The sequence below is a fragment of the Eutrema salsugineum genome, unplaced genomic scaffold (assembly GCF_000478725.1).
Source record: "Eutrema salsugineum unplaced genomic scaffold, Eutsalg1_0 scaffold_12, whole genome shotgun sequence".
Lineage (NCBI taxonomy): Eukaryota > Viridiplantae > Streptophyta > Magnoliopsida > Brassicales > Brassicaceae > Eutrema > Eutrema salsugineum.
The window spans coordinates 7,342,506-7,414,594 of NW_006256895.1; the positions used below are offsets into that span (position 1 = coordinate 7,342,506).

Consider the following 72,089-nt stretch of genomic DNA (forward strand, 5'->3'; position numbering starts at 1 on the left):
CAAACCGGGTCCTGACCCGGCTTTAGTGGGTAAAGTGACGAGTGTGCGAGTTGGTCAGGAGTCTCCCAGGTCGCATGCCCAAGTCGCACAGGTGAAGAAACAGTCTTCTGAGCCTTAGTTTCCTTAGTCTCAGCCGCATGCCCATCTAGATGTGTTTTGCGAGTCTTTGAGCGGTTCAATCCTCTTCCTCTTCAACTCGCATGACCAAGACGAAATCTGGGGAAGGTGTGTGTGCGACTTGGTCATCCCTTGATCCCAAGCCGCATGCCCAAGTCGCATAACCAAAGAAAGAGGCTTGAACGAGATAAAACCTTGTAAACTCAGCCGCATCACTCTCTCGGTGTGAATTGCGGATCTTCGTGCGGCCTGGTCTCCATTACTCCTTAACTCGCACGACCATGTAGCAGGGACCTTCAGGGATGTGTGCGGCTTGGTCTTCATTACTCCCAGGTCGCAGGCTCAAGTCGGTGTATATTGCGAGTCTTCGTGCGGTTTAGTTCCAAGCGCGACAACCTCGCATGCCTAAGTCGCACGGTTGTGGACTTAGCATTTTTCTTGCTCGGAAGCTTCAGACCTTATCCAGTGATAGCTTAGTCGCACTTCTAAACTCGCAGCTCAACCTCGAGGAATTCATCTTCAGGTGTTGCGAGTTAACCAAGTCGCAAGACTATCTCGCAGCATTCAGGGCTTCTTGGACCACTTCATATTCAGGGAAGCGTAACTTCCAGGATACTGGTCCGAATTGCGTGATCCCAGTTTCAGTGGACAGAAGACCCAGATATCGTCAACTTTGTTGAAGGAACCTTCGGCGATTTGGAAGTGGAAGGTTTTATGGAGGGCTCATCTTCGCAGTGCATTGACACGATTAGAAAGAGGCTTCTAGACATGCGTCCATTCCGGAAACGTTATCTTCTTTCTCATAGCTCCGAATTGAATGATCTAAGCCGTTCTGGAAAGATAACTCAATTATCTCGGATCTTTATGAAGGCCCGGTAAACTGAATCGGTCTGGAAGTGCATCGTCCTTCGCATTCTTCGAGCTCATCGGGTCGGTCCAAAACGGCTGCGAGACAGGCGTGCCTTCCGACGAGCTTAACTCTCTGCTCACGCCTCAGAATCCTATGATTCCACCTGCTCTGGAACCATGATCCAATCTTCTCCAACTTTAATGAAGCATCTGACAACTGAATCGATCGGCAAGACCTTCCGGTAACGCGATTTCTGAGATGTGTTTTTACCCGGAAATTTTGGCCGAGGAACCTTAGCAGCGGTACGCGTTTTGGCCGAGGGGCTCACTAGCGGTACATGAAAATCGCCGATAAAAGTTGCCTGAGGTAAGTGAGAATCGCCGAGAACCTCCAAAAACCCATTTTCACCATCTATCAAGCCCTGGTCGCCATTTCTCTTCCTGGATTCACCTTTTCAACTCCAAATAGCTCCAAATACACCTGATAAACACTCTAAACATGCAAAGACTCATTGGGACCTAATGCAACTCCTAAGTCCTAAAACAAACCCTAAAGACCTAAAATGCATGAAATAAGATATGATTTGGAATGAAATATACAACCTAAATGATGCAAATTATGAACATATCATGTAGGCACAAAGGACTTGTTACCACAAGGGAAATGATGGAGAGACTCTAGCAGGTTGTATGGCACTTTCTAGAGGCTCGGTAGTGATGATAAATGAATAGATGCAGTGATGACTCTTCAGCTTGCTGTATGATAACACCGTATTTTTACCCATTTTCATTAGTGTTTTTTATGCTATTTCAAATGTTTTAACTAATTTCAATTTCTTTTATCATGGTTTTCCCATATTTATAATTTCAAGACTATTTTCAGGTTACTTAGGCAAAGAGAATGCAAATTGGAGAAAAATCCACCTTTGCCCAATTTCGGACCGTCAAAAGTTTTACATCTGATGAAGATCTTTTCACCGTCTGATCACACTTAAATTTGGACAGAAGATAGAGGTGACAATCATATTTCTAATTCAATTCTATTAGACTCAATCCAACGGCTGGATCATAAGTTACCCCAATTTACTGAAGATATGTTCTGCAATCTCGCAAAAGAGGCAAGAGAAGGAATGGAGTTTGGACATCATAAGCCAACCACCGCAGTCCAAGAGCTCGTGACCGCGGTGAACACTATCCGGGCCGTGCCTCAGAGCCGTCCAACCGCGGTGAACCCATATTTATCAGCCTTGGAGAGCCCTATTCTATGACAAGCCCTTTTTGGTCCAACAACCCGTTTTCCAGTCCAACTCATTCTCTCTTCAAAGAAAACCCTAAGGACGACCAGAAAGACTTGGAGACATATAAATAAGTATTTTAGAAGACATAATTTGTATGTGCTCGTTTCCCCTTGTTAGGGAGTCACCCAACTTTTGTTTCTTGAGTTTAAATTAGGGAGATAGAGATTCTTCCCTTGAACCTTTGTTATTTCTTTTCATCTATCTATTCAGTTAATGCAATCACTTTTACTTTACTGATTTTCTATTTCAAAACCAATGATGATGATGTAAAGCTCATCCATGTCTGAGTAGTTACCTTGTCGGGTAAAAGGCGATCAAAAGGGACCCCATGATCGATGACATCTAGGTCTTTTAGGTTAAAGGATTTCGATTTTAAATTATTTTCCCATTCATCCTGTACTCAAAGTGGTACGCTGGAGTAGCTAACCTGTGTCCGATCCAAGGTTAAATCCGAGCCACAAGAGTGTTGTATCTGGGTTACCTGAACTGGATCTAATAAATGTCCCCATCGTAGGAGACGAAAGCTAGGTATGGAGGTTACGTAAGCCGAGATGGATTCCGATCTGAAATGCATGATCTTATTCCGACATGAGAGCGAGATTTAACTGTCGAGTTTAAGTGATTAGATGATTAGGGTGACGAGACTTGGCTAATCTTATAAGTGTCTATCTTAGTTTCAGAATCATAGAAAATCTTTACCTAGATTCTTTGTGTCATAGATCAAACCCTAGTGAGAAACACTAATACCCAACCCGTTTTTCATCTATTGTTCTCGTCTATTGCTTTTAGTTTTATTTCTTGTTTAGATTAGTGGAAATCATGACACCAAAACCCCACAAAAACCCCCATTGGTCTTTGACTTCGATTACTAATCCATTTTAAAGTTTTTGCAGAAAAGACAACTCTTCCTGTGGATCAACACCCTAAGTACTATTTAAAAAAGGTAATAACAAAAGAAAATCCAAACTCGCCATTGATGCGGTGTGTCGTGTGTCGAGGGTTGTCAAGTTTTACCCTAAATGAAATCAATAGCCGCAAGTGCACAGCTGATCGATTGTAGTACTTAGAGATTGAATCCACAGGGAAGGAGGATCTTTCCTGCAAAAGCCTTCGAAAGAAATATAAAGTAAGGAAGTCTAGAACCCAACGGTTTTGTGAGGGTTTTGGTGGTGTGTTAAAAATGTAAAAACGAATCTTAAAGAGAAAATACGGGAATTAAAATGACCTAATAACAAAACTTAGCGAAACGAGTAAAAACGAGAAAAACGGCTAACCTAATTGCTTACATGAAAATCGATTCAAAGGGAATGAAAATAGTAAACTAAAGCTTGAAATAAAACGGTGTAAATCTATAAGAAAAGAGGCGCTGGGGTTCAGGTAAGTTTTCTCAGGGGTACAAACAATTCAAAACATTGCTAGAGCGTAAATTTGATAAGATCTTAGCTTAAACTTTTTGAACTGGAGTCACGGACGTATGAATACGCCACTGTCAAAAATTCATTCATCTATGGTTTATACTCACAATGGAGATCTTTCTTTTGCAGTTCCATTAGGTTTCATATCCAATTTGCCTATTCAAGTGGAAGATTGTCTTCTTCCTAATGATTTCCATGTGTAGATGAGAAAGGATGCAAAGAACTCTCATTGCCTGACAATATGCAGTGGAGAAATACCAGTTGTTTTTTTTTTTATCCTGGAGGAGCTACAAAGGATGTTCAAAACGTCCTAGAAAAAGGTCCACACTTCACATTTCATAAAAACATCAGCCAGAGAAGTTTAATGTGCAACAAGATTTCTTTTGATGCACACTTGATCTATGCTCCTATTGGACGTGATGGAGATTCAACTGGAGCCAAAGTGAAGCATAGATGGCCCTCAAGACTCTTTCCTCAAGGCTTGACACAAGGAGAAAACATTGAAGATTCATATCCCGAAGAAGTTCCAAGACTAGTTTTTGATCTTGGGGGAGACAATTCTTTTGTAGGTATGTTTTCTTTTTGTTTTTGTTTCTTTTTCCATTAATTTTTTCTCTTCTCGTAGTTTCAGGTTTTCATGAAACACAAACAAAAAAATATGGATTCACCTCTGCTGGGAGTCCCTGACCCGCGGTCAGCCTCACCTTTACCGCGGCCGCGACTCCTTCACCCGCTGCCGAACCAAGCCATGACCTGCGGCCATACCACACCATCCCACAGCCCAGTTCCCTGCCTTTAGCCGGATCCAGCCGCACCACAGCCGCAAATCCCTGACCCGGAACTGGATACATTCGGATAGACTCAGCTATTTCACTTCCACTTGGCTAAATCACTCCCCATTCAGCCAAAATCACTTCCACCTCTACCAAAACCCATAATCCACCATCCATCACCTTTTAGCACCTTCTCAAATCTTCTCGAATCTTCCCGCATCTTCCCAAATCTTCCTGAATCTTCCTGCATCATCCATTGCATCCTGCATCCAGGTAAGTTCCCTTTTTTCTTATCGTTTTCCATACATTCATATCTATTTCTCATCCTTGCCTGATTTATTTCACACTAGGGATAGTGTGATTTAAGTCTGGGGGAGGATGTCATCCCTTTCTAACCACCTTTTCTTTCATGAGTGCATTTTTCTTAAAAATGTTTTAAATTTTCAAAGTGCTTTCAAAGTATAAATACATTTATAGGGAATGATGACAAAAATCTGTGATGATAACCAACCTGTTTGCTTCTACACCATCTCGTTATGAAAGCTCTTTTAAGGTTTAGCATTAGACTAGGCTGTACCTAGAGTACTTGCACTACGAACTCCCACCAAAGGATTTCTATCCTTGGAGATTCTTTCTGACAGGATAAACTAGCTCATTATACTTGAACTTAATATTGACATCAAATTTTCTCATCATTAGTTTTAGGAATGCATCATGATATACATCTAGGACATCTTTACCTTATTTTTACCATTCTTTGTTGTCCTAGATGGCAAGTTCATCTTTAGCTCGTACCATACCCTTAACCCAAACCATTACTTTCAAACCTCATGTATTCTCTCCTTAGTTTGTATCGACAGATAGGTGTAAAAACGCTAGAGAGGGAGGAACAAAATAGTTTTCAGTCACTCAAGAGAAAGACTGAAGGAAATCAAAAATCCTATCAAGCTTAATGTTGCCTCAAAAAGCTCATTCATAAAGGTAAATTTTGTGCTCCCTAAGCCTCTATGTCAAAAGGCGGTTTCCCCTTTCAAGAAAAAAAAACTCGAAAAGAAAAAAAAGAATGAAAGGAAAGGAAACGAAAAGCCTAAAGAGTCTTAGAAGCCAAAATTATTTGGAGCAAAGGCTATAAGTATTCATCTATGGAGTTATGGTTTCACAACCTAGACAGAAATCTAAGTCTGGGGGAGTTATGTGGAGAACCTGAAGAAACGAGATCAGAAATCTTAAGGCAAGAAGAATGTGACTGGAAACTGTGGCCGCAGTCAGCCTCAATCAGCTCTTGCTGTTTTGCGTAATATCCTGTCTCTCTTGAAAAAGGTAACCTTAAACACATCAAAACTCACCTATAAACAGCCCTTTGAATACATAGCCTTGAATGCCTTGTTTAATATTCTTTTGATGAGAACCACTGGAACCTTTAATGAATTTTAAGAGCTAGTTGACTGGAAGTTAAGTCTAACGTGTAGATTTTAGCATGGCAGATTAACGGACTAGTTATGTTAGTATTTTTGGTGAGAATTTCTAAGCTACCCTTGATTGATGCATTGCGCTTAACTATGGTCTAGAAGTATGGTTTCTGATGATTTTGGGTTCCCTGTGATTTCTGTTAAATATACATTTCTAAGCTTGGATATTGTTTTGTTTAAGGACAACAAAGCTTAAGTATGGGGGAGTTGATAACACCGTATTTGTACCCATTTTCATTAGTGTTTTTTATGCTATTTCATTAACTACTTTTTCAAGTTCTTTTATCATGGTTTTCCCATATTTTTATCTTCTAGACTCTTTTCAAGTTACTTAGGAAAAAACAATGAAAATTGGAGAAAAATCCACTTTTGGCCAATTTCAGACCGTCATAAGTTTCATATCCGATGAAGATCTTCTTACTGTCTGATCAAGCTCACATTTGGACACAAGATAGAGAAGAAAACCAGATTTCTAATTCAATTTGATTGGACGCAATCCAATGGCTTGATCATAAGTTACCCCCAATTTACTGAAGACATGTTCTGCAGTCTCTTGAAAGAAGCAAGAGAAGGAATGAAATTTGGACATCATAAGCCAACACCGCGGTCCTGGAGCTCGTTACCGCGGTGAATACTATCCTAGCCGCACCTCAGAGCCCTCCAACCACGGTGAACCCACATTTATCAGCCTTCGAGAGCCCTATTCTGCGACAAGCCCATTTTCGGTCCAATGACCATTTTCAAGCCCAACTCATTCTCTCTTCAAAGAAAACCCTAAGGACGACCAGAAAGACTTGGAGACCTATAAATATGTATTTTATAAAACTTAATTCGTGTGTGCTCCTTTCCCCTTGTGTGAGCCTAAACTCGCACAACCAAAATTTTGTTAAGGAAAACTTAAAGGATCCGAAATTTCTAAGGTTTATCCCAAGAACAATAAGATCGAAAGAAGGTTTTTGCTAGGAATGTGTTTAAGTCTTATTGCTCTAGAGTTTTTCAAAAGTTACATTATGAATAGCATACACTAGCTATTTATACGAATCCTATAAACTGCCTAGCTGAAAATCTCGGAAAGATTATCGGAATAATTCTTTATCGCTTCGTGCGACCGCCGCCATAACGCTTCGCCTAGGGTTTTTACTTGGTCTTACATCCTCGCGGCTAGGCCCGCTTGTTGTTGGAGTCTGCTTACTTAAACGTCACACGCGGCCCAATTCGTCAAGACGCAGCTCGGCCCAATTCATCGAGGCGCGGATTGGCCCAAGCCTGCTGAGGTGCAGCTTGGCACATGTCTTGTGATACGGTTCGGCCCACTTCTCCTCGCGCACAGTTTGGCCCAATTACTCCCTCACTGGGCTCGGCCGAATCCAGCTAAGATGTGGCTCGGCTTGGCTCATGTCTCCTTGTCCCGGCTCGCCCCATTACTCTTTCGCTGGGCTCAGCCCAATTGTTCCTCTCCCTTATGGATTCGACTCGTTCGAGTGTCCTTTGCTGCAGCTTCGTTTTTCCAGGTACTTAGTCATTTTCGAGATGGTTAAAATGTTTGGGTGAAACCGTCTCCAACAGTTAGCCCCCCCCCCCCAGCTCGTCAGTTTTGCAGACAAGAGTGACGAGGTTCGTCATTCCTGGTCACAGAAATAACCATCGTGCCGAGGCATAAGGGGAAAGACGATGCTCTTTGGGGACTCCTTACGCATCACTTTTGCCGAGCATGCCACAAACAGTAATAGCGAGGCGTTTGCTCGATAATAAACGATGCTGCGCCGTTAAGGAATGAATATGGCAAGCCGTTTTCTTAAACGACGCTGAGCCGTTAAACATTAACAACGACGAGGCGTTTTATTTGATAATGTTGAGCCGTCGAGGAGTAATAGCAACGAGGCATTCCATGCATTTAATTGATGTCAAACCAATTTTGCTGATAATGATGAGGCGTTTCCATTTCGATGATACCGAGCCGTGTGTAGTGATAACAACGAGGCATTTTTCATCTCGATGATGCCGAGCCATGTGTAGTGATAACGACGAGGCGTTTTCTATTAACCAAAAACAATTCAGGGTCGTTTATCAAATAAAGGGGGGCTCGGTCATTTCTATTGTGTTTTTTTTTTATAATCCAAGGCGCGTGTGTTGAACGCATTCTGTTGCTGGTATGTTTCTTAGGGAGGCCATTGCGGATTCCACGCGCCGCATTTATGACTTTGCTGATCTCCGAGGTTCATGTGGACCCACACGCTTTGATACTTCTATATATAAGGGATCCTTTGCTCTCATTCTCCTCATAACTTCAGATTCCCAACTTCACAAAGGTATCTCTCTCTTCTCTCTCTAGTTTTTTATTTTATTTTCTGGCTAGTGTTTTGAGGTCTCCGCCACCGCCGATCACTTTCTGCCGACGAGCCTTGTCGTGAAGTATCTTCAGTAGCTTCTGTATCGATATGTAAATTATGTCGAGCCGTTCTCAGGATTCGCTAGATTCTCTCTTTCACTACGAGTCGTTCTCTGCGAACGCCGAGGCGATAGATGCGACGGGGTCATGTAGTTTGCAGTCTCCCGAGGTTTCCTCTTTGGCAAACCCTGCTCCTACTCATCCAACAGAAGACGAGGCGTCTCACTCGACGAGCCGTTCCTATGACCGCTCTGTAAATAACATCTGATGGTAAAAGAACTCTGAATTCAGATGTGTCAGTGCAAAACTTGTAGGCAAATCTAATAAGGTCCATCTTTGTATTGGATATGGTTATGTCTCTGTAGAACGGAGATAGGTCGAAGCAGTCTTCGCGAAGAGGGGTCTCAGCTGATATATCAACTCCTGGTGCAAGCATAATGGCAGTGATGATGCTTCCAAAGGCTGGTGAGGAGTCTTAGCAATCAGAGTTGAGAACGTCTTGCTTGACTTTCACCTTGTTCTTGCCAATGATATATGCAAAGCAGGGAAAATGAGGGTGATCTGCGAATGGGAGCTGAAGGGTGACTAGTTCTAGCTTAAGCACATTCCCCTGATTGCTCCTAGAGAAAATGGTGTGTGCCACAACCTTATGAACAAATCGTACTGCTGGGTGAGTGAGGAAAAAGGCCTTGGATCTTCCTTTCTCATACACTCCTTGATCCATTACACTCCATATATTCTCTTCTGGATCTTTCTTCAAAGTCATCTCATCATTGTATGGGAGATTTAAAGCTTCACACAACTCGAAAATGGTTAGTGAATAAAGATGTCCCTTAACAGAGAAGGAAAATGTAGCATCCAGAGCTCTTGGATTGGTTTTCTTCTTGTAGCACAAGGTGACTGAAGCCAGAAACTCTCTAGTGTAGCTCTCCTGGGTTGGAAAACTCTGCTTTATAAATGATCTGATACCAAGTGAATCAAGATACCATACCACATCTTCTCTGATTCTAAGCATATCTAACGTTGAGTAATCAATTGCTGGTGTAGGCTTAATTTTGAGCTTCTCAAGCTGCTTCAAGTAGTTTATGCTTGGATCAAAAGCCAGTCCAACAAATTTCACTCTGGTCGTGGACGAAGAAGTGATGCTGCGAGGTATTGATGCTGCGAGGTATTGATGCTGCTCGGCGAGATGTAGAGGCCCTTCCTTCATGTTCTGCGATGATCTTCTTTTGTGCAGAGATGAAGTTGGCCAGAGGGGATCTACTGCTCAAGTGTGTCTCACATAAATCATCCAATGTCTCCTGGGAATGAGGCTTTTTCGCATGTGCACTTCTCCTGGTGTGAATGAGACGAGCTCAGGAAAGTTCCATAATCTGCAAAAAAGTCAAATTCTCGAGAACCAAGTGAAAAAGATTGCAATTTGAATAAATTCTTATGAACTATGATGCTTATACATCATCTACAAACATATTCAAATGGCAAACAAGCTATAGTTTCATCGCATAAGTTTAATCAGGAAGTTCATGGCTAGTTTCGGATTTATGATGTTCTTCATATGAATTTTCAAAATTAGATGTGTTATATGCTTATTCATATGAAATCTAAGTAGGTTACCTAGATATAGCCACTAATCACTCCAGATTTAACAGAGCTAGACAAGGAGTTTCCCCATATTCGACTTTTCTAAGTGTTCCAGATCTCAGATTCTAAAAATCTCAAATCCATAATAACTAGGTGTTAAAAGAAGAATTTAAACCCATAAATCTATTTTTATGCTCAATGACTATCTCAAATCATCCTAAGGTGAATTCTCACTGAATCTAAAGAAACCCTAAAATTGAGTTCATATGAAAAGGTGAAGAATTTGGATCCATGCCTTGAGGAAAGTGTAAGATAATGATAGATATGGAATCTCATTTAAAAGAAATGAGATGGGGTCGAAAAATTGAATGGAAATCAGCAGATTTTGAAAACTGTTTTTTTTTTCTCAAAATCTCTAAGCTTTTTTTTCTCAAAATCAGAAGATGAAGAGAAAGACTTTTTTTTATCTTAAAAACCCACTTTACTCTTTTAAAAAGGTGGTTTTCTAGGAATATTTTTTAAAGTTTATATGGACTTGCCTGGCTTGTGGCCCACAAAAAAATTCATTCCTGGAATATCTCGGTTTAATTCTGGAATAAGTCGGGACTGTTTAAGTTCCGGTTTGTGGGAAAAATGGAAAACAAATCAGGAAGAGAGAAATAGGCCGGTCGCGGGTGGCCTGATTGCAGCCGCGGTGGGATGCGGTTTCCCCGTGTGTGAGGAGTCTCGATCGTTGTAAATGAAGGCTTGGCCGCGGCTGAGCTTTTCGCGGCCGCGGTGGATGGCCTCGACCATTCTCCTTCTTTTTCTTTCTTCTTCCGATTTCTCCTGGTACTTCCTTCTATTTTTTTTATGTTTTTATAGTTTTTTGAATGTTTTTGGTTTTTTTTGGGTTTTATTGAAACTGAAATGCAATAAAAGAAAAGATCAATAGAAAAGGCATGAAATAAAAAGAAAGAAAAACATACCAAATGGGTTGCCTCCCATCAAGCGCTTTTGTTGAAAGTCTTTTAGCTAGACTCTTGGTGATATTAGGATTGAGAAGAAGAAAGATCTTCCAGATTGGAAGTCCTTAGGATACTCTTAAGTTTGAAACGTGGATCTCCTTCATCAATAATCATATTCTATTTCCCCTTCTTAAGGACCTTTGCATTTTTGAAAACATGTTTTTTCTTCTCTACAATTCCTTTGAGGTTGTCTTCCTTCACTTTCACTTTGCTGATGTCTGGTGGCACTACTATCTTATTTTTTTGCAAATATGTTTTGTTGCAAGTTCTTTCAGCTCCATTTTGTTGTTTTCAGGCTTCTTGTTTTCAAAAGCACTCTCTTTGGGTTTATCCTTTTGAGTTGTAGCTTCATCTGGTGTAGTTCTATAGAACTTTTTCCTGTCCACGTTAAAAAACAACGATTTGCATGGTCAATAATAGCACCTACATAAGATAAAAATGGTCGGCCAAAGATTAGTGGTTTGTCTTTGTCTTGATCCATCTCCAACACTTGGAAGTCGGTTGGAATGATCTTATCTCCAATGACCAATTGAAGATTTTGAACCATTCCTTCTGTTATTTTCTGAGATGAATCACCAAAAACTATCCTAACTGGAGATGGAATAAGCGTCCCTATACCAAGTCTCTCAGCAATGGATTTTTGACATGATGTTCACATTAGCACCAGAATCTTTAACAAACTGAAAATTCAATTCCAGTAATAGATAAAGTGAAAGAAAAACGCCATGGATCCTTAGAATTTTTGAGTCTTTGGATAGGGAAGCGTTTTGGTACCTCAACATGTGTGATCAGACTTCCTTTATTCTCAGTGTTGGGATCCTTTAATTTATTGGATCAGAGCTTGGTTTCTCCTTAGGCTCTGCGACAGAATCTTCTTCTGGTATTTTTGAGATGGAATTGCAGAAATTCTTTGGATTGTCTTCTACTCTTCCTGGCAAAGCTCTTGGTTGCCTCTTCATTGAATATGCAGTTTGGCCTACTTGTAGTTCCAATTTCTCTACATGTAAAAGAGATTCAATCTTCCCATTCAAGTCATTGTACATACATTCAACCTTTATGTTCATCTCCCTAGCTGATTTCTCAATGCCATGCAACAGTTGCTGGAAATTTTGTTCAACTTTCATCATCTGATTACTTAGTTGAGAGATAGTTGCTTCTAAATATCTGGTCTGAGCATGTTGAGGGTTGAAAGGTGGTCTTTGTTGAAAGTTTCCTCTTCCATAATTCCCATTTTGAAACTTGTTTGAAAAACTTCTTTGCTGCTGCGTATAGGGCTAGTTGTTGTTGCTGCGTATCGGGGGTTCTCTGCTCCCTGATTTCGGTATGAGAGGTTGTTGAGATAGGCATTTTTGAAGTTGTTATTGAAGCCTTTGTCAAATCTACTTTGGTATGATCCTTGTGCTCCAACGAAATTTATCTCCTCTTCTTGAGCATATGCACCATGTTCTTCATAGCTTCCATCATCTACATTACCTGCAGCAGTCTCACAAGCATGTATATTCTTATTTTGATATTTCAGAAATCTCCCTTGATTCATGACTAATGATAATCTTCTTTGATCTGTCACATTCAGGGTTGTTGTTGCTGTTAGCTACAGCTAGATTCTCGATGAGTGCTCTCCCTTGTGTCACAGTCTTTGAACCGAATCTCCCTTACTAGAAGTGTCAAGAGATAGTTGATATATCTACTGAAGTCCTCTATAGAAGGTGCTTGATATGTTTATAATTTTCATCACTTAGGTTGTATATTTCATATCAAATCATATCTTATTTCATGCATTTTAGGTCTTTAGGGTTTGTTTTAGGACTTAGGAGTTGCATTAGGTCCCAATGAGTCTTTGCATGTTTGGAGTGTTTATCAGGTGTATTTGGAGTTGAAAAGGTGGATTCAGGAAGAGGAATGGCGATCAGAGCTTGAAAGATGGTGAAAATGGGTTTTTGGAGGTTCTCGGCGATTCTCAAGTACCGCAGGCAACTTTCATCGGCGATTTTCATGTACCGCGAGTGAGCCCCTCGGCCAAAACGCGTACCGCTGCTAAGGTTTCTCGGCCAAAATTTCCGGGTAAAGACACATCTCAGAAATCGCGTTACCCGAAGGTCTTGCCGGTCGATTAAGCTGTTGGGTGCTTCATCAAAGTTGGAGATAATTGGATCATGGTTCCAGAGCAGGTAGAATCATATGATTTGGAGCCGTGATCAGAGAGTTAAGCTCGTCGGAAGGCACCCCTGTCTCGCTGCCGTTTTGGACCGACCCAATGAGCTCCAAAGAATGCGAAGGACGATGCACTTCCAGACCGATTTAGTCTACAGGGCCTTCATCAAGATTCGAGATATTTGAGTCCTCTTTCCAGAAAGTTTAAGATCATTCCATTTGGAGCTATGAGCAAGAAGATAACGTTTTCTGAAATAGAAGCATGTCTAGAAGCCTCTTTCTGACCGTATCAATGCACCGCGAAGATGAGCCCTCCAAGGATCCTTTCACTTCCCAAGCGCCAAAGGTTCCTTTATCAAAGTTGAAGATATCTGAGTAATCTTTCCACTTAAGTTCGAATCGCGTCATTTGGACCAGTATCCTGGATGTTACTCTCCCCTGAATGTGAAGTGGTCCAAGGAAATCTGAAGGCTGCGAGATAGTCGTGCGACTTGGTTAACTCGCAATGCTTGGAGATTAATGTCTGGGGGTTGAGCTGCATGTTGAGATGTGCGAGTAAGGTATCACTGGGTAAGGTCTAAGGTTCCCGAGCAAGAAAAATACTAAGTCCACAACCGTGCGTGATAGATAAGACTTTTTAGGGTCTCAGGGCTATCAATCCCCTTGTCAAAGTAGTACTAAGAGGTGTCAATCCAGACTTGTCAACGAGACACTAGTCTATGTTGTTTGTTTATTTAAGTCAAGATAAAAAGAGTGAAGGTTTTGCTAAGCTAAATAACAACGATTAAACATGTAAGTAAAGTAAATGATGAGAATCAAACAAGGCAAAGATGCAAATGATAACTAAGCGATTCAGATGATGATAATATGTAATAAAGCAAGAGACTTTAGACGAGATACTTGACTCGGGTGCTTCCAAGTTCAACTAGTGGGTTAATGAATCAAAACATCAAGCGGTTTCATTTAACTTTGAACTCAAGGCATGTTAATCTTCTCATGAAAGTATTAAGCATCTAAATTGATCCTCCTTCATACCAAAAATGTCTTTTGAGAAGCGTCGAATCAATCAGCAATAAGAATCAGTTCAAAAATTTCATTTAAGAGAACAAACTATCACTCTCGCGATGAAAGACTCTTAAACCCATAACCGAGTGGTTCAGACATTTCTACAAACACTTTTGATGCGAGATATGTCTCAGATCTGAACCTCAAGTGATGTGCTTGGATCCAGCCTAGAGATCTCGTCGGTTAAAGAATGAAACATGCAAGACTAGACACCTAAACCCACTAATCTACCTTGAAAGCACCCTAATCTACTCGTCTAAAGCCGCTTAAACGACTACTCACTAATCATAACGAGCTCACTAAGTCTTTTGCAAGACGTGTAGTTGGTCATGATGAGGAGTTTAATGTTAGATGATCAAAGAAATAAAGAAGGAACAAGATTTCTCATGCAAAAGCGAGATATCGGATTAGAATGATCAAGTTTTACCAAAGAGGCAAGTTCTTAAAGCTAAAAACAGATAAGAGATAAGATGATTAGGTTTTTAGTCTCAAAATGTATATATAGCAAAGGTAAAGTGTTGCGGGTCAGCCCGGAACAAACCGGGTACTGAACCACGTTCTTGGGTTGATGGGCGAGTGCCACGGTGTGTCGGAGAGTGAAGCCGAGGTCTTCATGTCGAGGAGTGCACGTGAGTCCAGATCCAAATGAAGATCTCGTGAAGAACACGTCAAAAAACATGCATGAACCCTAGTCTTCGATCCATCTTCATGTGTGTGTTCTTGGGCAGCTTTGTTCTTGATTCTGGGTTCGTGACAATGGACCTCGGCATGAAATGCCGAGGCGCTTGGTAGTCGAGGGGTTTGAGCGAACAGGGGCCGGCATGCACGCCGAGGTCATTGCGCCGAGGTGCACGTTCAACACTTCCAACGTTTCCAGCTTCATTTTTTTACGTGTGCATGCCTTGATTCCAGCGTGCCGAGGCGTCAGCACGAGGCCTAGTTCAGAATACTCTCAAAATATGAGCCTTGACTTGGCCGATGTCGAGGTAACGATGCCGAGCCCTGAGAAAACACTTAGCGCGTACCGCAACATATTTGGGTTCGTATCGACCATGTCACCTCCCGGAAACAGTAACTTTCAACCCACGACTCCAAATGCTCTGAGACCAGTTCCATAGTCAAGATGACTCAATAAGCTCGAACTTTGGTGAAGAAACCGTCGGAGCTTGGGAAGTGGAAGGCTTCCTGGATTTCACATCTTTGAACCGCATTGGAATCACCGGGAAATAAGCTGTTTGGACCGATGTGAACTCCGGAGACTTTATCTTTCAAACCACTCGTCCGAATTTAGCGATCCCAACCGTTCTGAAAAGGTCTTTCAAAGATCTCAAACTTTGATGAAGACTGGGCAAGCTGGTTCGGTCCGGAAAGGTTCCGTCCGCCGTGATCTTTGTACTCCACCGTTCGGTTCTCGGATGCGCGTAATGTTGGTGCATCTTCCGGAAGCTGTATCTTTCTCCCCACTGGTCCGAATTGGATGATTCCAACTGTTATGGGATCTTTGTTTGATTATCTCCAACTTTGCTGAAGACCCCACCAAATGGTTCGGACCGGAAGGTTCCCCGGATTGCTGATCTTTGAAACGCGCGGACAAGGACAAATTTTGGTCGAGAAAAGCTTCCCGCGGTAAGGAAAATGGCCGAGGGCTGTGTACCGCGGTAAGCTTTTTGGTCGTAAAAATTCCTTCGCCTCGGCTAAAAACTCAACCCGCGGTATTTACACCTGATCTTCGACCCAGGCTGACTTTGGTCGATCGGTACGAACTTTGGTCGGTGCTGAGCGATCGGTAAGCTTTTTGGTCGAGGTTGAACGATCGGTAAGGATTTTGGCCGAGGTTTCTGTCCGTCCGGTACGCGATTTGGCCGAGAAATTCCTCCAAGCGGTTTTCACCATTTTTGACCTTTTTCTTCACCGTCTTCTTCTCTTCTCCTCTTCTTAGGCTCCAAATGACTCCCAAAGCACCTGATAAGGATTTCAAAACATGCAAAACTCTTTGGGACCTAATGCGAGCCCTAAATCCTATTTTCATGCCTAAAGACTCAATTTACATGGGGAAAACACATAATGAGGACTCTAAAATGCACTCTAAATGATGTAAAATATAGACATATCAACTCCCCCACACTTGTCCTTTGCTTGTCCTCAAGCGAAGAAAACAAATGAGAAGAAGAGGTTGTAATGCAGATGGAGCTCATATTTCCTTTTTAGAGAGAAGTGATCACAAAGAGGACTAGGATTCATGCTCAGATATGCAATGTAAAGCTATACTCGGACATTTTCCAACTAAAGCACGGAATCTCCACAAGTCATTATCACATTCAACTCTTTCACATTCATTAAGCTAGTAACCAGTGAATCAAATGATGCAATGTTCAAATAGGCTGGCTTGGCTAGGGTAAGGTTATGAGATAAAAAATGATCTCATCAATATTCAAGCGGGTAATGTAACAATGGGATCACTCAATGAACGACCAAACTTTGGCAGAATGCTAAAGGTAAAAAGCAACCGATGCATACAAGGGCAGGACTCATCACACCCCACACTCCACTCAAAGCTTTTCTCACTTGCTCACCCTCTCAAGATCCTCACTCTCTCAATTGCTTTCTTTTCACTAGGGGACTCACTTTTGTTTTGATTTCCAAGTCTTGGTGTTTACCTATTCACACAGCTCTTTTCTTTTACAGCGATTACCCTCTTTTCTTTTCTTTTTTTTAGAACACTTGAGCCTTTTTGGCTTCTTTTCATTTCAGAGACTATACTTTGCTTTTTAGAACAACAGAGCTTATCTTTTTCAATTCAAGACTCGATTCTTTTTCTTTCATTCCCCTAGCTATCTCCACACTCTCTTTTCCACTCAGCTCGCCTTTTTCCACTCACCAATAGATCTTTTCCCCCACACTTACTTCTCGCCAATACTCTTAGTTCCCTGATGTTGGAACATAGCACTCAATGAGACATGCCCTTGTCGCTCTAAACCTAACACTTTCTGCTAAGTTCGGTCCAAGGTGGCCTTACAATTCACACACAAACATTGGCTCGAAAAGAAAGTTGGGTTCAAGGTGAGGGAACTGATCCATGATGCGGATTCAGCTACTTGAGCTAAGGAAAAAGGGTGGTAAAAGCAATGATTCTAGCTCAAGTATGTATATCGGTATCCACAAGCCAATTCAAGCAATGCATCAAAAGATATTTACAATTCAAGTTCAGGGTTATCACTTAACTAGAGTTGAGTGTAATTTAGACTTGCTTCACAGATTCAAATCGTTTCAAGCTTTACAAGCACAGAATGAGTTTCACAAGCATATTTAGTTCAAGTTCTCAAGTGATTTACTCTCTAGGAAAAAATCTATCATTGCTCCTTGCACTGATGCAGTCCTAAATGATGCAACTAGACTCGATCTTAGAATGCGAGATGCAACTAGAATGTTAATGATGCGGTTTTATCATATGTACAAAGCTAAATGAGACTCAAGAATGCAAAAGTCAAATAAGAACAAAGGAAACAAGATCAGAAAACACAAAGCTCCTCCCCCACACTTGAATAACACAGTCCCGTGTGTTATAAAAGCGTGTGAGAGAAGTAAAAAGACAAACTAAGCGAATGCAGGATGATATACACAAGATGCATATGTACAAGAATTTGAAGTCGATACCTTAGTCGGAGAGGTCTGATCCCAAGTAGTACGAGGGATTTGATGTTGAGCAGGAAGGTGTGGACTGACGTGGTGGGCTGCTATCCGAGGGTTCAGGTAAGAATGCCAAGGCAGGGTCGATCCAATCCTCTTTGCCTGGTGGAAACTCCGGGTTCCTTGCGTTTGAGCTTTCCCCAACCTCTTCTTGTGTAATTGGTGTGGTTGAGGTCCCCGAGTTCTTGTCCGGAGAAGATGGCCGTGTGAGCTGCTTGACCTTCTTCTTCAGGTGCCTTACACAGTCCACCAAGGCATGAATGGTCTTGTCTTGCCACTTACACCACTTTTGGAGAGTGTTCACTCGCAAATACAGCTTCTTGGTGTGGTATTCAGGCTCACCCCACACGTATGGATCAAAATGATATCGGCCTGCCCCCATCCTTCTCTCAGTGTGCCGTTCTTCTTCATTCTCACCTCCGGCTGGGCCGTTCTCGTTCTGAGGCTTGTTAGGTATGGCCTTGGTGCACTTGCGCATTGGTGGGCCGAGAGAGGGGTTGTACAACTGATCCTTGAGGACATAGAAGGAGATGTTACACTGCTTATCAAGCATGGTGAGGCCTCGGTTAGGCAGTAGAACTTGTGTACCGTCCCTGTGCATCAGCGTGAAGTTGTAAACCCATCTATCCCCTGACTTGCCTCCAAAGAAACCGCTTTTACTTAGGTATTGCTCATCAATGAGATTCGGCCTCGATGGTGAATCAGGGAATATGAACCCTTGAGCTCTCAAAATTGTAGTGACAATCCAACCGTTCTGAAGCCTCCTTGCTCCCTTTTTCTTCCGGTCACACCACACATTGTGTCTATAGGTGAGCATTTGAATCGCAAAGAACGCTCCTAAAGACGGTACATGCATTGGCCCTTGGAACTCCTTTTTGTTCTTCATTTGAGTGATGAGCGGTTTAAGTCCAAGTCCCAACAGTTCAAGCTCTGCCGTGTGAATCACACCAGGGTTGTATGTAGAGAAGAATGTAGAGGCCAGGACCCGGTTGGTGTATCTGATCGCAGGGTTCCTGATGCAGCTTGTCTTGCTCTTGCCTCCCAAGTAAGGCCCAAAAGATATCGTTTCCCACAACGCGGCCAACTCATCACGAGGGTACACAAATTTGTCAAGCGAGCTTCTATTCCTTTCAAATCCAAATATCTCATCAAGCTCCTTGAAACTGACCTTGTAGTGCACGTCTTCTATGTCAAACTCAATGTGTCCGAACCCTTTGCCATGTAGACGCTTGGGATCTCTCTTGGGGTAGATGACAACCTCCAAAGTGGCAAGAAACTGTTGTGTGATCCCCTCGTAAGCAACATCGCTCATCATGAAGAATTCGGCCAAGCCCATGTTTTGAAAGATGAGTGTAACATCATCGAGTATCTCAAGCTTCTTCAACAGCTCCATATCAGGGAACCGACCTTGAGCTACTCTTATAGAGTTAAAGTGGTCCAAGTACTCCTCAGTAGTCGGGAAATGTTCCTCCTCGGGCTCGGGCTTTGGTTCCTTCTTGGCCTTCTTGCCACAATCGGGTTCATGAGGGACTATGGCTCTCAGCTCGTCTCTATCATTCTCAGTGGCTGCCTGCTCCCCATTCCGTTTTGGTTCAAGGGTTGGAACCAGAGTGAGCTCGGCGTTCCTTGCTCGCTTGGCGGCTGGCTCACCACCGGATCTCACGGAGGGTTTCTTGCTTGTTCCACCATTGCGTGCCACGGCCACGGCTTTCCCTTTTGTAATCCTCCTCTGGACCTCGTTTTTGTTCGTCTCATGAGTGGGGACAGCTCGGTCGCCGGTCATCTGCAAGGCAGATCCTCAAAGAGACCGTTAGAATCATGTACATCAACAAGCACATGTCTCTAAAGATAGCAAGAACAGAGCTTTTTCTCTAACAAGACCAGGGTTATAGCTTTTTCCAAACATCAAAGGAAGTAAGAACAAGCCAGAACAAGCAAAGAGAGACACGATATCTAAACAGTTCAGCTCAACATCTCAAAGCATCATTAAGACCGATTCCAAGCGCATTTTCTCAAGAATTTTAAAAACTCAAGAACAAGTGATTTTCAGAGCAAAGACCGGTTTTTCTTATGTTATCTATCTTGATGGAATTTTTAAAATTGTTCCCAAAGGCCGACATGTTCTAAAAGAATCGATTCCACATTTCACAAACAATAAAGCTCGCAAAGAATGAAGGAAAAAGATGAGTTCTTTAAGACGCAAACACCTTTGGGAATCCAAGATTCAAGCTTAGTGGAATGCTTATGATGAATATACAACACCCTAACGAGTCTAGAACGCGTGGAATCACAAGAAATGGATGAGAAATGAGAGAGATGTGCTCGTGAAATGCAGAGAAAAGAGAGAAGAAGGCGAACTCTCGTTTTTGGCTCGGGTTGGAGGCTGGTATGGGCGGTGTCGCGCTTTCCAGCTGGCGTTTGGACTGTAGTGGGACTGGTCCCCCCTTCTCCTCCAGCTGCGACTGTTGACCCGCGCCAAAACAGCTTTGACCAGTTGTTTAAATTCAAATTACCGCGCAAAGCTTCCAAATGGCGCGACTTGGGAATGACGTGAGCCGTACGGAATAGAGTGGTTTTTCTCGTGTTCTCTTGAGCGGCCTCGACTTGTTCTACCCCGAGGCCACTAAGCCGAGTGGGCCAAGCTCAAGTTAACAAGAATTTCTCCGCGGCCATCAAGTGTTTCCCCCAGGTCGCGCAAACCCTCTTCTTTGACTCAAGTGTCCCAAGTGTTCATGTTTTTGATCATTCTTGAAGCCGGGCACCTCGGCACGCTCCACCACGAGGGCATCATGCCGAGGTCACTTGTATTAACAGAGAACACTTGGTGCTGGGGGTTTAAACGGTCCGGCCTTGGTGTAAACTGGTCGCGGCCTCGATCGAGGTTTTAGACCGTTTGAAGTGAACTTTGCCCCTCGGTATAATCATACCGAGGTGTTTACACCGTGGGCCTCCCCCACACTTAGTCATCTCACCACATAACTACTTAAGCACGGCTATGGTGAAATTAAGTCGAGGAGTTTAGCTGAGGTTCTCAAGCTATTACTCGGTAAAAGGTGACCGCGGTATGTATATACCAAGGGTCGATACCGAGGCTACGTACACTCTAGGACTTAATTCATCAGGCCGTGTCATTTTCGAGCTTTTCTTATTCTCATCATCAAGATTCACCATCTAACTCCTGAAACACTTAACAAACCCTTCAAAAAGCTTCAAGTAAAAAGAAAAAGAAGATGAACAGCGAAATATGTACAAGGATAAGCTTGGGATGTCTCCCAAGAGCACTTTGTTTAACGTCACTAAGTTTGACTTTTCATACCTTTTCAGGCTGATTCTGGTTCAAGAAGAGGAACTGAGGTAGCTCCCTCTCTTGTTTCTGATGCCAGGTAGTGCTTTACCCTCTGACCGTTTACCACAAAGCCTTGTCCATCTTTTCCTTTTAGAACAACCGCTCCATAAGGCCTTACTTCAAGAATTTCGAATGGACCGGACCATCTGGATCTCAACTTCCCAGGGAATAGCTTGAGTTTCGAGTTAAACAGCAGAACTTGGTCTCCTTCTTTGAACTCTCTCTTGTGTATCTTCTTGTCATGAAGCACTTTAGTCCTTTCTTTGTAGATCTTAGAGCTCTCAAAAGCATCTAACCGGATTTCCTCAAGCTCATGAAGTTGTAAAACCCTCTTCTCTTGTGCAGTCTTGATGTCAAAGTTAAGAAGTTTCACTGCCCACAATGCTTTGTATTCCAACTCAACCGGTAGATGACAGCTTTTCCCATAGAGCAAGTTAAACGGTGAGGTTCCAATGGGGGTCTTGTACGCGGTTCTGTAAGCCCACAAAGCATCATCAAGTTTCTTGCTCCAATCCTTTCTAGATGAGCTCACGGTCCTCTCCAAAATAGCCTTTATCTGTCGGTTAGAGACCTCCACTTGACCACTAGTCTGCGGATGATAAGGTGTGGCCACCTTATGCTTTACCCCATGCTTCTTCAAAAGACTCTCAAGAGTCTTATTGATAAAGTGGCTTCCCCCATCACTGATTACTACTCTTGGAACTCCAAACCGTGGGAAAATGATACTTTTAAAAAGCTTTACCACCACTTTTGAATCGTTGGTTGGGGATGCAACAGCCTCGACCCACTTACTCACATAGTCCACCGCGACAAGGATGTACTGATTTCCGTATGAACTCACAAAGGGACCCATGAAGTCAATGCCCCAACAGTCGAAGACCTCGACTTCAAAGATTGGGTTTTGGGGCATCTCATTCCTCTTGGATATGTTACCGTGCCTTTGACAAGCCTCGCATCTCGATACCACATCTTGAGCGTCCTTGAACATAGTCGGCCACCAGAAGCCGCTCTGCAAAACTTTGGCAACCGTCTTGAATGCACCTAAGTGACCACCGTACGCTGAACCGTGGCATTCTTGTAGCACCGGATGAATCTCTTCTTCGGCCAAGCATCGCCTATAGAGATGGTCCTTGTTAAGCACGTAAAGATACGGCTCATCCCAATGATATCTCATCACATCTCTAAAGAACTTTTTCCTCTGATAGGCATCAAGATCCGGTGGCTCTAAACCGCAAGACAGGTAGTTCACAAGATCCGCGAACCATGGGAGGCTTCTTTCTTTGATTGTGTTGGCCTCTTCCACCTCTAAGTAAGACCGGACCAGCATGAGATGTTCCTCTGGTAAAGCATCATCTATAGGGACCTTTTCTTCAATCCTCAGCCTTGAGAGATGATCTGCGGCCCCATTTTCTATGCCTTTCTTGTCAAGTATCTCCATGTCGAACTCTTGGAGCAATAGGACCCATCTCAAAAGCCTCGGCTTAGCATCCTTTTTAGACATCAAGTACCTCAAGGCCGCGTGATCTGTGTAAACCGTGACTTTTGATCCCACTAGATAACTCCTGAATTTGTCAAATGCGAACACAATGGCAAGCATTTCCTTCTCGGTGGTTGCATACTTTTCTTGAGCTGAGTCCAAGGTGCGGCTGGCATAGTAAATCACATGGAGTTTCTTATCTTTCTTCTGCCCCAAGACAGCTCCCACGACATAGTCAGATGCATCAGTCATCACTTCGAATGGTAAAGACCAATCGGGAGCTTGTACAATTGGTGCACTGATCAAAGCCTCCTTGATCCTCTTAAACGCTTCCTCACACTCTTCATCAAAGATAAACTCCACCTCTTTGCACAATAGCCTAGTTAAAGGCCTAGCTATCTTGGAGAAATCCTTAATGAACCGCCTATAGAACCCAGCGTGCCCAAGAAAGCTTCTTATCCCTTTTACAGAATTCGGAGCTTGTAGGTTCACCATTACCTCGATTTTGGCCTTGTCCACCTCAATTCCCTTCTCTGATACCTTGTGCCCCAAGACAATGCCTTCTTGTACCATGAAATGACACTTCTCCCAATTCAATACAAGCCTATGCTCCTCACATCTCTTTAGAACCTGAGAAAGATTAGCAAGACATTCGGAGAAAGAGGAGCCGTATACGGAGAAATCATCCATAAAAACCTCGACTTTCTCTTCAATTAGATCAGAGAAAATGTGCATCATACATCTTTGAAAAGTGGTCGGTGCATTACACAAACCGAAAGGCATTCTCCTATAAGCATAAGTGCCATAAGGGCAAGTGAATGTCGTTTTCTCTTGGTCTCTTGGATCTATTGGTATTTGGAAGAATCCAGAGTATCCATCGAGAAAACAGAAATAAGGATGATTGGCTAACCGTTCAAGCATTTGATCAATGAATGGTAAAGGGAAATGATCTTTTCTTGATGCAGAATTCAATTTCCTATAGTCAATGCACATGCGATGGCCGGTTATAGTTCTTTGGGCTATGAGTTCATCCTTATCATTTTTTACCACCGTGATACCACTTTTCTTGGGCACAACGTGCACAGGAGATACCCACCGAGAGTCAGAGATTGGATATATGATCCCTGCCTCAAGGAGCTTTAGTATCTCCTTCTTAACCACCTCTTTGAGGTTCGGGTTTAGGGGACGTTGGTGCTCAATAGAGGACATGGCTTGGTCCTCCAGGTGGATCCGGTGAGTGCATATATCAGGAGAGATTCCTCTTATGTCGGCCAAGGAATACCCTATTGCTCTCCTGAATTTCTTGATTTCATTAAGCAATGCACGTTCTTCATGTTCAAGCAAACTATCGTTTATGATCACAGGGAAAGTGGAGTTCAAGCCTAAGAACGCATACCTGAGCCCTGTTGGTAGAGGCTTGAGCTCAACAGGGGGAGCGTCTGCCTCATTCCAATCGGTATCAAAGCTACATTGGCCCGGAACAGCTTCCTCGGCCTTTTCCTTGTTCTCGCACGGATTATCATCGGCCTCGATATGAGTTGCCACGGCCATGATATCCCGAGGTGTCTCCTCTGTTCCCATGGACCCCTCGCTGTCTAAGATGTCGAGGCCACTCTTCCTGAGCTCCAAAAACCTAGCTTCAGCTCCAAGTTCCTTCGGTTGGTCCAAAAGTTGCTTGTACACCTCGCTTACCTCGTTCAAGTACCCGTGCTCGCTTTGTTCACGTGTAAGGACCACTTGTAACGGATCCTCTGCGTTCAACTCTGCCAGGAGCTCATCAGCTAGCTCCTCCATCACTTCCACATAGAAAACCTGACCTCCAATAGTCGGTTTCTTCATCATCTCTTTCACATTGAACTTCATATGCTCGGAACCGATGTGTAGTTCAATCATTCCTCCTCTCACATCTATAATGGCTCCTGCGGTTGCTAGGAACGGTCGGCCCAAGATGATAGGGTCCAATGGTTCCTCGTCCATCTCAAGAACTATGAAGTCCGTGGGGATTTCTATCTCACCAATCCTTAAAGGTAAATCCTCAAGCAAACCCACCGGTAAGCGAACCGATCTATCAGCTAGTATGAGAGAGATCTTGGCCGGCTTGTAACTCTTGTATCCCAATCTCTTCGCCACCGTGTATGGCATCAGGCTCACAGAAGCTCCTAGATCACACAAGCAGTTTGAGAACTTCAAGTGACCTAAAGCACACGGTAAGGTAAAGCTGCCCGGATCGGATAGCTTCCTTGGTATAGACCTCCTTTGTATTATGGCGCTGCATTCATGGCTCAGTATTACCATACCCTGGAGCTCCTTTGTCTTGTTGAGGATCGCATCCTTTAGAAACTTCCCAAGCTGTGGTATAGCTAAGAAAGCATCTATAATGGGTAAGGTGAGTTGCGTGTTCTCCAAGTGTTTCTCAAAGACCGCTTTGGCTTTGTCTAAGATTTTCTTCTTGAAACGCCCTGGGAACGGTATCTTGGGTTGGTAAGGTGGTGGTGGAACGTATGGCTTTTCGAGCTCAGTTGTCTTTTCTACCTCTTTTCCGTTGTCCTTGATCGGTTCTTTCTCAAAATCCGCTTCTTTACACGCATCACCTGAGGCTGCCTCCCCCTCTGATTGCTCATTGGCCTCAATGAGCGTAGTCTTAGGCGTTGGAGCTTGTAGTTCTTTACCACTCCTCAATGTAATGGCGTTCACATACTCCTTGGGGTTTGGCTCCGGTTTACCTGGTAAAGCCGGGCCTCAGGATGATGTAGAGGCTTGATTTTGCTTAAGCTCTCTAATGTCTTGCTGCATTGTCGCGTGCTGGCTCTCAACTCTCTGCTGACCCTGTAACAGTTGCTGTAAGATCCCACAGACATCGTTCCCCAGCTGGTTCTGACCCGTTCTCTGATTCTGTTGCTGATTACCCATCGGCTGCGGATTGAACCCTGGTGGAAACTTGTGATGCTGCGGTTGGTTGGTGAAGTTGTTACCCTGGGCCGCTTGATTCTGCTGAGTGTAGCCGTGCTGTTGCCCACTAAACTGTTGCTTGGGCTGGAAGGTATTCTGATAAGGAGCCTTTTGAGCGTAGCTTTGTTGTTGTTGCGGAGCAGGGTACACTTGATCGTGAGGGTTAGCTACATTCGGGTTTCTGTATGAGAGGTTTGGGTTACTGTTGTAGTTGTTGAACCGCTGATACCTCTGCTGATTCCCTATGTAGTTCAGCTCCTCTTGAGTTAGACCGTCTTCGTTTACATTATCAAAACTTGGCCCTTGCTCATCAAACTCGCCTACAAAGTGTATTGGCTTTTGAGTCGCCATCAGAACTTTGTCAAGCTTGCTCTGAAGCTCTCTGATATCCTTTTTCATACGCTGTTCTTCACCAGAGCCCTCTGTACGGTTTGCTCTATCAAAGTCCTCGCCATAAGTATCATTAGACATGGCTAGGTTCTCGACTAGTTCCATTGCCGCATTGATCTCTTTCCCAAGAAAATTTCCATTTGAAGCTGTATCTAGTTGGTTTCGGATCTTGTGGAGGGCACCTCGGTATAAAGTACTCAAGAGGGATGCCTCTGAGAAGCCGTGGTGTGGGCATTGGTTAGTGTAACTTCTAAACCGTTCCCAAGCCTCGCTAAAGCTCTCGTTATTGTGCTGCGTGAAGCTTGAGATCTGGTTTCTGAGCTTAGCCGTGCGTGATGTGGAAAAGAACTTTGATAAGAACGCCAGTTTACACTGCTCCCAGGTTTGTATAGAACCCCTCGGGAGGTTCTTTTCCCACTGGTGAGCTTTATCACCGAGGCTGAATGGGAACAAGCGTAGCTTGAAGCTATCTTCCGAGACACCAATGATCTTAGTTAGGTCGCAAACCCGATCAAACTGATCTAGATGCTCAAGAGGGTCTTCTCCGACTAGACCGTGGAACTTTGAGTTCTGCACCATGTTGAGGAGGGAAGCTTTAACTTCAAAGTTGTTATTTTGAACTGGTGGAGCTTGAATCCCAGCTCGGTATTGGTGCGCATTAGCTCGGTCGTTCTCTCCAACAAAGACCGGATGAGGTTGTCTCTGAGCTTGTGGCGGTGGCGGATGAACATGGTGGGCTTGTTGCTCGTTTCTATTAGCTTGTTGTTGGTTTTGCTGAGCAAGCCTTTCGTTCCTCTGAGCCTGTTGTTGGTTAACATAAGCTTGTTGTTCATTCCTGCCTGCCTGCGCCTGATTAGCATGAGCCTGGTGCTCGGTTTCTTGAGCCTGTTGCTCGATCCTTTGCTGTTCTGCCATTCCAAGCCTTTCAAAATTCCGTTCCCTCTCGCGAGCTCGCCTCTCAATCCGGTTGATGTTGTCGTCGTACGGTAGAGGCGGTTCTGTGCTCCGAGACCTGGTTTTCATGCACCTGAAAGCAACACAAGAACTTGCAAGGAAGTTAGTAAAACAAAGAAAGGTAAAATCTTGAACTCAAGAACAAACAAAAGACTAATGCTCCGACAAGTTGGCAACGGCGCCAATTGATAGATAAGACTTTTTAGGGTCTCAGGGCTATCAATCCCCTTGTCAAAGTAGTACTAAGAGGTGTCAATCCAGACTTGTCAACGAGACACTAGTCTATGTTGTTTGTTTATTTAAGTCAAGATAAAAAGAGTGAAGGTTTTGCTAAGCTAAATAACAACGATTAAACATGTAAGTAAAGTAAATGATGAGAATCAAACAAGGCAAAGATGCAAATGATAACTAAGCGATTCAGATGATGATAATATGTAATAAAGCAAGAGACTTTAGACGAGATACTTGACTCGGGTGCTTCCAAGTTCAACTAGTGGGTTAATGAATCAAAACATCAAGCGGTTTCATTTAACTTTGAACTCAAGGCATGTTAATCTTCTCATGAAAGTATTAAGCATCTAAATTGATCCTCCTTCATACCAAAAATGTCTTTTGAGAAGCGTCGAATCAATCAGCAATAAGAATCAGTTCAAAAATGTCATTTAAGAGAACAAACTATCACTCTCGCGATGAAAGACTCTTAAACCCATAACCGAGTGGTTCAGACATTTCTACAAACACTTTTGATGCGAGATATGTCTCAGATCTGAACCTCAAGTGATGTGCTTGGATCCAGCCTAGAGATCTCGTCGGTTAAAGAATGAAACATGCAAGACTAGACACCTAAACCCACTAATCTACCTTGAAAGCACCCTAATCTACTCGTCTAAAGCCGCTTAAACGACTACTCACTAATCATAACGAGCTCACTAAGTCTTTTGCAAGACGTGTAGTTGGTCATGATGAGGAGTTTAATGTTAGATGATCAAAGAAATAAAGAAGGAACAAGATTTCTCATTCAAAAGCGAGATATCGGATTAGAATGATCAAGTTTTACCAAAGAGGCAAGTTCTTAAAGCTAAAAACAGATAAGAGATAAGATGATTAGGTTTTTAGTCTCAAAATGTATATATAGCAAAGGTAAAGTGTTGCGGGTCAGCCCGGAACAAACCGGGTACTGAACCGCGTTCTTGGGTTGATGGGCGAGTGCCACGGTGTGTCGGAGAGTGAAGCCGAGGTCTTCATGTCGAGGAGTGCACGTGAGTCCAGATCCAAATGAAGATCTCGTGAAGAATACGTCAAGAACATGCATGAACCCTAGTCTTCGATCCATCTTCACGTGTGTGTTCTTGGGCAGCTTTGTTCTTGATTCTGGGTTCGTGACAATGGACCTCGGCATGAAATGCCGAGGCGCTTGGTAGTCGAGGGGTTTGAGCGAACAGGGGCCGGCATGCACGCCGAGGTCATTGCGCCGAGGTGCACGTTCAACACTTAGTCGTTTCCAGCTTCATTTTTTTACGTGTGCATGCCTTGATTCCAACGTGCCGAGGCGTCAGCACGAGGCCTAGTTCAGAATACTCCCAAAATATGAGCCTTGACTTGGCCGATGTCGAGGTAACGATGCCGAGCCCTGAGAAAACACTTAGCGCGTACCGCAACATATTTGGGTTCGTATCGACCATGTCAACTCCCGGAAACAGTAACTTTCAACCCACGACTCCAAATGCTCTGAGACCAGTTCCATAGTCAAGATGACTCAATAAGATCGAACTTTGGTGAAGAAACCGTCGGAGCTTGGGAAGTGGAAGGCTTCCTGGATTTCACATCTTTGAACCGCATTGGAATCACCGGGAAATAAGCTGTTTGGACCGATGTGAACTCCGGAGACTTTATCTTTCAAACCAATCGTCCGAATTTAGCGATCCCAACCGTTCTGAAAAGGTCTTTCAAAGATCTCAAACTTGGATGAAGACCGGGCAAGCTGGTTCGGTCCGGAAAGGTTCCGTCCGCCGTGATCTTTGTACTCCACCGTTCGGTTCTCGGATGCGCGTAATGTTGGTGCATCTTCCGGAAGCTGTATCTTTCTCCCCACTGGTCCGAATTGGATGATTCCAACTGTTCTGGGATCTTTGTTTGATTATCTCCAACTTTGCTGAAGACCCCGCCAACTGGTTCGGACCGGAAGGTTCCCCGGATTGCTGATCTTTGAAACGCGCGGACAAGGACAAATTTTGGTCGAGAAAAGCTTCCCGCGGTAAGGAAAATGGCCGAGGGCTGTGTACCGCGGTAAGCTTTTTGGTCGTAAAAATTCCTTCGCCTCGGCCAAAAACTCAACCCGCGGTATTTACACCTGATCTTCGACCCAGGCTGACTTTGGTCGATCGGTACGGACTTTGGTCGGTGCTGAGCGATCGGTAAGGATTTTGGCCGAGGTTTCTGTCCGTCCGGTACGCGATTTGGCCGAGAAATTCCTCCAAGCGGTTTTCACCATTTTTGACCTTTTTCTTCACCGTCTTCTTTGACCTTTTTCTTCACCGTCTTCTTCTCTGCTCCTCTTCTTAGGCTCCAAATGACTCCCAAAGCACCTGATAAGGATTTCAAAACATGCAAAACTCTTTGGGACCTAATGCAAGCCCTAAATCCTATTTTAATGCCTAAAGACTCAATTTGCACTCTAAATGATGTAAAATATAGACATATCAGTGTACCTGAAACTCACAAACATAACTTGAAAGAAATTAGAAAACACAAAAGAAAATGCTTGATCTCAAGAAATGACACAATCTTAATGCTATCACACTTTGGCAACGGCGCCAATTGATAATTTAGAGTTTTCAAGGCTCTAAATGAGGGGTTATCAATCCCTTTTGTCACTTTGCAGTACAAAGGGTATCAATCCATCATGTGTAGACACTAAGATGCAGTATCAGTTCGTAATTCAAGCCAAATGAGTGAGGTTTTGATGATTAATGACAACTAAGAATGGAAAACATGGATTAAAGCTAATGATCAACTTAAACAAGCAAGTAAATGAGCTAAATGAGATGAGAATGTATGTATGATGATGAGAAAGGTCTTAGACATGATAGTGGATTAGGGTGCCTTTAGTGTTAAACTAGTGAGCTAATGAATCATGTGATCAAGCAAACCATTCAACTTAAACATCATTAAATAAGCTAATCCTTTCATGAAGGTATTAAATTCTATGCTAAAACAGTTTCTAACCTAATCATCATTAGTGAAACATGAATCAACAAGCATTAAGAACCAGTTTAATCTGTCATTTAAGCATATAAACAATCATTCCTATGATTAATAATACTTAAACCTCTAACAACCTTGGTTCAGGCATTTCATCAAACACTTTTGGTGCATAAAATGCCCAGAATCTAGACCACATAGGATGTGTATGGATCTAGCATTAAAAACAGGTTGTAGAGAATAGAATATGAATGATCTAACCCCAAAGCTCACTAATCTACCACCTAAGCAAGATGTGTTGTTAATCATGATTAGAAGTGTGTAAATGGAGATGGAGATGATAGATAACGATGGATTTGCAGCTTTAAACACAAGATCTCTCAAACTCTCTTGATTAAAACGACCAAAATCAGATATTTCTGTTCAAAAGGAGTTTTCTTAAACAAAAGAGGCAAAGAGAATATGGAATAAAGCTTAAGTCCTTGGGATAAAACCCTAAAAACTATATATAGGTCTTTAAAACGGACCGGGTCAGCCTGGAACAAACCGGGTCCTGACCCAGCTTTAAAGGATGAAATGACGAGTGTGCGAGTTGGTCAGGAGCCTCCCAAGTCGCATGCCCAAGTCGCACAGCCAAAGAGGCAGTCTTGTGAGCCTTTAGTCCCTTAGTCTCAGCCGCATGCCCATTTAGGTGTGTTTTGCGAGTCTTTGTGCGATTCAGTCTTCTTCCTCTTCAACTCGCATGACCAAGACGAAATCTGGGGAGAATATGTGTGCAACTTGGTCCTCCTTTAGTCCCAAGTCGCATGCCTAACTCGCACAGCCAAAGAAAGACGCTTGAACGAGATAGAACCCATGTAAGCTCAGCCGCATTACTCTCTCTTGGTGTGATTTGCAAACCTTCATGCGGCTCAGTTCTCTTTGCTCCTTAACTCCCATGACCATGTAGCAGGGGCCTTCAGAGATATGTGCGGGATGGTATCCATCACTCCCAAGTCGCATGCTCAAGTCAGTGTAAATTGCGAGTCTTCATGCGGCTCAGTTCTAAGCTTGGCCAACTCGCATGCTCAAGTCGCACGGTTGTGGACTTAGTATTTTTCTTGCTCGGAAACCTTAGACCTTACCCAGTGATACCTTACTCGCACATCTCAACACGCATCTCAACCCCCAGACATTAATCTCCAAGCATTGCGAGTTAACCAAGTCGCAAGACTATCTTGCAGCCTTCAGGTCTCCTCGGACCACTTCACGTTCAGGGGAGAGTAACTTCCAGGATACTGGTCCAAAGGACGCGATTCTAAATTCAGTGGAAAGAGTACTCAGATATCTTCAACTTTGTTGAAGGAACCTTCGGCGCTTGGGAAGTGGAAGGTTCCCTGGAGGGCTTATCTTCGCAGTGCATTGACACGGTCAGAAAGAGGCCTCTAGACATGGGTCCATTCCAGAAACGTTATCTTCTTGCTCATAGCTCCAAATTGAATGATCTCAAACGCTCTGGAAAGAGGAATCAAATATCTCGGATCCTGTAGACTGAATCGGTCTGGAAGTGCATCGTCCTTCGGATTCTTCGGAGCTCATCGGGTCGGTCCAAAACGGTAGCGAGACAGGCGTTCCTTCCGACGCGCTTAACTCTCTTCTCACGGCTCCAAATCATATGATTCCACATGCTCTGGAACCATGATCCAATCCTCTCTAACTTTGATGAAGCACCCGACAGCTGAATTGACCGGCAAGACCTTTGGGTAATGCGATTTCTGAGATGTGTCTTTACCCAGAAATTTTGGCCGAGAAACCTTAGCAGCGGTACACGTTTTGGCCGAGGGGCTCACTCGCGGTACATGAAAATCGCCGGTAAAAGTTTCCTGCGGTACGTGAGAATCGCCGAGAACCTCCAAAAACCATTTTCACCATCTATCAAGCCCTGATTGCCATTCCTCTTCCTGGATCCACCTTTTCAATTCCAAATAGCTCCAAATACACCTGATAAACACTCCAAACATGCAAAGACTCATTGGGACATAATGCAACTTCTAAGTCCTAAATCAAACCCTAAAGACCTAAAATGCATGAAATAAGATATGATTTGAAATGAAATATACAACCTAAATGATGCAAATTATGAACATATAACTACCTCAATCCCAGCTTCTGAAACTCGGTGCCCAAGAACAATCCCATCTCTGACCATAAAGTGGCACTTTTCCCAATTAAATACCAAGTGCTTGTCTTCACATCGAGCTAAGACCTTGCAGAGTTCGTCTCATCTTCCAGGTGAATCCGATGCATGCACAGGTCCGGAGAGATACCTGAAATAACATCAAATGAATTGCCAAGAGCTTTGCGAAACTTGCGCAGCTTACTTAGCAGTAATGTGAGCTCTGCATTGTTCAAGGAAGCATTGAAAATAACAGGATAAGTGGAATTAGGTCCTAGGAATGCGTACCTTAGCCCTGCAAGAAGCTGTTTGGGTTCAAGCTTAGGGGCTTTCTCTTCACTCCAATCGCTGATCTTTTTGTCTTTTGCAGGAACTTCGATCGGTTCCTCTTGAGCCACCAGCTGCATCACCTGCTCACTTGCGTCAAGCATCTTGACATATGATGCTGTAATTTTGTCCAGGTGCTCTGCTTCAGATGCAGACGAGATCAGAGCTCTCTCCAGTGCGTCTGCGGGATACATCTCCTGGAACATCTCCTCTGCGAAGCCTGTGAGAGTGTCGACGTAGAAGGTCTGACCATCGATGGTGGGCTTCTTCATCAGCTTGTCCGTGTCAAAGTTCATGACCAAGTCTCCAACATTCAAAGCAATTCTTCCCTTCCTCACATCGATGATAGCACCTGCAGTCGCTAGAAAAGGTCTCCCAAGGAGAAGAGGATCCTTAGGTTCCTCTCCATACTCCAAGACAACGAAATCGGTTGGTATCATGAAATCTCCAACCTTGATTGGAACATCTTCCAGCACTCCTTCAGGTGTACTTGTTGATCAGTCAGCTAGGATAAGAGAGATCCTTGTTGGCTTGAAGTCAGTCATGCTGAGATTGACAGCGACTGAATACGGCATGAGATTGACGCTTGAACCCAGATCACACAGCGATCTCTTGAATCTCTCCGTGAAGATGGAGCAATCCAGGACAAAGCTTCCTGGATCAGACAACTTCTCTGGAATTCGGTTCTGAATCACAGCACTGACTTGCTCAGAAATCATCATCACTCCCTGTTCATGGCTGATATTATTGGTCACCATTCGCTTCACATAACGCCTGATAACAGGAGTGATTTTCACAGCATCAACCAAAGGTATCTCAATCACAAGCTTTTCCATCAAAGCTTTGTACCTTGCATCATCTAGCTCTTGCTTGGACTTCGTAGGGCTCCTTGGGTAAGGAACCTTAGGTTTGTAAACCTTTTCCTCAGCAGATTTCGGACTTGGAGCAGTATCAGCTTCGCTCTGCGATTGGTGACGCGCGCCACTGGTTGTGGTGTCGCTCGACACCGGCTCTGAAACTTCAGGAACTTCTTCAGGATCTTCCAAATCCACGACTTCAGCAGCAGGGGGCGTCTTATTAGGCTCAGAAATCAAATTTTTACCACTCCTCAACGTGATGGCACTACAGTGGTGCCTCGGATTGGTGTCAGTCATCCCAGGACGAAAACCTTCTTGTCGTTTCACAGACCCTGCAGTTTGAGCAACCTGCGTATCGAGCTGCTTGACATGGGTGTTCAAAGCCTCGATTTTCCTATTCAGATCAAGGTAGAGAGCATCCATCTTTCCATTGAAGTCCACAGTGAGTTTCTGCTGTCCTTCCAGAATCTGTTCCAGCATAGACTTCACCTCATTGTCAGGAGTTTGAGGTTGAGCTGAGGGAGTGCTGTATTTTCTGGAAAAACAGTTGTTGGAATAAAGCTTCTGGTATTGAGGCTTAGGTGTGTAACCAGAGAAGTTCTGATTACTGTTGAAGGTGCTACTCTGATTGTTTCCACTGTAGCTTCTGTTACGTTGCTGATTACCAAACCTCTGACCCTGAAACCCTGATCCATTGATGAAGTTGACATCTTCCTCCTCAGTTTCATCCTCAGATTCAAAACTCTCCACTTCCTGTGCGAATCTGACAGACTTCTTACCCACTAGAAGGCTATTCACGGAGTCAAGCTTAGCCATCACCTCAGCAATCTGCGATCCATCCATGTTCTTAGCTTGCTTGTTTCGCTCATAATCAGCATTCTTGGTACTATTGCTAGATGCCAAGTTTTCGATGAGCGTGACAGCTTCGTCTGGGTATCTGGTGTTGAAGTTTTCATTGCTTGCTGCATCAAGGGCCATCTGATACCTCCAATCAACACATCTGAAGAAAATACCCAATAGCTGCACATCGCTATAGCCATGATGTGGGCAGTCTCGCTGGTATGATTTGAATCTCACCCAAGCAGCTTTGAATGCCTCAATAGGTCCTTGAGAGAATGTCGAGATTTTGAGTCTCAGCTCCTCAAACCTGGCATCGTCGTAGAAATTGTGCAGGAAGGCGTTCCTCGTCTCTTCCCAAGTAGTCAATGAACCAGGCTCCAACTGCTTCAACCAATTAGCTGTTTCTCCAGCAAGAGAGTAAGGAAACAGCTTGCAGAAGAGGAAATCATTGGACACTCCACTGTATTTGATGCTGGTGACCAAGTCCTCAAACCTCTCGATATGATCCATAGGGTGCTCATGAGAGTGACCATGAAAGGGATGCTGACCCACAAGAGTGTAGTACACAGGTTTTAGCTCGAAATTGTTCCTTTGAAACGCAGGGGCGCGAATCGCAGATCGATTTGCATAGAACTGCTCAGGCCTGTTGTAATCTCCAAGATTTTGTCCTCGAGCATCTGCAAGAGCAGGTTCCCTCACGTTCCGTTCTTCTGGAACATTCCTCTGATTAGGAACGATCACAGCATTACCACGCGGTGCAGGTGGTGGATTCTGGTTAACAACATTCACCGGTAAAGGTGCTGGTGGAATGATGTTACCATCTCCATCAAGTCTTTGGCCTCTCTCATTGCACACATGACCATCTTGGTCTCTCCAGATACCAGCATCATCACGCACAAGTCCGTTTGCGTTCTCCATCTCTGCCGGTTGCTTTGCTTTTCTGTCGTTCGCTCTAACTTTGCTAGCTCCTCGTTGCTCAAAATCACTAGCGGGATGTCCTTGTTGCTTCTGGTTCCACGAGTATGCATAAACCCAAAGCACAAAAGACAAAGAGAGAAAACGAAATAAGTAAATTACGTTATAAAAACAAAAGGTGTCGCGCGACACCACTAGTGGTGTCGCTTGACACTAAGAACTTAGTCGAAACTCAAAAACTATGGTTTAATGGCGAAATCAAGTCCCCGGCAACGGCGCCAAAACTTGATCTGCTCAAAGTTTAATCCCTAAGCTACTCTGCAAGAGCACAGACGTGCAGTTGTAGTATGTAGGGGTCAAACCACAGAGACAAGAGATCACTCAATAAATCTTGTAGAGATCGAATTACGCTAAGCAGAAATATTGGAAATAAATAACGATGCAACAGAAATAAACTAAACAGCAGTGAAAACGTTTGGAAGATTCAGATGGATGGAGATTAGGCTTAGGGCGTTTCTCAGGAAATCAATGAATGCAGATCAATCGATTAGTCAGGGTTCCGATTTGAGCACGGTTCTTGAACTCGAAACACAGAATTATAATTAACCAACTTCCGTTGTGAGAATTATCTAAGTTAAAATCCTAGAATTCCAAATTCCTTTGCAAATCCTACAGATTAAAACCAGCTTTAATGCACTGATATTTTCATAAATTACATCTTTTAGTGTACATATTTTAGTCCAAATCATGTCTTATCTCATGCATTTTAGGTCTTTAGGCATTGTTTTAGGACTTAGGAGATTGCATTACGTCCAAGAGAGTTTTGCATGGTTTGGAGTTTTAAACAGGTGCTTTTGGAGCCTATTTGGAGTGGAGGATGTGATTCAGATGAACAAATGGAGTTGAAATGATCAAAAATAGTGAAAAGGAGCAATTTTGTGTTTCTCGGCAAAATGCTGTACTGATGGCCGAAGATTCTCGGCCAAAATCGCTCCCACGGGTAGCTTTCTCGGCCAAAAACACGTACCGCGGTCAAGTCTCTCGGCCAAAAATCCCGGGTGCAGATACATTTCCGAAATCACGTCACCGGAAGCTCTTTCCGGCCGATTCAGCTTACAGGGTCTTCAGCAAAGTTAGAGATAATTGAGTCAAAAACCCAGGATAGGTTGAATAAAGGCATTTGGAGCACTGAGCTGAAAGATACGGTCACCGGAAGACAGACCTCTCTCGCATCCATTCCGGAGCAATCCGATACTCCTGAATGATCGCCTGTCCAGGGAACCGTCCGGTCCGATTCAGTTGTCGGGGGCTTCATAAAAGTTGGAGAAGATTGGATCATGGTTCCAGAGCAAGTCGAATCATGGAATTCGGACGCGTGAGCAGAAAGTTAAGCTCCTCGGAAGAAACTTCTGTCTCGCTGCCGTCTTGGACCGACCCGATGAGCTCCGAAGAATGCGAAGGATGGCGCACTTACAGGCCGATTTGGTTTACGAGGCCTTAATGAGAATCAGAGATATGTGAGTCTTCTTTCCAGAACGTCCAAGATCATTCAATTCCGATCTATGAGCAAGAAGTTAACGTTTCCGGAATGGACACACGTCTAGACGCCTCTCTCTAATTGTGTAAATGCACTTAGAAGATGAGCCCTCCAGGAAACCTTCCACTTCTCAAGCACCGAAGCTTCCTTCACCAAAGTTGGAGATATATGAGTCGTCTGTCCTCTGAAACCGGAATCACACAATTCGGACCAATATCCTGGAAGTTACCCCTCCCGGAATGCGAAGTGGTCCAAGCTGCTCTGAATGCTGCGAGATAGTCTTGCGACTTGGTTAACTCGCAGGCCTGAAGATGAATGCCTGGAAATTGATGCTGCGAGTTGAGAAGTGCGGGTAAGCTATCACTGGATAAGGTCTGAGGCTCCCGAGCAAGAAAAATGCTAAGTCCACAATCGTGCGACTTAAGCATGCGAGTTGGCCGTGCTTGGAACTAAGCCGCACGATCACTCGCAGTCTACTCCGACTTGGGCATGCGGCTTGGGACTAAGGGATGACCAAGTCGCACATGTACATTCCCCAAAAACCGCCTTGGTCCTGCGAGTTGAAGAAGAAGAAGATTAAGCCGCACAAAGACTCACAAAACACACCTACTTGGGCGTGCGGCTAAAACCAAGCGATTTAAGCCTCACAAGACAAGTTCTTCACCTGTGCGACTTGGGCATGCGACCTGGGAGACACTGGACCAACCCGCACACTTGAGTCATGACCCATTTGAAGCCGGGTCAGTACCCAGTTTGTCCTGGGCTGACCCGGTCCGCAAGAGACACTATATATGCTTTTTAGGGTTTTTTCCAAGACTTAAGCTTTGTTTTCTCTTGTTTCTCTTGTTTCTCTTTCCCCTGTGGTTAAAAAAACGAGTTTGTTAAGAGATATCTCAAGGATTTAATCAATCTAAGTCTGTTTCTTATCATCTCATCTTCTTATCTTTGCTTCTAATCATGATTAACATCACTTCTTGCAAAGGAAATGGTGTGTTCATCATGATTATTGAGTAGTCTTCTTCTAAGCTTCTAGGTGTGTAGATTAGGGTGTTTTGATGTTTGATTTATGATGTTTAGGTTCTAGATTCTCATTTCCTTTCCTTAGTTAGCTGCTCTTAATGCTAGATCTCTCATTATAAGCTTGATCTAGAACTTAGGCTTTCTCCACCCACAAGGTGTTTCATGAAATGCCTGAATGAGCTAACTTAAGGGTTTATGCCTTTTTCATCATGGGAATGATTGTTAAATGCATGAATGACATATTAGAACTGTTTCTTAATGCTCATTGATTCATATTTCACAAATGATGATTTGGTTTGAAAATGGATTAGTGTAAAGGTTAATGCCTTCATGAGAGGATTAATCTAGATTAGATTTCTAGGTTAATTGGAATTTGAGGTCATATGATGCTTGATTTATCTTTCTGTATAAGATTCAGTCTTTCTTAGCTCTTATTTTGATGCACAAAGAGGCTGTCTGGTCATTTTAGACTTGGAACCTTATGCTGGTTGATTGCTTATTCATCTAATGGGAATTAGTCTTGATTTGGTAATTAACAAAGGGATTTTTGTCATGAGAATGAATTAATCTGATTGGGAAGTCTAGACTAAAGAATTGCAAGTGTTGCATTGTTTGCTTAGCATCATGAATTAAGTATTGAAAGCACCCTGATCAATGATCACATCTAGACGTTTAGCTTTATCTTTATTTGAATTTGAGCATTTGCTTTGTTGTCTTCCTTGTTTAGTTCTTAATTACTGCTTGTTCTTGTTTGTTTTATGTTTATAGATCACCTTGTTACCAACTCATCTGCTTATTAGACTTTAATTAAGATAGCTCCTCATAATTCTAGTGTCTAGAATCTCTCCATTTAGATTGATACCTCAAGTGCTAGAATGACATGAGTAGTTGAGGAATTGATCAAGGATTGAAAAATTCCAACTATCATGCACAAGTTCGATATGTTCACAAAGCATCTAAACCAAATTCCTTTGCGAATAGCTACTTTGCTCACCCTAGGTTCTTTCCAGTTATTAAATTACACTTCCGTGTCAATTAAACAACCAAAGATCTATGTTCTAGGTGATCAGTCCAGAATTAGCTTTAAGAACAACCTATGGTGAAGAACTAATCAGATTATGAACCTAACTAAATCAATTAATCAAGCATCCAGAAAAAACCTTAATGAGAACCCTAAACCTAACAAGCTAACTACTCAGACATGGATACTGAAACAATAAACATGATTGAATAGATTGCAATAAAAATATGAATAAAATAAATAAAGAGGTTTGAAATCTTCTCTCTAAACGAACAGAGTTCAGACTTGTCTCCCCAAGCTCTCAAAATCGCAAAAGCCGAAAAGAAAAAGTTGTGTTCTCTCTAAAATCAAAAGGTTTCAAAAGGAGACTGAAAATCCTATTTATATCTCTAAAACACGTATTGGGCTTCTCTGGAAACTTCTGGGCCCAACTCTTTCTTCAAACAGGAAACAAAGTCATGTTTTCCTTATTTCTTTGACAAGTGTCGAGCATCACTCTCCATGGTGTCGAGCGACACCAATGCACATGATTTTTCCTTCGTGAATTTGATCCTGATTTAGCTCCAAAGTGCTCCAAAATCTCCAATTAAGCTCCAAACGTACCTATAACCTGTAAAGATTCCAAAAGACTCGAAAAACACTAAAAAGACTCTATAAATAAGACATATACCATGGTTAAAAACTATAAAAACCATAATATATCACACTTTTAATATCTTATGCAGATGTTTTAAGTGATTTCCATATTTTAGAATTTCAAAAGAGTTTTCAGGATATTTTGACAAAAAGAATGCACTTGGGAGCAAAAAGCACAACTTTGGATAAATTCAGACCGTCGGAAGTTTGGTAACAAATGGAGGCCTTCCCACCATCCCCAAATTTTTACACAAGATAGAGGAGACAACCAACTTTCCAATGCAAGTGGAATCAAAGCAATCCAACGGTTAGATCTCCAAATATAGTGGATGCATTGAAGGCGAATCAACACAATCGGAAGCTTACCGCGGCCAAATCATCCTCCGCTGGGGGTGCGAATTTTTTGACCGCGGGGAGTTCTTTCCAAGCCTCACAAACCCATTTTAAAGCCCAATTCTTTCCCGTAATTATTCCTGCAAGCCCTAGGCGTTCCCAAAGCCTCAAGACACTATATAAACCCCTTTTAAGTAATTTAGAAGGGTGTGCCGCATTTTCACCAGGAACCCTAGAGAGAGAGACTCACCGTGAAGAGGAGCCACCGAGAGGGGCACCATCGGCCCTCCTGTTTCAATCCATCTTTGTTTCTAACCTTTGTTTATTTCAATTCTCTGCAATTCTAAATACTTTTGTGATGTTAAACTCAGCTATGTCTGAGTAATTTCCCAGTAAGGTATTTAAGTGATTTTTCAAAGGGAATTTCATGTCTTCATCATATGCTTTGTTCGATTTAGGGTTCATAATCTTCTAGGAGTCCTTCGTTTATTCTTGTTCCCTATGCTGTTTCTGTTGCTAACCTCTTAGAAATTGATCTCAGTAATTGGAGCCACAAGTGTGTTGTATCGAACTACCAGACATAGAAGTGTTCGAGCGAAATCGCTATAGGAGACGAAAGCTACCTATAGAGAATCGTGAGCGTGGGCGAATTCTATTTTTAATGCATGATCTTATTCGCAGCATGAGAGCGAGAGTTAACTTCTGTGTTGAATGATTAGATGATTAGGGTGACGATTGGTTAATCTTACATGCGCCTATTCGAGTTTGGGATCCTCACTAGTTGATTACTTTTATCGATTTGTTTGTCTTTTGATCAATTCGTGAACCCCTGCAAAAACCCTTTAGACCCAGCATTTAGTTCTTATTGTTTTACAACTTCTTTATTTCGTTTACATTTAGATTTAGTGACACCAAAACCAACCACCCCCCCCCATTTTTCTTGTTCTATTACACTTAAGTTTTGAGTGATTCGTACTTAAAGCTCAAAATCTTTGTGGTTCGACCCCTAAGTACTACAGCATACATCTGTGCACTTGCAGATATTTAGGGTTATAAATTTAAAAATGTGAAGCTAGAAGTAACCCTTGATTCTCTTAGCATCAGGATGTCAAACTTCTGAAGACCTCAATTTATCCAAAAATGTATTTTTGCTTCAAAATGCACTCCAAAAGTCCAAGTTTCCTGAAAAGTCTTTTAAAACTCCAAAGCATGGAAATCACTTATAAAACATTAAAAACTGAGTGAAAACACCTGCATAAGACATTAAAAGTGATCCATAAAAATGGTAAAAATCCAGTGTTATCACCTAACCTAAGAAGCAAAGTTTGTTGGCTCAAAACTCATTACAAGAGCACACACTCAAATAGGACTGCTAAAGCACGTATTTATAGATATTTAAGTCTTCTAGGTCGTCCTTAGGCTTTCTTTGAGGAGAATTACGAAATGGGCTTGATGTTGGGCCTCAGGGCCAAGACAAGGTGCACCACAAGTGAGAGTCCTCCGAGACTGATGGAATGATGGTCCACCGCGTGTGAGAGGTGTCAGGCAGGACCAGAAGGCTGTTTGTTTTGGGTCAACTAAATGTCGGGCTGGTTGACGGGACATCTTGATATTCATGTATCTTTTGATTGAACTGTTGGATTGTCCTCAAGTAAAGTACAATGGAAAGTATGATGATAGAGTGTGACTGTAAACATGGTCTTAACTTCCAAGCCGTCGTTACTACCGCGAGTGCTATCTTCTATATATGAGGATAACAAGTTTCTGCGTCTGTTAAAGTCTGTTCATGTAGAAGACTTGCCTCTGCTTGCAGTGCTCGTCGCTGATTAGTATTCGAACTTCTTATTGCCCCTGAGAGTGTTGTAGAAAGATAGACACTTGTCTGTTTATCTTGATATAAATCGGTTAAGGGCATCTACGTGTCCTGTCAGCCTCTCAACTTCTCGCTTCGTTTTTGGTGATGCCATTTCTATCAAGGCGTTAATCTACTTCAGATTTTCTTCAATTTCTCGATGGATCATGAGATACCCAAAGAACTCACCAGATGCAACTAGGAATCAGCATTTTGTTGTGTTCAACTTCATATTGTGCAGGTTCAGTTGTTTAGAACAGTCTCACAGGTGTTCCACGTGATCCTTTTCTTTGAGTTATTTGATGAACATATAATCTATGTAGACCTCCATCTACTTTCCGAGCTGTTCTGAGAACATCCTATTGATCAGCCTTTGATAAGTCGCCCTAGCATATCCGAAAGGCATCACTATGTAGCAGTAGCTTCTTCGGTCTGTTATAAACGCCGTCTTCTCTCTATAATCAGGATTCATAAGTATCTGATTACACTCTGAAATAGTGTCCATGAATATAGGCAACTTGTTTCCTGCTATAGCTTTGACCAAACAATCATGATGTGGTAGCATGAAGCTACTCTTTGGGCACGCCTTGTTGAGATCGGTGAAATCCATGCATACTCGCCTTTCGTTGCTTTTCCTTTTCACCACTACTGGATTGGCAAGCCAATATGGATATTTGACCTCCCCGATCGAGGCAACTTTTAGTAGTCTATCCACTTTATCATTAACGCTTTGGCTCGCACAAAGCATAATTTTCTCCTCTTATGCTTCACTAGCGTAAACGTCGAGACCATGTTGAGTTCATAACATGCTATGTCAATGCTGATGCCTGTCTTGTATTCTGCAGTCCATGCTAGTGTCTGGACATTCTTCTTAAAATGAGACAAGCTCCACCTTGATCGCCTTGCTTCGATCTCCATGCATCATTCGGGTTGTTTTTTGTCTATGCATGCTAAGATCATGGAATCGCAGCTAGGTGCATTCTTCTCCTCGCGCACCTCGGAAATCTGTAATTACTACAAAATTTTGGCAAGATCGTTGTTGGGGTCGGTTTTCACCCCGAACAAGTTTAGCCACCTCTAAAAAGACTAAGTGTTTGAGATATTATGTGTAGCTATGTCTGATCTTAGCTAGGCTCCCTTTTTGATGGGCCGAGCCCTGTTGAGGTGCAAGTTGGGCAGAGCCACGAGAAAGAGCAAGGGGGCCAAGCTCTGTTGAGGTGTAAGTTTGGCCGAGCCACGAGAAAGAGCAAGTGGGCCGAGCCTTGTTTAGGTGTGAGTTATACCAACCTGCGGGAAAGAGCAAGTGGGCCGAGCTGAAAATGAAATGGAGGGCGAGCTGCATCGCAAGACGTGTTAGCCGAGCTGATTGATATTCGATGGCTAACAGACCTAGCCGCGGAGGATGAAGCCAGTGCAAAAACCCTAAGCGAAATGTTAACGTGGCAGTCGCGCAAGGTGATAAGGAAATATTCCAAAAATCTCTCCCGAGATTCTCGGCTAGGTGGTTCATAGACTCTGTATAAATAGTCGCTGTAAACAATTCATAATGTAATTTTTGCAACCCTAAGCAATAAGACTAAAAACTTTTCCCAGCAATAAAAACCATTATTTTGATCTTGTGTTCTTGCGAGAAAACTCTAGAGATTTTGGATCCCTCTAGGTTTCTTAACAAATTTTGGTTGTGCGTGTTTTGGCTCACACAATTTGGCTCCGTCTATGGAGACTCGAAATTTTCTTACTCAAATTCAACAAGAACTTGAGATCAGAGGAACATGGCAACCGAAGCACCCATAGACGACAACAATAATCACAACGGCACAGAGAAGGATGTTACTCCAGCAAACACGACAACAACCACTGAAACTCAGGATGAGATGAAGAGCATGCTAGCCACCCTGATGAAGAAGATCGAAGAGCAAGACAAGAGGAACGAGGCGATCACGGAGCGACTCGATGCGATGGCAACCGAAAGACGGCACCCAACTTGGAGAGCCAAAATCTCAGACCCAGTAGACGGAGTTAGAAGACGCTTTGATTTCTCGACCCCTGTAGGAACAACTGGTGATGGCTGATGTCGTGTCAACTGCGTGAGGGAACAAGTTTTACCCTTAACAAAACAAATGAAAGCCGCAAGTGCACAGCTAATCAGTTATAGTATTTAGGGATCGAATCCACAGAGATTTTTGTGCCTGGTATTCTTCTACGTTTTTTAACTTTATGTCTAGACTAGATTGGTTTTTAAAGGTTGGTTGTTTGTCACGAATTAAACTAAAACAAAAGAAAAAAATAAATCTATCGTAGAAAGCAAGTAGAAAAATCGAATGGAAAGCAAGTAAAAGCGAGTAAAATATCGAACTAAAGTAAATTAAAATGCAGATCTAAATAAGCAAGTAAAAATCTATTGGTTGGTAAACTATGACTAAAAACGCTGAGCTTTTGGGAACAATAAGGAGATCATAATCGGTTTTAACACTAGGGTAGATAGATTGGGATTGACGGATATCGATATATAGGGTTCTAGAGCTAGATTATGGCGGTATGACTACGTCACTGTCGTGATAATAACCAACTGTTTCTCACAACCCTGACCAGTAGGTTTCCACTCTGGCCCTGGGAGGGAGAGAACGCAAGAGCTGCACAAGACTCGTCAATACTCACGATCTCGCCGCAGGTAGGTTTCCACTCCTACGGAAAAATCGCCTGTTTCATTCTAGGGCTGATACTTAATGAAAACTTTCGCAACACTAACTATCTAGATCAGATACTAGGTGATCAATCAAGCACACATGTAATAAGAACAAGAATAAACAGAGAACAAAGTTGAAATCCCAGATCTATAAACCTAGATGTCTTAATCGATTATGAGAGCCCCTTTCGGGAACCCTAACCCAACTCGGGATCTACTCAGACATGGCTGAGGTCGACATCATCATTGGTTTTAAAAAAAGTAATGAAAAACAGTAATGAAAAGGGTTTTTGTAAAGTATGAAGGGTTCTCTCTAAAAACGACCTAAATGACAAGTATTTATAGTCTTCAATACTCCAGGTCTCTAAGGTTCCGGAATTGAGGCTGAGAATGACTTTGGGCTTCAGAAATATGGGCTTTAATTCGGAGCTTGATGGCCGCGGTCGGGAGTGACGTGACTGCGGGGATTAATGGTTGGCCGCGGTCAGGAGGCTTCTGACCGCGGGAAATAGGCTGTTGGCCGCGGTCGCGTGACTTGCTGGCCGTCTTCGAGTGGCTCCGGGGCTAATGGAATATCTTAAAATCCAACCGTTGGAATGTCTCCAAACCAAGTGCATTTGAAAGCTGGTTGATTCTTCTATAAGTTGTCTAATTTTAAGGGTGATCAGACGGTGAGAAGGTCTTCGTCTCTACATAAGAGTTCTGACGGTCTGCATTTATCCAAAAGAGTCTTTTTGTTCCAATTTGTGCCTCTATATCCCAAATTACCTGAAAAGTCTTTTAAAATCCGGAAACATAGAAATCCTTTGAAAACCTTTGAAAATGAAGTAAAAACACCTGTAAAAGATATTAAAGTGATCCATAAAAGCGGTCAAAATCCGGTGTTATCAACTCCCCCAGACTTAGTCTTTTGTTTGTCCTCAAACAAAACAAAGGCTAAATCTCGGTGAAAGGTTTGAAAACGCAGGAATTAAACAAAATCTCAGAGACCAAACTTCTAGACCAATATCAATTAGTATGCATCAATCGGGAATAGCCTAGAAAATTCTCACTAGCAATACAGGCATAACTAGTTCGTTAATCCGTCATGCGGAAATCTATGCACTAAGATCTAACTTCCAGTCAACTAGCTCTTAACATTCATTAAAAATCTCGGTGGTTCTCATCAAAGAAAGTCTAGGTAAGGCAATCTAGGCTAGGTGTCAAAAAGGATTATTCTAGAGGTAAGGCTTAAAGTGTTTACGGGTTACCTGAAGATCTGGAGGATGCAGGATATTATGCAAAACCGCAAGAGAGAGTGAAGCTGTTGGTATCCACAGTTTTCAGTCACTTTCTTCTTGCCATAGATTCCTGGTCTTCTTCCTCAGGTTCTCTCCTAACTCCCCCAGACTTAGATTTTTGTAAATCTTTCAAAACCATAGCTCCTTAAACGAATAGTGGTTGCTTATTGTTCCACAAATTTTGACAATCTAAAACTCATTAGGCTTTTTGTTTCCCTCTCTCTTTTTATTCGTTTTTTTTTTTTTTTTTTGAAGAGAGGGAACACCTTTAGATATAGAGTCTTAGAGAGCATGAAATTACCAGTTAATATCTGTCTTGTAAAGCTTTATGAGGTTTCTGATACTCTTCCTTCCCAATTCAATTCAGTCTCCTTTGCGAGTGACTGAAAACTGCGTCGCTCCTCTTCTCTCCGACGTGTTTGCACATATCTGCTGATATAAACTAAAGAGAGAATGCATGAGGATTGAAAACAAGGGTTTCGGGTTTAGGGTATGGTACCAGATAAAGATAAACTGGTCATCTAGGACGACAAAGAGTGGTAAAAGTGAGGGTAAAAGACGTCCTAGATGTGTATGTCGATGCCTGCCTAAAATCAATGATGAGAAAATTAGATATCAATATTAAGTCCAAATAAATTGAGCTAGTATATCCTGTCAGAAAGAATCTCCATGAATAGAAGTCCTCTGGTGGGAGTTCGTAGTGCAAGTACTCTAGCTACCGCCTAGTCTAGTGGTAACCAAAAATGAGCTATCATGCAAAGTGTAGAAGTGTGCAGGTCTAAATCATCATAGTTTTGCGTCAAACATTCCTGAAAAATACTTAATGTCTAATAGGTTACATATTAAAATTTAAAAAGTGCTTGAAATTTAAAAGCAAAAGCAAGAGAATGATTAGTACGGATAGACATCCTCCCCCAGACTTAAATCACATTGTCCCCAGTGTGAAAAAGTTGGTGAGAAAATGGTGAATAAAAGCGAAATAAAATAAGATAAAAGAAAAGAAAATGATGATAGAACCGTGATGGTAGTGAAGTGCTGATCAATCACTGATCCTCCGATGTGTCTGCTGTGAACTAGTGCTGCTCCTGTAGGAAGGTGACAACGCGCTCAAAGCGTCGTCCCAGTCTCTCAACTCTGCGCTCCAGATCAGAATGTGTGTGCGATGATGTCGATGATGAGGTGTGGCTGGTCGAAACAGATGGCTGAAAGTGAGCACGGGCCGCAGCTGCATTGCGTTTTGCCTTGGCCACTATGTATTGGCCAATGGTAAATGGTAGACGAGGTACTGATGGCAGAAAATCATCGGGTTCCGGAGTCCATCGCGGACGTCCTCCATTACACAATCTCGGGACTGTTGGTGAAGGCAAGCTGACTCGGTGCTCCTCAGTGCCAGTGCATTACTTGTAACCAAACCTGTCTGGATCGAAAGCGGCATGAGAGATAGTGTGATCGCGAGAGAGATAAAGTAGGTCATACCAGACATTGGGAAGTGGATCATCAGATGAGAAATCGAATCCTACAGCCTGTAGTATCGCTGTAATAGCACTCCCGTAAGCTGGAGTAGCGTCCTCGCAACCATGTAAATCATGCTTCACCTTGACCATGTTCTGTGCTATGATCCAGGCAAAGCAAGCAAGTCGTGGGTCGTCCATAAACGGAAACTGAAGTGTAATGAGCTCAGTCTTCAAAACACATTCCATGTTGGCTCTAGAGAAAATCGTGTGTGCTAAGAGTTTGTGCACAACTCTCACTGCGGGATGAGTAAGAAGGGCTGACTTGGATCTCCCGCTATCATAGACTCCATGACCCATCTCTCTCCACAAGTTAAGATCGGGTTCATCTTCAAGGTAAATGCCATCGGTGTATGGAAGCTTAAGAGCTTCGCAGAGTTCAGAAATGGTGAGCGAGTAAGGCTGTCCGCGGATAGAGAATGACAGGATGCCATCTGATGCTCTGGGGTTCCTCCTCTTCGTATGGTGGAGTGTAATAGTTGCTAAGAACTCGCGGACTAGCTCAGGATAAATCGGAAGGTTCAGCTCCATGTAGGGTCTCAGCTTAAGTGCATCGATGTACCAGATCACATCCTCTCTGATTCCAAGCATCTCAAGTGTATGATAATCAATGCAAGGCGTGGGTTTGATGTTCAGCTTCTTGAAACGTCTTGCATAGTCCACTCTCGGGTTTGTGTCCCTGCCAATGTATCGAATCTGTGGTGGCTCGGGAGCTGCTCATGTTTCTCTTGAGTGCTGGAGCAATCTCATCACATAGTTTCTTCTTCTCGGTCTGGCTTGGTTCAGCATGTACTCTCCTAGAGTAGAATCATCGGGAATGTCCTCAGAGCTGTCACCAGTGCGACGGCTTCTTCGGGATCTGGTTTGTTCCATTTTTCTGCAAAACGAAATGATTATTGGAAAAAGAGTGAATATGGATGCTGATTTTAACACATTAAGATCAGTTATACTAATACTAGTATAAAGAGATTTATTAAAACCATGAGCAAGCAGAATTACATTAAATCAAATAAATCAAGTAGTTCATGACTAGATTCGGATTTTTGATGTTCTCAACATAGAAATCTTCTAAAAATCGGTTTTTATGAGCAATTTCCATGTAAAAACTAAAGATTACCCAATACTATTCACTAATCACACAAGACTTAATCAGATTCATCAATTTTGCTGTTCCAAATTCGATTTTTATAAAGCATGTAGAATCCAAGTTTCAAAAATCTCAATTCCTCTTAAGCTAGGTGTTAAAAACGATTTTTAGATAACCTAAAAGGATAATCTATTGTTCTTAAGCTATTTCCACCATCAATAGATCAAGATTTGGGTTTTTTTAAGAAAACCTAAGTTCTAAAATCAACTAAAAATGGCGAGTTTGAAGTTCATACCTTGTTGGAAAGAGAGAGTTGATGGCAGAATTGAAATCAGCTTTGAAAAAGAGTGAGGTTTGGGCCAAGAACTTCTTAAAAAGCTTAAGAATTGAAAAATCTGTTCTATCTCCTAAATCTCCAAATCTTTTGGAAGAGAAGAGAAAAAGGAGTTTTGATCCAAAAAGTGTGTTTCTTTTCTTTAAAAAGCGTTTTTGTAGCAAAAACAGAAACTTTCCGGGAAGTTTTAAGTTTACGGGAACTTACCTTTCTTGTTTTGCACGCAAGGAAAGTTTAAAATGTAAGGAGAATCTTTACGGGTTTTACCGGAAATACTTCAGAAATCACCGGAAAGCTTCGAAAAGCGGCGGAAATCCGCGTCGTCACCTCAACGACCAACAGCCGCGGTCAGGAGACGCGCGACCGCGGTGATTGAGGGCTCGGCCACGGTCATGTTCACGGTGTCGCGGTCGATGCTTCCTTGGCCGCGGGTCGGTTGGTCGCGACCGCGGCTCTTCCTCCTGCGGCCTTCGTCTAACTTTCAGGTCTTTGCCGGGCCGAGCAGCTAAAAACTATCCTTTTCTTCTTGGTTTTTTCTAATTTTCTGATTTTTTTGTGTTTTTGTTTTATAAAATATCTGAAACTTAAAAGAAAAAGAAAGCATAAATTGTAAAAAGGAAAAGAAAACTAAAAGAAAGAGTACCTAAATGGGTTGCCTCCCATTAAGGGCTTTTGTTTTAAGTCTTTTAGCTCGACGTAGGCATGAAGAATCAGGCTGATTTGAATGGCACTATACTTGATGTGCCCTTATCACTTCCGGTAGCTGGAGGTTTTACTTCTTCTCCTTGAGGAGTCGTCTTCTTCCCTTTACTTTTCTTCCAGACTTTAACATTGTTTAAAACCCTTTTTTTGTTTTCGATCAGCTCCTGGATTTGGTCCTCACTAGTTTCTGTTGCATCCGGTGGAATGATGATCTTGATCTTTGCAAAAGCTTTCGGCTTCTCCTTTTCTTTCTCTTTTTGCCTGTTTCCTTTGCTTGGAAAATCGTCTACGATAGTCAGGTAGTACCTTCTGCGATCCATATTGAGGAAAACAGCATGCCGGTTTGCGTGATCGATTACTGCTCCTACGGTAGTTAGGAATGGTCTCCCGAAAATGAGTGGCCTCTCCTTGTCTTTATCCATCTCCAGGATTTGGAAATCTGCTGGAACAATTTTGTCTCCCACAAGAACTTGTAGATCATGAATCGCTCCTTCAGTATCTTTTTGAGATTCTCCAAAATTAACCTTAACCATCGATGTCCTTAAGGTTTTTATGCCCAATTTCTCGGCAAATGTCTTTGACATGATGTTGACATTGGCTCCGGAATCGCACAGGCAGTCTGTGAACTTGATTCCTGAAATGAAGCATTGGAAAACAAAACGTCCCGGATCATCGGCTTTTGTAAACCTTTGAACAACTTCACGCACGAAGGAGAATGACCCGCACTCATACCCAAGAGTTAGAAGAGCTCCGAGCCTCTATGGCTCGGACAGTCGCTGAGATCTGAGCCGTAAAATCCAAAGTGCCCAATGCGATAAGCACCGCGCCGGAAATTGATCGAATGGTCGAAGAAATTCAAAAAACGCCGTTTACGGCTAGGATCACAAAAGCTAGGATCTCGAGCAGGGAAAGGTCAGGATCCCTTTTTACAAAGGAACTACAAATCCAAAAGCACATATCACAGCCTTCTGCATAGCAATGGGGCGGGCCTTCACAAGGAATGTGGTCAATTTGACCGAGTAGGAGAGGGATGCCGGTTTTTGCTTGCTGGTCGTAGAACATCTCAAAGAGCCGCACTGGAGGGGTTTTCAAGGCGAGATCAAAACTCGATCAACAGCTTCCAACAGCTCTCCACTCTATTCCTTAAACAATACTCCATGTTTATGGACCGAGGAACGTCCAACGCTTAGCTGTGGACGCTGTCTCAAGGACGCCCTTCTGAGATTATATGACGAGGTTTAAAGCTGTCATATCCAAAGTAGAAGGAGTAAGCGACAGGGCTGCACTCAAAGCCCTGAAACGGTCACAATGGTACAAATCCGAGTTTCGTTGAGAGATGACACTCAACACACCATAAACAATCCTGGACGCCTTGTATTGGTCATCGACCTTCATGGTGAATGAAGAAGAAATGAAGAATTTAGACAAGCAGTACGAAGCGACGAAAGGGGCAACAAAACTCGATTTTAACTCCAAATCTGAAGAAATACTATCACTAAAAATGCATCGCGCCAAGCATGAACTACGGGACGGCTTGATTCCTGCAAAGGATACGTAGGCAGTCCATCCTCGCATGGGTTCAGCTGTCCCCCCTAAAAAAAAGGGGGAAGGAGTAGCAAAAGCTTCGGTTCGACAAAAAGATACTTATCTAACTCTTTGACGAGACAACACTTACAAACTCACACCTCATCTCGGTTCTGGCCATAGCGAGACAACATAAACAAAGTTCCTCTAAATGGACTTTTACGACATTTCCTAGGATGAGGGTGCAAGAAACATCCTCTATGGATAAAACGAAGAGCGCTATACAAATCCCAGACCAAAAACGTTGGCCGCACTAATTGATATGTTCATAAATTGCATAATTTAGGTTGCATTTTTAAGTCCAAATCATGTCTTGTTTCATGCATTTTTTGTCTTTAAGCATTTTTTTAGGACTTAGGGTTTGCATTAGGTCCAAATGAGTCTTTGCATGGTTTAGAGTCATATACAGGTGCTTTTGAGGCTGTTTGGAGCAGAAGAGATGTGACCAGGAGTTGAAATGGTGGAGAAAAGGGCCAGAAATGGTGAGAATGGATTTAAGAAATTTATCGGCAAGATCGTGCACCGCAGTAGGCAGAATCTCGGCTAAAAATGTTGTCGGGTGGATTTCTCTCGTCGAAATGCTGTACCAGACCTGAGTTTTATCGGCTAAAACTTTATGTCTAGAAGGATGAGTTTTTATCGGCTAAAAAGCTTACCGCGGGAAGAGATTCTTGACCATTTTCCTTACCGCGGTACATAAGCTCTCGGCTAAAACCCGTTTATGCCGATATGCACCAAAGATTGCCAGTTCGGGGAAGCTTCCAGTCCTATTCAGTTGTCGGATCTTCACCAAAGTTGGAGAGGATCAAGTCATGGTTCCAGAACAGTTGCAATTACTGAAAGCGGAGCAGTGAGCAGAAAGTTAAGGCCATCAGGAGACAAAACTGTCTTGCTTCCATTCTAAACCGACCCGATGAGCTTCAGAGATTACGTGGGACGATACCCTTCAAAACCGAATCAGTCTCCGGGGCATTCATAAAGATTTAATTTCTTCGAGTTCTCTTTCCAGAACGTCTGATATCACCCGATTTGGAGCTATGTGCTGAGAGATAACGTTTCCGGAGTGAACACGGGTCTAGAAGCCTCTTTCTGATCGTTCTGAAGCACTGCAAAGATTGGCCGTCCGGGAAACCTTCCATTCCCCGGATGCAAATGCGTTCTTCACCAAAGTTAGAGCTGGCTGAGTGGTCTTTCTTGTAGATCCCGTTTCAAGTTATTTGGAGTTATGAGCTGAGAGTTATTGGGAACAGAAGACAAGCTGGTCGATACAAGTTTTTGAGAGTTGCGCTTGGTGCTAAGTGTTTTGGCAAGCCTCGGTATTGTACACTCGAGATTGTTTTAATACCGAGGCCTATTTCCGAAGATTTTGGTCTAAACCTCGGGTTGACTCCTCGGTCATGCAACACCGAGGCATGCTTGTTGAAGAAACTAGTCTAAAAACGACTAAGTGTTGAGCTGAGTATCTATGCAGTATGATCCCAAATCTGTCTAAGTATGAAACTGGAACTCGGCTTCAACCCCTCGACTTTTCACCTCGGCCTCTTCCTTTACATGACCCCCTCGACCAAGGCCCCTTGGTGCGCCCACACCAAGGTGATTTCTTGTCGAAACAAAAAGTGCTCAAAACCTCGGACTAAAAACCCTACTTATCCTTTATCCTTTTAGAGAACTTGCCTCTTTTGTGTAAAACTTGCTGCTTTATAAGAGATATCTCGTTTTGCATCATAAAAGTATTGTTGTCATCATTTCTTTTAATCAAATCAAGCTTCTAATCATGTTTAACATCACTCCTTGCAAGATCAAGTGTGTTAACCATGATTAGTGAGTAGTTCCCTTATAAGGTCTTAGGTAGATTAGGGTGCTGAGATGTTAGATTAGAGAGTTTATTAGCTAGATCTTTCATCATCCATTCTCTACAAACCGTTCTCTATGCTAGATCCTTGCACATCACTTGTGGTCTAGATCATAGGCACTTTCATGCACCAAAAGTGTTTGTTGAAATGCCTGAAAAAGTTTGTTAGAGGTTTAAGTGTCTTTCATCATGGAAATGATAGTTTGATCACTTAATGACTTATTAAACTGGATCTTAATGCTTGTTAATTCATGCTTCTCAAATGGAAACTTGGTATGAAAGAGGATTAGCATAGAAGTTTAATGCCTTCATGAGAGGATTATCTTGCTTAATGAGTTTATGTTAAATGGATTTGCTTGATTACTTGTTCATTAACTTTCTAGTTTAGCGTCAAAACACCATAATCCAATATCTGCCTAAGGCGTTTGCATCATCATATCATATTAATTATCATTTGTCTTGCTTTGGTTATTTAGTTGCATCTTAATCTTGTTTGAATCTGTTTTACTTTTATTATTTGTACTGTTACTAGTTTAGAACCAAAAACTCACTTGTCTTGCTTGAATTAAGAAACTTTGCAAATAAACTAGTGATTAGAACCCACAAGATGGATTGATAAATCTTTGTATTAAAAAGACAAAAGGATTGATAACCCCATCTAAAGGCTTAAAAACCTTAGTTATCAATTGGCGCCGTTGCCAACTTGTTGGGATTTAGCATTAGTTTTTGCTTTGTTCTTGAGATAAAGTTTTTATTTTTTGTTTTACTGATCAGTTCTTAAGCTTTGTCTTTGATTGATAAGGTGTATGAGAACACACTCTAGAAGTTCAGAGCCTCCTTTTCATTACAACAACAAGATAAACTTGCTTGAAAGGAGAGCTAGAGAAAGGGCTGCACATTTGGAACGGTTGGGTATGGATGAACAAGCCAGGATTCAGCGTCAGGCTCAAGAGGCCTAGCATCAGGCTCAAGAGGCCGAGCATCAGGCTCACTTAAACCTGGGATAGGCTTAGAGGAACGAGCAACAAGCGTTCGTTAATCAAAATATGGCGCAGAGAAACGAACGACAAGCATAGCAGAATCAACAACAAGCTAACAGGAATGAGCAGCAGGCTCAAAACGTTCCTCAGCCTCAGCCTCCACAGGTCTTTGTTGGTGAGAACGATAGAGAAAATGCACACCAACACCGAGCAGAGATTCAAGATCCACCTTTCAGAATAATAATTTTGAGGTGAAAGTTTCTTTGCTCAACATGGTACAGAACTCTAAGTTCCATGGACTGCCAATGGAGGATCCCTTGGAGCATTTGGATCAATTCGATAGAGTGTGTGATCGAGCAAAGGTCAATAGGGTTTCTGAAGACTGTTTCAAGCCTATACTGTTTCCCTTCAGTTTAGGAGACAAGGCGCATCATTGGGAAAAGAATCTGCCTAGAGGAACCATTCAGACTTGGGAGCAGTGCAAGCTTGCCTTACTTTCTAAGTTCTTCTTTACCTCAAGAACTGCCAAACCGAGAAACCAGATATCAAACTTTACCCAGCACAACAATGAAAGCTTTGGGGAAGCTTGAGCGGTTTAGAAGCTTGAGCGGTTTAGAAGCTACACCAATCAGTGTCCACATCATGGGTTTTCAGACGCATCACTCTTGAGTACATTGAATATAGGAGCACTTCCCAAGATCAGAAACCAGTTAGACACAGCCTCAAATGGGAATTTCTTGGGCAAGGTGATATACTCATATTTTGTCATGTTTAGGATTGCATTTTTTGTCCGAATATTGAGTCTCATGCATACATTTAGCAAGTTTTATTAGAGTTTGTCTTTGGTTCTAGCTTTGTTTAAGAATTACATTAGGTCCTAGAGTTTCCTGCATTTTTGGAGTAGACTGAGGTCATTTGGAGACTTTTGGGAGCAACTTGGAGCTGGGATCATGGAGGAACCCTCACCTGTGTACAGCAACTCGGACAGATCGTTTGGTGCCGACGAGACCCCTACTTTGATCGCTTGAGACGATTAAACCTCCAGTGTCTTCATCAAAGTTCAAGATAATTAAGTCTAGATTTCAGAACAGTTAGAATCGATGAATTTAGAGCAGCGAGCTAAGAGATACGGCCACCGGAAGATAGACCTGTCTCATATCCATTCTGGAGCAATTCGATGCGTCTGAAAGATTACCTTTCCGGGGAGTTTTAACGACCTATTCAGCTTACAGGGTCTTCAGCAAAGTTGGAGATGATCAGGTCACAGATCCAGAACAGGTGAAATCATTGGTCTTGGAGTCGTGAGCTCAGAGTTAAGCTCGCCGGAAGACACACATGTCTCGCTACAGTTTCAAGACCAATCCGATGAGTCAAAAAGATTGCGTGGGACGATGCCTTTCCATTCTAATTCAGTTGCCGAGGTATTCATAAACGTTCAAGGTCTCTGAGTGCTCTTTCCAGAACAGCTGATATCATCCAGTTTGGAGTTATTTGCGGAAAGATACCGTCTCCGGAGTAAACACTGGTCCAAGAGCTTTTCTTTGACTGTTTTAATGCCTGCAGAGATGAGCTATCCGGGGAACCTTCCACTTCCCAAGCGCTGATGGTTTCTTCACCAAAGTTGGGGCTAAGTGAGTTATCTTTCTAATGGAGCTGGAAAATCAGGATTCTGAACAGTGGTTAGGAAGTTCTGACGGTTTATGTATGGTGAGTTCCTTGACACCGGGATGAACACCAGGAAGACTGTGCTCGGTGTTGAAACTTACCTTGAGAGTTCTGTGCTTAGAGATCAACACCGACTCCCACACCGATCAAAGGTACCTCGATGTATTTTCCACTCGTTCAACACTTCAGCAACAGCGGGCACAACATGGAGGAAAAGCTGCCCGGTGCATTTCCACCTGTTCCAGCTAAAACTCCAGCACCGGGCATAACATCGACCAAAAGCTTCCCGGTGCATTTCCATCCGTTCCAGCTAAAACTCCAGCACCAACCACAACATCGGAGAAGAGCACCTCGGTGTAGTTTGCTCCGTTTTAACCAGTTCATCCACACCGGCCTCCACCCCAGCGCTTTGAACCTCGGTGCTTATCCCAGCGAACCAAGATGAGGCTTTGGGGTTTATGCAGCTTCTTGATGCACACAAACCCGAGGGAGGCAGAGCATCTTTCATGGAATTGGACTACAGAGTGCAAGAAGAAGGCTTTGGAGGCTCAAAAACGCCTAAGTGTCAACAGATCATTAACACTGGGGTGCATCATCTCGATGTGGAACCCGGTGTAAATGATTACCAAAAGGACGGAAGAACCAACACCGAGCAGGTCACCGGCTATTTCAAGCCCGGTGTGGAATGTCCAGAACTCAACAAGTTCGAATGGGGTCTACACCGAGCTCAGCACCGGCATGATAGACCTTGGTGTTGGAAATTTTCACAAGAAGGAGTTTACATCGGGATCAACATCGGACAAGCCTTACCCGGTGTACATGCTTGAGAAACAAAGGAGTTTCCAGAGTTTTAACACCGAGGTGCATTTTCCAGGTGCAGTACTCGGTGTAAAACAAGTCGAAAATGCGCAGAGATTTTCACCGGGCAAGACACCAGCTATATCAGGCCCGGTGTTGAAGGTTTTTGACGAGACCATGGGAGCTAGAACCAACACCGGGGTGCATCATCTCGATGTGGTACCCGGTGTAGGTTCAAAAGAAAAAGAGAAAGTAGGCTTGCAAGGAGAAATGATGTCTGAACAAGGGCAGTTAAACAACAGCAATGGGTCAGGACCAGACCAAGCCAGCTGGGAAGAGGATTGGAATGAGTCTAAAGCACCAAAATTGGAACTCGAACCCCTTCCCAAGGGGCTCAGGTATGCTTTATTAGGTCTCGATGAGTCTTATCCTGTCATTATCAATGATAAGCTGTTAGATGACCAAGAGCATAAGTTGTTAGAAGAGTTGAGGAAACATAGGAGAGCCATTGGCTACTCTTTGGATGACATAAAGGGTATCTCACCCTCCCTATGCCCTCATAGGATTCACCTTGAAGAGGAATCTATGTCATCCATTGAGCACCAAAGGCGTCTCAATCCCAACTTAAAAGAGGTAGTGAAGAAAGAGATTCTCAAACTCCTAGAGGCTGGGATAATTTATCCAATCTCAGACTCTAGATGGGTTTCACCAGTACATGTGGTGCCCAAGAAGGGGGGAATGACAGTGATAAGGAATAAGAAGGATGAGCTGAATTCTACTCGGACTATAACTGGACACAGGATGTGTATAGATTATAGAAAGCTCAATGCAGCCTCTAGGAAAGACCATTTTCATTTGCCTTTTATTGACCAAATGCTAGAGAGGCTTGCAAACCATCCCTTCTTTTTTTTTTCTAGATGGTTACTCTGGATTCTTACAAATCCCCATAGATCCAAGAGACCAAGAGAAGACCACATTCACCTGTCCCTATGGGACATTAGCTTATAGGCGCATGCCATTTGGGATGTGCAATGCTCCTGCTACTTTCCAGAGTTGTATGATGTCTATTTTGCATATCTGATTGAGGAGAAAGTAGAAGTCTTCATGGATGACTTCTCAGTCTATGGACACTCTTTCTCCTCTTGTCTTTCTAATCTGTCTCAGGTCCTGGAAAGATGTGAGGAGCACAGCTTGGTGTTAAATTGGGAAAAATGTCACTTCATGGTTCAAGAGGGAATAGTGTTGGGGCACAAGGGCTCAGAAGCTGGAATAGAAGTGGACAGAACAAAGGTGGAAGTGATGGTGAATCTGCAAGCTCCAAATTCAGTCAAGGGTATAAGAAGCTGTCTTGGGCATGCAGGGTTTTACAGGAGATTCATCAAAGACTTCTCAAGAATAGCTAGGCCTTAGACTAGGCTGTTGTGCAAAGAAGTTGAATTTGTCTTTGATGCTGAGTGTGAAGAAGCTTTCAAGAAGATCAAGGAGGCATTGATCAGTGCACCAATTGTTCATGCCCCTGATTGGTCATTGCCCTTTGAAGTGATGACAGATGCTTCAGACTATGCGTTTGGAGCTGTGCTTGGCCAAAGGAAAGACAGAAAACTTCATGTGATCTACTATGCCAGTAGGACCTTTGATTCTGCTCCAGAGAAGTATGCAACCACAGAAAAGGAAATGCTGGCAATAGTTTTTGCATTTGATAAATTCAGAAACTACCTTGTGGGTTCAAAAGTTATTGTGTACACTGATCATGCAGCCCTCAGATATCTAATGACCAAGAAGGATGCCAAGCCTAGACTCCTGAGATGGGTCCTCTTACTTCAAGAGTTTGATATGGAGGTACAAGACAAGAAAGGCATAGAGAATGGAGCTGCATACCATCTCTCTAGGTTAAGAGTGGACTCTGAAGTCCCTCTTAATGACTCTCTCTCTGAGGAATCATTGATGGTGATCAACTCTTACTTGAAGTTTGAGGAAGTAGATAACATCCAAGAGAGGAGAATGCCTTGGTTTGCTGACATTGTGAACTTTCTTGCTTGCGGAGTGGAACCACCAGAACTTGGTGCTTACCGCAGAAAGAAGTTTTTCAAAGATGTCTGAAGATACCATCGGGATGAACCTTACCTTTATGTTCTGAACAAAGATCAGCTGTATAGAAGATGTCTTCCTGAAGAGGAGGTGCAACCTGTGTTGCAAGAGTGCCATGGATCAGGTTTTGGAGGTCACATGGGAGCATTCAAGACGGTGGCAAAGGTCCTTCAGAGTGGGTTTTGGTGGCCTACTGTGTTCAAGGACGCACAAAGAGTTGTTTCAGTGTGTGATGCCTGTCAGAGGCATGGAAACATCTCAAAGAGGAGTGAAATGCCTCAAAATCCAATATTTGAGGTTGAGGTTTTTGATTGTTGGGGAGTGGACTTCATGGGGCCATTCATCTCATCTTATGGGAATCAGTACATATTGGTGGCTGTGGACTATGACTCCAAATGGGTTGAGGCTGTTGCTTCCCCTACCAATGTTTCCAAGGTGGTGGTCAGGTTGTTCAAGAACATAATCTTCCCAAGATTTGGAGTACCAAGGGTTGTTATTTCTGATGGAGGTTCTCATTTTGTGAACAAAACCTTAGAGGGATTGATGAGGAAGCGTGGAGTGAAACATAACGTAGCTACTCCTTATCATCCTAACCAGTGGCCATGTTGATGTGTCTAATTTACAAATTAAGGCCATTCTTGAGAGGACTGTTAGCTCAAGCAGAAAAGATTGGAGCAAAAGGCTGGATGATGCATTGTGGGCTTATAGAACAGCCTTTAAGACTCCAATTGGGACATCTCCTTTCAATCTGCTATATGGGAAGAGCTGCCACCTTCCTGTTGAGCTGGAGTACAAGGCATTATGGGCTGTGAAGTTGCTGAACTTTGATATCAAAACAGCTCAAGAGAAAAGAATAATTCAACTCCATGAACTTGAAGAGATCAAGTAGGAGGCTTTTGAGAGCTCCAAGATCTATAAAGAAAAGACCAAAGCTCTACATGATCAAAAGATTTTGAAAAGGGAGTTCAAGGAAGGTAATTTGGTGTTGCGGTTCAACTCTAGGCTTAAGTTATTTCCTGGAAAACTTAAGTCTAGATGGTCTGGTCCTTTTAAGATTCTTGAAGTTAGGCCATATGGAGCTGTTGTGTTAGAAGGTAAAGATTGTCAAGAGTTTGTGGTCAATGGCCAAAGGATCAAGCACTACCTAGTCTCAAAAAAGAAGGAGGAAGCTACATCAGTTCCCCTTCTTGATCCACCATCAGCATAAACTTGGTATCAAAGTCAAACTTAGAGACTTTAAACAAAGTGCTCTTGGGAGACACCCCAAGCCTATCTTTTGTAAATAAGTCTTTTTAATATTTTCTTTTCATGTTTTTAGGATGTTTTTGATGTTTTTGTTAAGTGTACTCAGGTCTATTGAGTGTTAAGGAGTTGCATCCAAGTTTATCCAAAGAGAAGTGGTGCAAAAAGAAATGAACAAGTAAGGTTGTTAAGGGTTTGGATCCGATCAGGGTGACACCGGGAACAGCACCGGACAAGGACACCTTGGTGTGGACATTTTTTCTAAAATGTGTCCAGCACCGAGGCCAACCTCGAGAAACCTCGGCCGGTGTAAAACAAATCGTCGGTCCGAGCCGTGCAACATCGAGATCAACATCAGCGTAATGCTGGCCGGTGCTTAACCCAGGTGGACCATGTTGTGTAGCACCGAGGCAAGCATCGAGGAGCAACTGTCGGTGCTTAACCCAGGTAGAGACGTGTTATGCAACGAGCCAGCCAACATCGAGCACAACATTGGCGATGTTGTGGCCGGTGCTTAGCCCAGATCAAGAGAAGTGTGCAGCACCGACCACAGCACCGGGAAGAAGCAGGCCGGTGTTGAACCTTCCAAGACCATGCAGGATAGCACCGAGACCAGCACCTGGGGGACTTACCTCGGTGTAGAATCTCTCGAAAACGCGGTTAATGACACTCAGCACAACACCGAGAAAAAGTAGCTCGGTGTAGCTTGCCTCTTTCTTCCCTTAACTTTTAAACACCATAACTGTCTCAATACAGCTCGGTTTCTCTTGATTGTTTTTGCATTGAGCTCGGTTTTCTTTCTACTTTCTGCTCCTGCAAACGTATTTAGCTGCATTTCACTTAATCCCAAGGTAATCATTCATAAACGAAACCCTCTTGCTCTTGAATCTGAACTGATTCTGTTGTGAGTTTTCTGAGTGGAATGTTTTTGAAATCGGTTACTGAACTGTTAGAGGAACTAATAACCTTGGGATTTAAGTTGTTAATGAGCTAGAAAGAAACCCCTGTACTTAACTGCTGTTTTTGGGCTGATTCTTGAAATTTTTGGGAACTCAGTCCTCTTGAACATAATTTATGGTGCAAGAATTGTTCTGAGCTGGTTTGACCTCTGTTTTTGGTGTGGTAAAATGCTGTGAATTTCTGTGAATCTATTCGTGATGCTAAAATTGTTTTCGAAAATTCACAGTAATCCTACCATTTTCTTCCTCCTAAATTCGCTTGTCCTGTACTTTCTCAAAACTTTTCCGTCATTAGAGCATGATTTATAGTGCAGGAATTGTTTTGAACTGGTCCGATATCTGTTTTTGATGTGGTAATTTGCACTGAACTCGTCTGGAGTTTTCTTCGTGCTAAAATTGTTGGCAAAAATTCATAGCAATTTCACCATTTTCGAATTCATTAAATCGCACAAGCTGTACTTCATGGATTCCGATGCTCATTTCCTTGTGAGAGATTTGTGTTTTCAGGCACAATGGCACAGACCAGAGGAGGTCATGGGACAGGCAAAGCACAGAAAGCCGCCAAACAGGATAAGCAAATTGTCATGAGGAAGAGTGATGCTTCATCCTCTAAATCCAAGGGAAAAAGACCTGCAACGAGTGGTTCAGATAGCGAGGAGGAGAGGCCAGTTCAGAAAGCTGTGGGAAAAAAGTCAAAAACAGAGGACAAGAGGTCTAAGAAGCGCAAATCACCATCTCATGCTGATTATCTGAAGAAGTTAAAGGAGATGGAGATGGAGTCAACATGGTTCCCTGATTGTGAGCTTCTTGAGAAGCTTGGGATTTTACAAGATGTGAGGACTATTCTCAAGGTACCTGGCCTTGGGAATTTGATGGACATGCCTCACCATGCTTACCAGGAGTCCACTTGCCAATTCCTTGCCTCACTAATTGCGACTTACCATCAGAAGAATGAGGATGAAGGGTATGGTTCCATAGACTTCAAGATTGGAATGGAGAGATATGAGATGACCTTTGCTGAGATATGTGAAGTTTTTGGCTTTGCTACTGAGAATAGATGTGATATTGGTCAAGCTTCGGCAACTAAGGAGGACACAGAGGAGCTTTGGAAATTAGCAGCCAATGGGGGTTATCTAGCTGGAATAAGCAAGGCCTCCAATCTGAGGAACCCAACAATAAGGATGGCTCCCAAGATTGTAGCTCATACATTCTTTGGGAAGAAAGAGTATGGTGTTGTTTCAGAAAAAGAACTGAGGATTGTCCAAATGGGGATGAAAGCTTTCTTGCCTGACTTTCAGAGTGGTGCACCGTTTATTGGAGATGAAACAAAGCCCTCAATGGCAGCCCTTCTTATAAAGCATCTTCTACATGTCAGAAACTGGGCTTGCACCACAAAGAGCAAAAATGCAACCTTGTATTGTGGAGGTCTTATCACTCCTCTATTGCTTGCTAAAGGAGCACCTCTGCTTGGTAAGAAAAAGGACTTCAAGTTGATGGATGCAGCTCATTTGATGAAGACAACTTTCATTGAGGGGACTGTGGAAGGAGGCCTCTTTGCTTATAACCTCACCTTCTATGAGAGTGATAGGAGAATCTTGCTGCCTAATACCACCCTCAGCTCCCTATCTGATGCAAAGAACATTGGCTTTCACATCACCAAAGACCTCCACTATAATCCAGCTTTTCATCCTCCTATCATTGGTATTTAGAAGAAAGTGAGCAAAGAAAAGAGACCAATCAGCGATGAGGAAGATGATCAGAGTGATGAGCCATCTCCTCCAGCACCTAAGTATGGGAGTAAGAGGTATCTCTTCCCTCCTTGCAATGGAAGAATGTCCGAAGCAATTGCCCAAGTTCATCACCACACCAAAATTCTTCAAAGGTGGAACCGCTGGCAAGACAAGAACATCAAAAAGTTGGTTGGCACGGTTACTGGCTTGTTTAACACGGTCAAGAAGATGGGTTCAAAGATAAAGAAGCTAAATGCTAAGCTGGAGAGGTATCAAAGAGGAGAGGTTGGTAAGAGTTCTTACCAAGGCGAGATGCTGAGAATCTGTGTCGGCCCTAGTGAGCAAAACTCTGAAGATGACGAACTGAGGGCCAAGAGAGAAGCAATGGAATCTCCATCAGACCAATCCTCCAACCCGTCTTACTACATGGGGTCTCCAACCCCATCTCTAAGTCCTTGAGAAGGTAACACTCCATCCTTGTATATATGCATCTAGCTTAGCTAAATTTTCTCTTTGCATTTTGTGATTTTGCTTTGCACTTCTCCTTCATGCTTTTATAACACAAGGGACTGTGTTATCTAAGTCTGGGGGAGGGGTTTTGTGTTTACTAATCATGTTTATTCTGTTCTTATTTTCTTTTCCATTTTGAGTCTCATTTTGCATTTATCTAAGTGCATATAAAAAACAAAAAAAAAAATTGAAAAATCTGAAAAAAAAATCACGAAAAATGCTCATGTAGTTGCATTCCCATTTTAGGTTGAGTCTAGTTTGCATTTTCATACAGGTTGCATCATATACAAATGGGAGTAATGATAGATTTTTTCTTGAAGAGAGCATCATTTTAAGAGTTTGGTTGTTTAATGCATTGCAAAACTGGTATGAAATCAAGTGTGAACCATGCTTTGAACTGGTGTCTCAATACTTCTGTGCTAGCTGAATCAAGTTGTGAATAACCTCAACCTTGCTTAAGTGATAACCCTTGAATTTGACATCTAATTATCATGTTTGTGCATATCATTGTGAATTCATGGGTACCACATACATATTTGAGCTTTCTTATCCCTTTTAATCACTCTTGCTAGCTCAATTAGCTGATCTCTCATCTTGAGACAGTTCCCTGCCTTTAGCCAAACCTTTCTTTGAAGCCTAAACACCCTTCTTGTGTGCATGATTTGTGAGGCCTTGTTTCTAGTAGACTTGGTAAAAAGTGTTGGGTTTAGAGCGACAAAGATAGTGCTGCATGTAGATCCTAGCCCAGCATCAAGGGCTAGTCTAGGTTTACGTGAAAGTGAAAGCATTGATTTTGAGTGTGTGAGCTGAAAAGAAAAAAATCTGAGTGATGAAAGTGGAAAGAACCGGATTGGTTAGGGGAATGATTGCTTAAATGAAAGAAGGTGAGTGCGTGCTGAAATATAAAGCTCAAGTGTTGAAATGAAAAGAGTCTCATGAAAAGAAAAATAAAAGATTCAAAGAGAGACTGGAATAAGAAAGAGCTTGTGTGTTAAAGAAAAGAAACTCCCTAAGTGGTTGTTAAAGAAAGCATTCCCCTAAGAGATGAAATGAAGAGAGTGATGTGAGCTGATTGAGTGTCAAAGGAAAAATTCTATTTGGGGTGAGTAGACTAGAGAAAGAGTCTCGAGAGGTTTAAAGTTGAGTGTGAAAAGCATTTTGGGTGTGGGGTAGATGCAGTTCTATCTTTGTATGCATCCATTGCTTTTTACCCTTAGCATTTTACTAATGTCTACTTATTTTTGAGTGATCCCCTTGCATGGAGTACCAGTCACTTGATTGAGATCATTTAAATCTCAAAACCCAATCCCAAACCAAATGAATTCACTTGATTTACATGAACATGATCCACTTGAAACTTTAAATGAATGTCAAAGGGTTGAGGTTAGGAATGCTTGTGAAGGTTGGTGCTTGAGTTTGGTACATTTGGTGACAAGTATGGCTAATTTTTATGAGTAAACCAGTTTGCATTGCAGTCTAGAATTGGTAACTTGGACAATGAGCTTTGAATTCTTTTAATGATCATCTCTCTTTAAAGAAATATGAACTCCCATGCATTCAACCTCTCTCTCTCATTTGTTCTTTTTTGCTTGAGGACAAGCAAAGGACAAGTGTGGGGGAGTTGATATACTCATATTTTGTCATGTTTAGGATTGCATTTTTTGTCCAAATATTGAGTCTCATGCATACATTTAGCTAGTTTTATTAGAGTTTGTCTTCGGTTCTAGCTTTTTTGGAGTATTCTCAGGTCATTTGGAGACTTTTGGGAGCAACTTGGAGCTGGGATCATGGAGGAACCCTCACCTGTGTACAGAAACTCGGACAGATGGTTTGCTGCCGACGAGACCCCTACTTTGATCGCGTGAGACGAAGGACTTGCACTGAGATTCAACCTCCAGTGTCTTCATCAAAAATCAAGATAATTGAGTCTAGACTTCAGAACAGTTGGAATCGATGAATTTGGAGCAGAGAGCTGAGAGATATTAAAGGGTTGTTTAAGTGGTGGAGTTAAAGTGTTTCGGGTTACCTGATGAATCTGGAGGATGATAGATAATATGCAAAACCGCAAGAGAGATAAGGACCTGTTGTTGACCGCAATTTTCAGTCAATTGTTCTTGCCAAATGTTGTTGCATAATCCTTCCTCATTTGTTGTGAACAGCTATTCCCCCAGACTTAGATTATTTCCGAGAATCAGAAAATGATCTCCAAAAATCCATAAAATCGAACTTCAGTTGCCTTGGGACTTAAGATTCGACCTCTCTAGACTCTCTAAGGCTTTTATTTCCTTTCCTTTCCTATTTTCCGAATTTTTTTTTTTTTGGAACAGGAAGTGCCTTAAAGAGAGAGAGACTAGAGGACGAGATTTTACCAAAATTTGAGATTTTTCTAAGGCAAACTGAGCTTACTCTTGTGTTGAATCCTTCCGGGAACTTTTCTGGCAAATCGCAGGTCTCTGTCTTTGGTGACTTAAAACTTCGTCGTTCCTCTTTCTCTCCAATGTTTTTACACATATCTGCATATAAGACAAAAGAAAACAAGAGTGCATGTGGTTTGAAAGAGGATTGGTTAAGGTGGGGAACTAGCTAAAGATGAACTAGCCATTCAGGATCAACAGAGAGTGGTAAAAAGGATAAAGTAGTCCTGAATGTATGATTCGTTTCCCTGGTCTAATGCTTTAATGAGAGAATTAAGTCCAAATTAAGTCCAAATAAAACAGAGCTAGTGTATTCCTTCATCTAAATCGAAATTATTCAAATTCCTCTAGGGTACTTCGTTTCAAATGTGCTTAGCTACCGCCTAGTCTAGTCCTAAATCATGAATGAGCATGTCACTAGGAACAGTCTAAAAGCACACAGTCAACTATCATTGATTCATGTTCACCATTCCCTTTAAAACGTATTTTGTTTTGAAAACCGATTTTGAAAAACTTTAAGGAAAATGCAAAAAATGTAGATAATGCAAGACTCATGAAAGAAAAGTGGTTTGAAAGGGATGAAATCCTCCCCAAGACTTAAATCACACTGTCCTGAGTGTGAAACAAGTCGAGATTGGATGAGAAAAATGCAAAGATAATCGAATTGGTAAGGCCAAAGAGAATTTACCTGGATCCGGGATGCTGGTGGAAATGGACCAGATTCATTCGAAGAGGTTTGGGAAGGTGATAGGTGGTGATGAAGGTGGTGGGAAGTGATGAATGAGGTGGAATGGGGCTTGGTGAGGTGGAATGAGGTGTAGTGGTTTTTTGGGGTCGAGTATCATCTCAACGATCATTTGCCGCGGTCAGAGGTCACGCAACCGCGGTAAAGTGGTGTCCGGCCGCGGTCGAAGAGGTGTTTCCCGCGGTCAGAACACCTGCTACCGCGGGGGCTTATATTGCAACATGTTTCCTGCTTCTCCTTAGTTCCTGCTAGGCCGAGCAGTCAGGGACCATCCTTCTTTTTGGTCTTTTCGGTTTTTATATTTTTTTGGCTTTTTCTTTATAAGAAATACCTGAAACTAAGAATAAGAAAAAGACAGAAAAATCGTAAAGAAAACAATACCTAAATGGGTTGCCTCCCATTAAGCGTTTTTGTTTTAAGTCGTTTAGCTCGACTTTGGGGTTGGACGTGGCTTAGTCCAATGAAGAAGATCTTGTCCTTAAGACAAGTCTTTTTCGACATCTCCTTGCTTTGTCTAGCAGGTTCTTCGTCACTCCAAAGTTCTTCTTCAAACTCTTCTGTTGCAGAACGTTTTCCTGCTTTGCTATTGTATGGGACAACTTCTGTGAAGACATCTTTGTCGATATTAGCAAATGAAATCCTCCGGTTTGGCCAGTCCATTATAGCTCCGAAGTTGCTAGAAAAGACCATCCGAGAATCACTGGATGTGTTGCGTCTCTTGTTTCGACAATGTAGAAGTCGACAGGCACGATGCAATCTCCTATTCTCAAAGGAAAATCATGAGCTATTCCTTGAGGCGTTGCATTGGAATCATTAGTTAGACTAATCTTTGCTCTAGTCCTGCGCAGGTGTTTTATACCAAGTCTCAAAGCAATTGCCTTGGACATCATGTTAAGACAAGCTCCAGAATCACAAAGCACATTTTTAAACATTTCTCCTCTAATAGAACAAGAGATGAGAAACTGACCTGCACCTTCGATTTTGTGAAGTGTTCGAACAGGTTTACCTCTTCTGACATGATTGAACAAGTCTTCTATTTCAGGGATTGATTCCTTGCTCTCACAGAAGTAATGGCCTATCATGAAGTCCTTGCAAGCTTTGGCAAAGGTGATTCCTTCAGGCAAATTTTGAACCACTTCATTGAACTCATCGAGCTTCTCTTTGCTGATTTTGTTGGTGTAGTAGCTACAGTCTTCAGGTTTTTGAAGGTGGATCGCATAGACAGCTGCTTCTGGTGACGTCATGTATCGAGCTCGCATAAAGTATCTATGGATATCCTCCTTAGACTCCTTGCAGTACCTGAAAAAGACTTGCAAACGACCAAACTTCCAGATTTCATCAAAGCTTAGGTGAGCAGGGAATGACCTGACCATATTGTTGAACTCTATGAGCTTCTCTCTACTGATGTTGTTGGTGATCAATTGAATTTCTCCTGAACTGTCTTCTTAGGAATATCCTGCGTTTGGATCTTCTACAAACAACCCATACTCTTCATCTTCAGAGTATTGTTCTTCATACCCATCTTCACAAGACAAGGCCATGTTGCAGGGCAATGACTTGTCTTCGTCTTCAGATATTTGGGTGCTGATGGAGCAAACTAGTTGTTGATGGAGGGGTTTAGTCATTCCAGGAGGTGTACTAGACGCACAACTGCTTGTATGAGACTGCAGGAGACGCGACCGCGGGAAAACGTCCATGGGCTGCGGGTAGGCCGAGCACGACCGCGGGAGAAGGCTTCTTGGCCGCGGTCGGAAGCGACGCGACCGCAGGAAAGTGTCTCCGAGTTTATTGTCTGCTGCTGCTTGCTCCTTTGCTTCCTGAATGATCTCTTGGGTCTTCTGGCTTGGTGTACTTCCTCCCTGGACTTGAGTCTTTAGTTTTTGCTGCTGGAATCTGCTCTCCAAGTCCTTGTATGATCTCCTCAACCTTTTTTTCAACTTCATCAAGAGCATAGACTACTTTGTCCATGGTTGAGTCAAGCTCTTCGGTTATGTCAATGACTTTGTAAACCTTCTCTGAAACTTCGACTGTGAAGTCATAAGACTCGTACTTAGCTTCGTTGAGGGCTTTGTCCACATCATCAACTTTGAAATCCAGGTCCATGACTTTGTTTTTAGTGTTGCGAAGCTCGTAGGTGTGCTTCGCTTGCTCTTCCTCCATGCTGTCGAACTGTTAGTGATCATAGCTGCGTCCTTGGTTGCTCGTTCTTCAATTGATTTGACTTGTGAAGCTAGGTGATCGATCTTCTCAATGAAAAGATTCGATATCCCGTTAACCCTTTCGTTTAGAGCAGCTGTAGCGGTTGCTTGAGCTTCTATGAACTGCTTGATTACGCCTTCGAGCTGACTCAATCGGTTACTGAGCTGGATGTTCTCATCCTGCTGGAGAACTTGGTGAGGTAGGCGATACATAGGTGGTCTAGCGTTTACCATTGGGGGCACGTAGGGCTCATTCAGGAACGTTCTGTAGACTTCTGTTCGTACTTCTTCATAGAGATCGCATAGGTATTGCTTCTCTCTGCGTCTAGTGGCTTGAGGAGTGTTGTAAAAACCTCCCTCATAGTAGGGATTTTGATTTATAGGATCCATGTCTTCTGGAATGGAAACAAAATAAACGAAAAATGGAAATATGTAGAAAAAAGGGTTCTAGTATTAAGAAGTAGAACAGAAACCTAAATTGAAAAAGAAAGAACAAGGGTTCTGATATGTTCATAATTTGCATCATTTAGGTTGTATATCTCATTCCAAATCATGTTATTTCTCATGCATATTAGGTCCTTAGGTGTTGTTTTAGGACTTAGGAGTTGCATTAGGTCCCAATGAGACTTTGCATGTTTGGAGTGTTTATCAGGTGTATTTGGAGCTATTTGGAGTTGAAAAGGTGAATCCAGGATGAGAAAAAGTGATCAGAGCTTGAAAGATGGTGAAAATGGGTTTTTGGAGGTTCTCGGCTATTCTCACATACCGCAGGCAACTTTTCTCGGCGTTTTCCATGTACCGCGAGTGAGCCTCTCGGGCAAAACGTGTACCGCGGCTAAGGTTTCTCGGCCAAAATTTCCGGGTACAGACACATATCAGAAATCGCGTTACCTGAAGGTCTTGCCGGTCGATTCAGGTGTCGGGTGCTTCATCAAAGTTGGAAAGGGTTGGATCATGGTTCCAGGGCTGGTGTAATCATAGGATTTGGAGGCGTGAGCAGAGAGTTAAGCTCGTCGGAAGGCACGCCTGTCTCGTTACCGTTTTGAACCGACCCGATGAGCTCTGAAGAATGCGAAGGACGATGCACTTCCAGACCGATTCAGTCTACACAGCCTTCATTAAGATTTGAGATATTTGAGTCCTCTTTCCAGAAAGTTTGATATCATTCAATTTTTAGCTATGATCAAGAAGATAACGTTTCTGGAATGGACGCATGTCTAGAAGCCTCTTTCTGACCGTGTCAATGCACTGCGAAGATGAGCCCTCCAGGGAACCTTCCACTTCCCAATCGCCGAAGGTTCCTTCACTAAATTTGAGGATATCTGAGTGTTTTATCCACCGAAGTTGGAATCGTGCCATTTGGACCAGTATCCTGGGAGTTACGTTCCCACGAATGTTAAGTGGTCCGAGAAGACCTGAAGCCTGCGAGACAGTCTTGCGACTTGGCTAACTCGCAATGCCTGGAGATTAGCGTCTGGGGGTTGAGCTGCATGTTGAGATGTGCGAGTAAGGTAACACTGGGTAAGGTCTAAGGTTCCCGAGCATGAAAAATACTAAGTCCACAAGCGTGCGACTTGAGCATGCGAGTTAGCCAAGCTTGGAACTGAGCCGCATGAAGACTCGCAATTTACACCGACTTGAGCATGCGACTTGGGAGTGATGAAGAACACCTCGCACATATTTCTGAAAGCCCCTGCTACACGGTCGTGCGAGTTAAGGAGCAAAGGGAAATGAGCCGCACGAAAATTCGTGTTTTACACCGAGAGAGTAATGCGGCTGGGCTTACATGGATTCTATCTCGCTGAAGCTTCTTTCTAAGATCATGCGCGTTGGGCATGCGACTTGGGACTAAAGGAGGACCAAGTCGCACACATATCCTTCCCAGATTTTGTCTTGGTCATGCGAGATGAAGAGGAGGAGGACTGAATCGCACAAAGACTCGCAGAACACTCCTAGATGGGCATGCGGCTGAAACTAAAGGACTTAAGGCTCACAAGACTGCTTCTTTGGCTGTGCGACTTGGGCATGCGACTTGGGAAGCTCCTGAACAACTCGCACACTCGTCATTCTACCCATTAAAGCCGGGTCAGGACCCGGTTTGTTCCGGGTTGACCCGATTCGTTTTAGAACCTATATATAGTTTTTTAGGGTTTTACCCCAAAAACTTAAGCTTTATTCCTCAATTTCTTTGCCTCTTTTGTGTAGCAAAACCCCTTTGAGAAGAGAAGTATCTGATTTTGGGCGTTTTAATCAAGAGATTCAGAGATTCTTGAGTCTTTAAGGCCGTCTTCTTCTTAATCTATTATCTTCATCTTCATTTACACACTTCTAATCATGATTAACAATACATCTTGCAAAGGATCTAGTGTATTGATCATGATTAGTGAGTAAACCCCATATTAAGGTCTTAGATATGTAGATTAGGGTGCTTAGGTGGTAGATTAATGAGCTTAGTGGTTAGATCATCCATATTCCATTCTCTACAACATGTTCTTAATGCTAGATCCATACACATCATATGTGGTCTAGATTCTGGGCATTTCATGCACCAAAAGTGTTTGATGAAATGCCTGAACCAAGGTTGTTAGAGGTTTAAGTATTATTCATCATGGGAATGATTGTTTATATGCTTAAATGACAGATTAAACTGATTCTCAATGCTTGTTGATTCATGTTTCACTAATGATGATTAGGTTGGAAACTGTTTTAACATAGATGTTAATGCCTTCATGAGAGGATTAGCTTAATTAATGATGATTAAGTTGAATGGTTTGCTTGATCACATGATTCATTAGCTCATTAGTTTAGCACCAAAGGCACCCTAATCCACTATCATGTCTAAGACCTTTCTCATCATCATATATACATTCTCATCTCATTTAGCTTACTTACTTGCTTGTTTAAGTTGATCATTAGCTTTAATCCTTGTTTTAAGTTCTTTGTTGTCATTAATCATCAAAACCTTACTCGTTTGGCTTGAATTAAGAACTGCTCTTGCATCTTAGTGTCTACACATGATGGATTGATACCCTTTGTACTGCAAAGTGACAAAAGGGATTGATAACCCCTCATTTAGAGCCTTGAAAACTCTAAGTTATCAATTGGCGCCGTTGCCAAAGTGTGATAGCATTAAGGTTGTGTCATTTCCTGAGATCAAGCATTTTCTTTTGTGTTTTCTAATTTCTTTCAAGTTCTGGTTGTGAGTTTCAGGTGCATGAACACTAGGTCCAGATCAAGAAGCTGTGGTCCACCTTTCCCCTTAAACGACAACATTAATCTTTTGGTACCAAGGAGGAGAAGGGATAGGCGTAGAAGACAGACTGATCAGGCTGACATGGAAGATCAAAGAGAGCATGTGGTTGATGTTGAGGAACCGGCTCAGGAGCAACAGGCTCAGGGTAATGGAGCTGGTAATGCAGCTGGTATTGGAGCTGGTCAAGGGTTACATCAGGGTAATGTTCATCAGGAACAGGTGCATCAACAGCAGGCATATGTCCACCAGGGAAACGCTCCAGCTCATCAGCAGAGGCATCAGGCCAATGTACAGCAAAGACAACAGGTGCACCACTATCAGCCCTTCCAACACCAACAAAGGAGATATGTGCAGCCACAGGTCTATGTTGAAGAGAATGACAGGGCCAATGCTCATTAGTATGGAGCTGGAATTCAAGCACCACCTGTGCAAAACAAAAATTTTGAAGTGAAGGCATCCTTATTGAATATGGTCCAAAACTCCAAGTTCCATGGATTAGCAATGGAAGATCCCTTGGAACACTTGGATCAATTTGATAAGGTTTGTGACTTGACAAAGATAAATGGAGTATCTGAGGATAGTTTCAAGCTCAGATTATTCCCCTTCAGTCTTGGTGACAAAGCTCACCAATGGGAGAAGAACCTCCCAAGAGGCTCCATTCAGACCTGGGAGTAATGCAAGCAGGCCTTTCTAGCTAAGTTCTTCTCCACCTCCAGAACAGCTAAACTGAGAAACCAAATCTCTAGCTTCACTCAGCACAGCAATGAGAGTTTTGGTGAGGCATATGAGAGATTCAGGAGCTACACCAACCAATGCCCACACCATGGGTTTAGTTAGGCTTCTCTTCTCAGCAAACTTTA

At 42.8% G+C, this 72,089-nt stretch overlaps 2 non-coding genes and 1 pseudogene across 2 annotated transcripts; 1 reads left to right on the plus strand and 2 right to left on the minus strand.

Moving 5' to 3' along the window:
• The first annotated feature begins 26,180 nt into the window (after nucleotides 1-26,180).
• Nucleotides 26,181-26,287, plus strand: LOC112089353. The gene has a single exon (XR_002900990.1). It is a non-coding gene; the product is annotated as a small nucleolar RNA R71 (small nucleolar RNA).
• A 27,868-nt stretch (nucleotides 26,288-54,155) lies between these two features.
• On the minus strand, nucleotides 54,156-54,276 carry LOC112089622 (annotated as a pseudogene).
• Nucleotides 54,277-71,952: 17,676 nt separating this feature from the next.
• On the minus strand, nucleotides 71,953-72,059 carry LOC112089414. The gene has a single exon (XR_002901052.1). It is a non-coding gene; the product is annotated as a small nucleolar RNA R71 (small nucleolar RNA).
• Nucleotides 72,060-72,089: the final 30 nt, after the last annotated feature.